The 72,089-nt window shown below is 35.3% G+C and overlaps 3 protein-coding genes across 3 annotated transcripts in view; all 3 read left to right on the top strand.

The window, feature by feature from the left end:
* OR4C6 (olfactory receptor family 4 subfamily C member 6) overlaps positions 1 to 309 on the top strand; it is a 930-nt gene extending 621 nt beyond the window's left edge. Inside the window, 1 exon segment of the mRNA XM_055293448.2 lies at positions 1 to 309. This exon segment is cut by the window's left edge and continues 621 nt beyond it. Coding sequence (XP_055149423.1) covers positions 1 to 309 — 309 coding nt within the window.
* Positions 310 to 39,843: 39,534 nt separating this feature from the next.
* On the top strand, positions 39,844 to 47,904 carry LOC129488556 (olfactory receptor 5D13-like). Its single transcript, XM_063638661.1, is given in 6 exon segments — positions 39,844 to 39,917; positions 40,119 to 40,166; positions 40,549 to 40,731; positions 42,898 to 43,498; positions 43,500 to 43,784; positions 47,725 to 47,904. Coding segments are annotated over 6 exon segments (1,371 nt in total).
* Positions 47,905 to 47,964: 60 nt separating this feature from the next.
* On the top strand, positions 47,965 to 54,898 carry LOC129488550 (olfactory receptor 5D13). Its single transcript, XM_055290929.1, has 3 exons — positions 47,965 to 48,023; positions 51,773 to 51,801; positions 53,955 to 54,898. Exons 1-3 carry the CDS (start codon positions 47,965 to 47,967, stop codon positions 54,896 to 54,898), a joined length of 1,032 nt encoding a protein of 343 aa, XP_055146904.1.
* The last annotated feature ends 17,191 nt before the right edge of the window (positions 54,899 to 72,089 follow it).

Raw genomic sequence — 72,089 nt, 5'->3', positions numbered from 1 at the left:
ATCTTCCTTATCTTAATTGCATCCTACACGGTTATCCTATGCTCCCTGAAGTCTTACAGCATTAAAGAGAGGCACAAAGCCCGCTCCATCTGCAGCTCCCACCTCACGGCGGTTGTATTATTCTTTGTCCCCTGTATTTTCCTGTACATGAGGCCTGTGGTCTCTCACCCCATAGACAAGGCAATGGCTGTGTCAGACTCAATCATCACACCCATGTTACATCCGTTGATCTAGACACTGAGGAATGCAGAGGTGAAAAGTGCCATGAAGAAACTCTGGATGAAATGGGAGGCTTTGGTTGGGAAATAACTGCAATGCTGAGAACATCATGTATTTCCCAAAAGGAGAGGTCATTCTTTCAGAAATGTGTAAGAGCTAAAACTGTCCGTTCCTCACTGGCTGTAAAAGGAAGCTATTTTTGAGACAGAGTCTCGCTGTGTCACCCAGGCTGGAGTGCAGTGGCACTATCTTGGCTCTGCAGTCTCCACCTCCTGGATGATTATTCTGCCTCAGCCTCCCCAGTAGCTGGGACTACAGGCACGTGCCATGACACCTGGCTAATTTTTTTATATTCAGTAGGATGGAATTTCACCCTGTTGCCAAAGCTGGTCTTGAGCTCCTGAGCTCAAGTGATTCCCCTGCCTCCACCTCCCAAAGCGCTGGGATTACAGACATGAGCTCTGTGCCCAGCAGAGAGGAAGCTTTTAAAATTATAAAACTGGGTTTATGATTCAGATTCTGTGCAATTTAGGTATTATGATACTTTCCTGCTTTATACCCTTCCCTAGCTTCCCATTGTCTTGGAAACAAATATCAATAATATAATATATATTCAATAATTTATTGAGTGATGAGGTTAGAAGTTTGAATTAATATGTGAATAAATTGTATAAGGAAAATGACTATTGGAAAAAGAGATATTTAAAAGTATTTCATAAAGTAAATAATTAAGTACTACTTATGGGATTTTATTTGTGTAGGATACACCAAAAACAAAGAAGGAAAGATATAGAGTAAGCTAAAAATATTTTCAAAATCTAGTTACACTGAAGGTGGGGGCATGGGAGATAGTGATGGAAATAGTGATGGAGAAGTGGTGTTTAAAGTCAACTGTATACAGTCAGCCCTCTGTATCCACGGGTTCAATATCAACCAATCACAGATCAAAAATATTTGGGGAAAAAAACCCAAAATCAGAAAATGACAAAATAACAATAAAACATAACACCAACTTAAAAATACAATATAGCAATTATTTATGTAACGCTTACCTTTGTATTAGGTACTACAAGTGATCATGGGATGATTTAAAGTCTACAACAGGATGTACACTGGGCATATGCAAATACTCTGCCATTTTATATATGGGACTTCAACATCCACAGATTTCATTATTCATGGTGGTCCTGGAACCAGACACTGAGGGGTCACTGTACTCCCTTGTAATGTTCTCCTTTCATAAGTAAGGCAAGTGCAGTAGTTTATCATTTGTGTAATTAATATTAAACATTTTTAGAAGATAACATGAAATAAGCCTGATTTTCTCTTTTTTAAGAAAACACAGTGCTTAAAATTTCCAAACACAATGGAGTTGTTGGTCTCCCCTATTGCTATAAGTAACTGAAACCTAGACAAAACATATAAGACACCTGTTTTTAATATTAGGCAATATAGAACTGGAGAGTCCCTTGGAGAAGGGAAACTAATTAGGTGAGTGCTAGGACCGCTGCAGGCTTCTGCTAGGGGAAACTTCTGGACCATGGTCTAGGCACGGAGAAGCCAGCATGTCATCACAGTTGAAACAGAGATCATAGCCCAGGGTAGCGGAAGAAGCTCTAATCTGTGGAGCAGAGTACTAGAGAGGAAGGAGCAATGCAGTCTTCACAGGGTCCAGTGCAGCCTGAGATAGTTGCTGAATACTAAGAATACTAAGGTGTGCCTGTGTGGAGTGAAACTCAAGACAGACTAAAGAACAACACTCAACATACATGTTCCTTGCAATTTAGGACTTTGCCTGACCTAGTAACTTAGGGGCAAGCTGAAAACACATCATCATTTTGTAACTGAAAGACAGACACCTCAGTTGCCCTGGCAGAAGACAAAAGATATTGGAGACTTGAGCATGTTTATTGACTCAGCCTAAATGTGACACACATTATCTCCACTCACATGTCTTGCATTTCCAATGTGAAGATATATTTCATATATCTACAGTGGCCAGGCAGATAAATTCTAAGATTGTTCCACCTAACTGAAAGGGAGCATAAAATATAGCAGAGCACATGGAATATTTCCTGTGAATTACTATCTCCAGTATAACGTGTCAGTGAAGTGCCAGACTTTAAATGTGTCTTTCTCATTCCAAAGTTTGAACTCTTTCAACAATTTTATTAAGCAATATGACTTGAGAACCTCAATTTGGTTGTTTCATGGAGATGATCCCAACTTTTGAACAATTGGGAAGATTCAAAAAATACTTTAAAATGTTTCAGTTTATTTAAACACTTTTGATGTGCCAGACAAAGGTGGCAGCAGATGCAAATAAAACCAAAAATAGTGACTAATATCTACAGAGCACTTATCATATCCCAGGCACTTTTCTGAGCACTTTATAAACATTACCTCCTTTAATCTTCATTACAAATCTATAAATTCACTACTGCTGTCAATCATTCTGCCAGTAACCCATCTGAATCCATAAAGATTAAGTAACTTGCTCGATAAATCGCTAAACCAAATTTTAAACCCAGTTTGGCTTCAGGCTTGTAAACTCGTCTGTACCGAGACCTTGGGTACAATAAGTGGAAGAGATATAAAATTAATTGAATTTAATAGGTAAAATCATGTACTGGAGAAGGGGTATGAGCTAAAAGTAATAAAAAATGATGGTAATAAAATCTTGTTTTCAGGCTCATTGGCATATAAACTGTGGGAGAAAAACAATATCCACTTGAGCAGAATCAGCCTATGGAGGGGAGAACCAGGAAAACAAAACAATAAAGAAGATGCTCACATAAGAGAAATTATGGAGAATTCTACTTATAATTGACCTGAGATCCACAAGATATAATGAAAAAGGATTTGGGAAATTAAAACTATCATGGAAAAAGATAGTTTATATTGCTGGAGAGTATTCCAAATATAAAGTTAAAACATTTTCTTAAAAAAATAGGCAGTCCTTAGTTAAAGAAACATTCGTGTATTTTTTTTTTTCAAATCCCAGACACTCATACAACACTTGGACTTGCTATGGGCTTTTGACATGGCATAATCTATAAGGACGTGGGCTATAAAGACAGGGCTTCCTTTTCACCGCTGCCTAAACTAGTTCTCAGCAATAATAGGGAGTCAGTAAATTGAATTTAATTTTGAGTAGGGAATATTTCTGTGGACGCTCTTGGTGACAGGTACCTGTGGCAGAGACTGCTAATTGTCCACTAAAGCCCATTCTTCCCTCCTCTGCAGCAATACAAGGGTAACCACCTGAGCAGTGCCTACCTTCCTCAGCCCCTATGCATCTAGGTGTAGCTCTGTGACTAAGTTTTTGCCAATTGGATGTAATCAGAGGAATATGTGTAACTTGCAGGCTGAAATCCACAATGTTGGACGTGTGTTCCTCAAGTTCATAGCCCCTTCTTGACAGCTAATACCAGGCTGGTGGTGTCACAATTATAGATGACTACGCCAAGTGGCTGTGATTCTCAGATTGGTATGTATACATGAAATACCCAGGGTTAAATTCAGATTATGATTCATCAGGTCTAGGGAGGGGCCCAAGATTGTGCAATAATTCCAGCATGTGGCCCACACTTTGACCCTGAAGGCCGTAGGGGTGATCAGGCAAGAGTTTGAAAGGAATCTGAGTCTCTGAATGAAAAGGAGGATATGTGCTGCCAGCCTGGATCATTTACGTGGGACTGTTGAGAGCAAAAGAGTAAAAAAGAATAAAATTTCTATACTTTATACCACTAGGTCATTGGGTTTTTCATTTATACAATGTAGCATTACTCAAAGTAGAAGAGAAGTCAGAATATTCATGAGACCATTCTTTTCTTTCCCTTTTCTCTTTTATTAACTTTTATTTTAAGTTCAAGATTATATTTGCAGCTTTGTTACATAGGTAAACTTGTGTCATGGGGGTTTGCTCTACAGATTAGTTCATCACCCAGGTATTAAGCCCAGTACCCAATAGTTATTTTTTCTACCCCTCTCCCGCTTCCAACCCTCACCCTCAAATAGACCCCTGTCCATTATACCCTTCTTTGTGTTCATGAGTTCTCATCGTTTAGCTCCCACTTATAAGTGAGAACATGTGGTATTTGGTTTTCTTCTCCTGCATTAGTTTGCTAGGATAATAGCCTCCAGCTCCATCCATGTCCCTCCAAAGGACATGATCTTATTATTTTGTATGGCTGCATTTGAGAAATGCAAATCAAAACCACAATGAGATTATCTCCCACCAGTCAGAATGGCTATTATCAAAAAGTAAAAAAACAACAGATGCTGGCGAGGTTGTAGAGGAAAAGGAACACTTATACACTGTTGGTGAGAGTGTCATTTAGTTCAATCATTGTGGAAGACAGTGTTGCAATACCCAGTAATGGGACTGGGTATATACCCAAAAGAATATAAATCGTTCCATTATAAAGACACATGCACGTGTACGTTCATTGCAGCACTCTTCTCTTTATAATCCTATATTCCTAGAAGGAGGATAGAAGGAGGAAATTCTGATATTTTATGTTACAGACAAAAGTAAAATTCCTTACTCAACATTCCGAGTATTTTTCCATTGCGTGAACTATCAAAACTCATACATACTTATATATGTTTTGAAATTATCATTTAAACGAAAACTTAAAGTGAAACATTCTTAGAGAAATTAGCAATCCCTAGTATTATGATCTCTAGTTAAAACTCTTTAAAATTTCAAGTATTCAACAACACAGCTACCACAAATAGTAAATGAATTTCTATTATGTTCAAAGCATGCGACATCTGGTTTAGATTACATTCCTAATCAAAATAGACATAAGACTGCATCAATCCATAGGAATAACAATTATTGTTTTGGTACCAGGATAGCAATGAGTGTTTCTTAAAGAATAACATATTTAATTGTGTAGTAGTTCAGTGAAAAAAAAATTATGTATATAAATATCCAAATATTTATAGATTAATCCAAATTGTTATTTTTTTTCTGGCAGACTGGATATTTCATGACTTTAAAACTAAAAGTACAGTTTCTGAAGATTAAATGAATTTTTCTCTATTCATGTTATTTGAAAAGAGTATAAGGCAAGTCTTTTTACTCTATTGGTATGGAACATTGAGACTGAAATTTGAGAATATTGTTTTAAAATGTTGAAGTTTTTCCCATTGCTAATCCAGCACTACCTCCACAAATGATAACTTATTACCATATGTGTACAGGATGAAATATTAAGTGTTATAGTAGTTAAATTGAAAGCCTAATACTTTGTAATGATCCCATAGCAGAGAGGTGCTACATCACACATTTAGTTTTATAATTATAGTGGTATGTTTTACAAAGATCCGAGAGTCTATTACCTGTCATGAGATGAGAAGTATGATAGTTCCTCCCACTGCTATCTTCTCTAATACATGCCTTCTTCCTTATTGGAGCAAGCAATAAATTGAGTAAGATTTAGAAAATCTAAATTTTAAACTTCTAAAGTTTATTAGCTCTTTGATCTAGGAAATTCACTCAGTTTCTTGTAATTGGTTCCTTTTATGCTGAGAAGAACATGGTTAGATTAGATGGGTATTTTAATTCTTAAATCATCTGCATAGCTAGACACACTTATCATTTAATATTTCTTTTCAAGATCACTTCCATTTTATATAAATTTATATTAAAGAATGCTGTAACTATGGCAATTTACTTAAAGAAATAAGAAAAAGTTATCAAATGTTGTAGGACTAGTATAACTTTTTCATAATTTTGAGGATAATACCTGATGTCTTTGTGTTAAAAAAGGAGATTAAAAAGTATTAAAGAGATATTGACAGAAAATGATCAATTTTGACTTTCCCGTCATAATGTTATCAAAGATACTGAGCTAAATTGAAACAGGAATTACACTCTTAGTGTAGTATACAATGTATTCTAAAGCTATATCTGTTAACCATCAAATAATCTTAAATATCACTAGTAATACAGCTACACAATTTAGAAAATGCTGAACTTATTACATCATACATCTTATTGCATTGAAAAGTTTTGCATTGTTAATAATTTAGTGTCTGTGGAGTCCAGATATGGTTGCCACATCTAATCTAGGAGTAAGGTAAAAAGTCCACATGGATGCTGTGTAATTCCTCACGAATGAAGAGATTAGAACTTGGAAATGCATGCTGTCTGTAGTACATTCTTCCACTGCTTTTGTGTATGTCTTGCCTTGATCATACACAAAATAACATGCAAATCTGAAAAATAAATCATGCAACATATAACAACTGAGTACGTCCTGATGACAGTTTATCTTACAGTTACATTGTGTGATAACGCTATCTTTTATTGACTTTTGGTGCCTACAATTTATTCTAGTACAGCCAGAACACACATTGTGCAGAATGCAAATAACCTATGCATTTATTTGTTTTCTTTCTTTCTTTGCACCATTAATATTAATGACTCTTGAGTTTATCTTAAAACATTATCTTTTACACTAAAGTTTAAATAAGAGGTATAAACAACATTTCCATTTAAAAATGTAAGTAACTGACAAAAAACCCCCAATTTTTTGCTGTATTTTCAACTATATTTTATCTTGTAACATAGCTAGCAAAGTTATTTTCTCAAGTTCAATATGCAGTGCCCAACCCCCAAGGCACCCGCCCTTGCATTTCAAAGAACATTGCCCACTAATCATACAGCTCAGTTTAGGCAAATTTTTTAGATGTAAATGCATTCCTTGATCATATGTCTGCACACAGTTCAGGAAAGTGTTACATTTTATGCTGGGAGAAGGGAAAATTACCTAAAATGAAAACCCTGTCATGAATAAAGAACAGAATTAAAAATTATAAATGAAATTTCCATGTGCATTTAATTAATTTTTGTTGATTCTAAATGTTACAAATAAGAATAGTAACATATATTCTTTTGGAGAACTAGTATTTTTTAAATCATCATATTTTCAAACAATAAAATGTATTCTTAATGTTACTAATGTGACACAGTATCTGGAAAAATGTTTCAAAAACTATTAGAGAAATCAGTTAATGATTTCTAAGAACAAATATAATTAATATATTGATTCTGAATTAACTTCTGTGATTTGCATAACTAGATTCCATGATCTGTTGACAGTTTTTACATGATTGTGATTACATTGTAAATGTTTTAATCCAAATTCATTTTTCCCCAGATACTTTATTTTTGCATAGCACACAACATACGGAAAGTCAAAGGAACATAAAAACATTCATTCTCATGAGCCTTTCCTCTATCCAGAACATACAAATATTTTTCTTTGTGTTCTTACTTTGTAATGTTGCCATCTTGGTGGGAAACTTTCTGATCCTTATCTCTATTTGATGTAGTCCTCTTTTTAACCAACCAATGCACTATTTCTTCAGCCGCTATGAATATCCGCTATACCTCCTGTGTCACACTCAAAATAATTGGTGATCTAGTAGTGGGAAGAATAAACATCTCCTATGATAGGAGTCTTTCCCATGCACTTCTTTGGAATCATTGACATTTTCATCCTTACAGTCATGGCTTTTGATCACTATGTTGCAATCTGCAAACCTCCCCACTATGTAATTATCATGAATAGGACAAAATGCAATACTCTAATCTTGGCTGCTTGGCTGTTGGGGCTTTCCATTCTTTGTTTCAGTTTTCTATGAAAATCCGGTTGCCTTTCTGTGGCTCCAACAAAATTGATCACTAATATTAAGATATTTTTCCTTTACTGAAAGTCGCTTGTACTGATACCTGCATCACTGGTGTCCTTGTGGTTGCCAATTCTGGAATGGTTGCCTTGGTAACCTTGTTCTGTCGTTTGGCTCTTATGTCATTATATTCTTCCCCTTAAAAAAAATCATTCAGTAGAGGGAAGATGCAAAGCCCTCTCTATCTGTGGATCTATCACCATAGTAATCTTATTCTTCGAAACTTCAATCTTTGCTTACCTTAGACCTTCTCACTTTTCCTGAGGACAAAATATCTGCTCTGTTTTACACCATCATTGCTCCAATGTTCAACCACCTAATCCATAATCAGAGAAATACAGAGATGAAAAAGGCCATGAGAAAAGTTTGGTACCAAATATCATTTTCAGAAAAAAAACAGCTGATTTGTCCTACTCAGTGTGCTAAAGAACTTTATCCAGCAGGAAAAGTGGACATGTCCCCAATGACTGCTGTTAGGTTATAAATCTTTTTCTTTTTTAGTTTAAAATTTTACTGTGGTAAAATATGTATAACATAAATTTACCATTTTAATCATTTAAGTGTACAGTTCAGTGGCTTTACATTCATTTTGTGGTTCAACCATCATCACCATCCAGCTCCAGAACTTTTTCTTCTTTCCAAACTAAACCTCTGTGCTCTTTAACACTAACTCTCCAATACCCCTTCCCCCAGTTTCTGGCAATGACTATTCTCCTTTTTGTCTCTATACATTTTTTATTAATACATTATAATGGTACATATTTATGGCCTACATGTGATATGTTGATACATGTATACAATGTGTAATGATCAAAGCAGGGTATTTATTATTTCCATCACCTCGAACATTTATTATTTCTTTGTGTTGGGAGCATTTTAATTCTTCTTCTCCAGCTATTTCAAAATATACAATACTTAAATTATTGTTACCTATAGTCTTCCTACTGTGATACCAAACACTAGAACATATTTCTCTGAATCTTTTTCAGTCTTTATGTACTAACATATATCACCACTTCCATTTATAAATTCCAGTTTTGTGACTTACTGGGAAAGATTCTGTTGTGTCCAAAATTATATCTAAAACTCTCTTGGAGAGTCTCATCCACTCCTAATTTTCTACAAGTTGTTTCATCACAAATGACTGATGTTTTTGACCAAATTATTTTTCTGGATCTATTGAGATGGCAATATTTAGTTTCCTTCTTCCCTTTAATCTGTTAAGGTGGTGAATTATATTGATTTATTTTCCAGTGTTAATTCAGCTTTAGCTTTTCAAGGATGAACACAACACGAAACATACATTGATACCAAAACTAGACAAGGACAATTTGAGAAGAATAAATTTAAAATCAATTTGTCTCATAGACATAGAAGAAAATATCCTAAGACACATTCTTGGATAAAAAACAAGCAATCTATAAAATGATACTATATCATGACTGAGTCAGGTTTTAAATCTTTGAATCCAATTCATTCACTCATAAATGTCAGAAATGGACTGAAGTGTATCAGCAAAATAACAATTTCACAAGTGTATCAGAAATTGGAAAGAGTATATATATTTTAAAACTATTCTGGGCTAGAGGAATGGTGTCTATGTCATATAGAGTAAGCAATTCTGAGGCTGATGGTGTATTTCAAAAATAATTTGCATCTGAAATTTGCACATGGAAACTAGAAAACCTTTCTAGCATTCTGTAGGAATGAAGTAGACTGAAAATGGTTTTCAGATATTAAAAATAATAGTATTTTTATTATTGAGCTTTTACTTCCGGATAAGATAGTTAACTAAATCTTACATGATGGCACTCTAATATAAACTACGTAATGAAAAAGTACACAGGGAATTTTGCTTAAAACGTGAATAAAAAAGATGGTCAAATCTGTCCTGTGTGAGCTGCAAAAACCACTTCTCCATTATCCTTTTAAAGCATCATTGGGGCCAGGCACAGTGGCTCATGCCTGTAATCCCAGCTACTCCGGAGGCTGAGGCAGGAGAATCGCTTGAACCTGGGAGGCGGCGGTTGCAGTGAGCCGAGATTGCACCACTGCACTCCAGCCTGGGTGACACAGCGAGACCTTGTCTCAAAAAAAAAAAAAAAAAAAAAAAAAAAACAACAGTAATACACACAAAAGAGAAGGAAGGGAGAGAAAATTATAAAGAAGTCAATTTATAGCAAATTTATATTGAAGGAGTATATACATCGTAATTGGGACAAGTCATTGATAAAGAAATGAATATCATGTTAAGTTTTACCACTTCTCTAATACCAAGTATTAGAAAACATTGTAGCAATGTCTACAGTTTTCTAGAGAAAATATATTGAGAATGATAAACTTTATTTCTAGTCTTACTGTCTTTAATAAGCATAGGAAATAAAATGACATCTTCACATTTGTTTGGCTTCATAATATACACTACCTACATGTTGTTTTGAATAAAAATTCTAAAAAGTATTTTTACTGATAAACGTTTACCATCTTTGTTCATATCGTGCTTGACGAGTTTGTCATTCCTCATTTTTGTGTCATAGCCTACTTATGTTTATATTGATCCCTCAGATTCTACTATAAATGTTGAAAGTTTTCCAATGCAACCACCTCTAAGAAAACTTTAATTCCCACTTTGATAGTGTTAGCAAATGAAAGGAATTACTTATTTTATAGTTATATTTCAAATTTGGCCAATATACTATTGGCAAGGAAATTTCTTTTTTTTTTTTTTTATTATACTTTAGGATTTTAGGGTACATGTGCACAATGTGCAGGTTTGTTACATATGTATCCATGTGCCATGTTGATTTCCTGCACCCATTAACTCGTCATTTAGCATTAGGTGTATCTCCTAATGCTGTCCCTCCCCCCTCCCCCAACCCCACAACAGTCCCCGGAGCGTGATGTTCCCCTTCCTGTGTCCATGAGTTCTCATTGTTCAATTTCCACCTATGAGTGAGAACATGCGTTGTCTGGTTTTTTGTCCTTGCGAAAGTTTACTGAGAATGATGTTTTCCAGTTTCATCCATGTCCCTACAAAGGACACGAACTCATCATTTTTTATGGCTGCATAGTATTCCATGGTGTATATGTGCCACATTTTCTTAATCCAGTCTATCGTTGTTGGACATTTGGGTTGGTTCCAACTCTTTGCTATTGTGAATAGTGCCGCAATAAACATACGTGTGCATGTGTCTTTATAGCAGCATGATTTATAGTCCTTTGGGTATATACCCAGTAATGGGATGGCTGGGTCAAATGGTATTTCTAGTTCTAGATCCCTGAGGAATCGCCACACTGACTTCCACAATGGTTGAACTAGTTTACAGTCCCACCAACAGTGTAAAAGTGTTCCTATTTCTCCACATCCTCTCCAGCACCTGTTGTTTCCAGATTTTTTAATGATGGCCATTCTAACTGGTGTGAGATGGTATCTCACCGTGGTTTTGATTTGCATTTCTCTGATGGCCAGTGATGAGGAGCATTTCTTCATGTGTTTTTTGGCTGCATAAATGTCTTCTTTTGAGAAGTGTCTGTTCATGTCCTCTGCCCACTTTTTGATGGGGTTGTTTGTTTTTTTCTTGTAAATTTGTTTGAGTTCCTTGTAGATTCTGGATATTAGCCCTTTGTCAAATGAGTAGGTTGCAAAAATTTTCTCCCATTGTGTAGGTTGCCTGTTCACTCTGATGATAGTTTCTTTTGCTGTGCAGAAGCTCTTTAGTTTAATGAGATCCCACTTGTCGATTTTGGCTTTTGTTGCCATTGCTTTTGGTGTTTTAGACATGAAGTCCTTGCCCACGCCTATGTCCTGAATGGTATTGCCTAGGTTTTCTTGTAGGATTTTAATGGTTTTAGGTCTAACATATAAGTCTTTAATCCATCTTGAATTAATTTTTGTATAAGGTGTAAGGAAGGGATCCAGTTTCAGCTTTCTACATATGGCTAGCCAGTTTTCCCAGCACCATTTATTAAATAGGGAATCCTTTCCCCATTTCTTGTTTTTGTCAGGTTTGTCAAAGATCAGATAGTTGCAGCTATGCAGCATCATTTCTGAGGGCTCTGTTCTGTTCCATTGATCTATGTCTCTGTTGTGGTACCAGTACCATGCTGTTTTGGTTACTGTAGCCTTGTAGTATAGTTTAAAGTCAGGTAGCATGATGCCTCCAGCTTTGTTCTTTTGGCTTAGGATTGACTTGGCGATGCGGGCTCTTTTTTGGTTCCATATGAACTTTAAAGTAGTTTTTTCCAATTCTGTGAAGAAAGTCATTGGTAGCTTGATGGGGATGGCATTGAATCTATAAATTACCTTGGGCAGTATGGCCATTTTCACGATATTGATTCTTCCAACCCATGAGCATGGAATGTTCTTCCATTTGTTTGTATCCTCTTTTATTTCATTGAGCAGTGGTTTGTAGTTCTCCTTGAAGAGGTCCTTCAAATCCCTTGTAAGTTGGATTCCTAGGTATTTTATTCTCTTTGAAGCAATTGTGAATGGGAGTTCGCTCATGATTTGGCTCTCTGTTTGTCTGTTATTGGTGTACAAGAATGCTTGTGATTTTTGTACATTAATTTTGTATCCTGAGACTTTGCTGAAGTTGCTAATCAGCTTAAGGAGATTTTGGGCTGAGACAATGGGGTTTTCTAGATATACAATCATGTCATCTGCAAACAGGGACAATTTGACTTCCTCTTTTCCTAATTGAATACCCTTTATTTCCTTCTCCTGCCTGATTGCTCTGGCCAGAACTTCCAGCACTATGTTGAATAGGAGCGGTGAGAGAGGGCATCCCTGTCTTGTGCCAGTTTTCAGAGGGAATGCTTCCAGTTTTTGCCCATTCAGTATGATATTGGCTGTGGGTTTGTTGTAGATAGCTCTTATTATTTTGAGATACGTCCCATCAATACCTAATTTATTCAGAGTTTTTAGCATGAAGGGTTGTTGAATTTTGTCAAAGGCCTTTTCTGCATCTATTGAGATAATCATGTGGTTTTTGTCTTTGGTTCTGTTTATATGCTGGATTACATTTATTGATTTGTGTATGTTGAACCAGCCTTGCATCCCAGGGATGAAGCCCACTTGATCGTGGTGGATAAGCTTTTTGATGTGCTGCTGGATTTGGTTTGCCAGTATTTTATTGAGGATTTTTGCATCAATGTTCATCAAGGATATTGGTCTGAAATTCTCTTTTTTGGTTATGTCTCTGCCAGGTTTTGGTATCAGGACGATGCTGGCTTCGAAAAATGTGTTAGGGAGGATTCCCTCTTTTTCTATCGATTGGAATAGTTTCAGAAGGAATGGTACCATTTCCTCCTTGTACCTCTGGTAGAATTCAGCTGTGAATCCATCAGGTCCTGGACTCTTTTTGGTTGGTAAGCTATTGATTATTGCCACAATTTCAGAACCTGTTATTGGTCTATTCAGAGATTCAACTTCTTCCTGGTTTAGTCTTGGGAGGGTGTATTTGTCGAGGAATTTATCCATTTCTTCTAGATTTTCTAGTTTATTTGCATAGAGGTGTTTGTAGTATTCTCTGATGGTAGATTGTATTTATGTGGGATCGGTGGTGATATCCCCTTTTTCGGTTTTTATTGCATCTATTTGATTCTTCTCTCTTTTCTTCTTTATTAGTCTTGCTAGCGGTCCATCAATTTTGTTGATCTTTTCAAAAAACCAGCTCCTGGATTCATTAATTTTTTGAAGGGTTTTTTGTGTCTCTATTTCCTTCAGCTCTGCTCTGATTTTAGTTATTTCTAGCCTTCTGCTAGCTTTTGAATGTGTTTGCTCTTGCTTTTCTAGTTCTTTTAATTGTGATGTTAGGGTGTCAATTTTGGATCTTTCCTGCCTTCTCTTGTGGGCATTTAGTGCTATAAATTTCCCTCTACACACTGCTTTGAACGTGTCCCAGAGATTCTGGTATGTTGTGTCTTTGTTCTCGTTGGTTTCAAAGAACATCTTTATTTCTGCCTTCATTTCATTATGTACCCAATAGTCATTCAGGAGCAGGTTGTTCAGTTTCCATGTAGTTGAGCGGTTTTGACTGAGTTTCTTAATCCTGAGTTCTAGTTTGATTGCACTGTGGTCTGAGAGACAGTTTGTTATAATCTCTGTTCTTTTACATTTGCTGAGAAGAGCTTTACTTCCAACTATGTGGTCAATTTTGGAATAGGTGTGGTGTGGTGCTGAAAAAATGTATATTCTGTTGATTTGGGGTGGAGAGTTCTGTAGATGTCTATTAGGTCCACTTTATGTAGAGCTGAGTTCAATTCCTGGTTATCCTTGTTAACTTTCTGTCTCGTTGATCTGTCTAATGCTGACAGTGGGGTGTTAAAATCTCCCATTATTATTGTGTGGGAGTTTAAGTCCCTTTGTAGGTCACTGAGGACTTGCTTTATGAATCTGGGTGCTCCTGTGTTGGGTGCATATATATTTAGGATAGTTAGCTCTTCTTGTTGAATTGATCCCTTTACTATTATGTAATGGCCTTCTTTGTCTCTTTTGATCTTTGTTGGTTTAAAGTCTATTTTATCAGAGACTAGGATTGCAACCCCGGCCTTTTTTTGTTTTCCAGTTGCTTGATAGATCTTCCTCCATCCCTTTATTTTGAGTCTATGTGTGTCTCTGCACGTGAGATGGGTTTCCTGAATACAGCACACTGATGGGTCCTGACTCCTTATCCAGTTTGCCAGTCTGTGTCTTTTGATTGGAGCATTTAGCCCATTTACATTTAACGTGAATATTGTTATGTGTGAATCTGATCCTGTCATTATGATGTTAGTTGGTTATTTTGCTCGTTAGTTGCTATAGTTTCTTCCTAGCCTCGATGGTCTTTACAATTTGGCATGTTTTTGCAGGGGCTGGTACCGGTTGTTCCTTTCCATGTTTAGTGCTTCCTTCAGGAGCTCTTTTAGGGCAGGCCTGGTGGTGACAAAATCACTCAGCATTTGCTTGTCTCTAAAGGATTTTATTTCTCCTTGACTTATGAAGCTTAGTTTGGCGGGATAGGAAATTCTGGGTTGAAAATTCTTTTCTTTAAGAATGTTGAATATTGGCCCCCACTCTCTTCTGGCTTGTAGAGTTTCTGCTGAGAGATCAGCTGTTAGTCTGATGGGCTTCCCTTTGTGGGTAACCCGACCTTTCTCTCTGGCTGCCCTTAACATTTTTTCCTTCATTTCAACTTTGGTGAATCTGACAATTATGTGTCTTGGAGTTGCCCTTCTCGAGGAGTATCTTTGTGGCGTTCTCTGTATTTCCTGAATCTGAATGCTGGCCTGCCTTGCTAGATTGGGGAAGTTCTCCTGGATAATATCTTGCAGAGTGTTTTCCAACTTGGTTCCATTCTCCCCATCATTTTCAGGTACACCAATCAGACGTAGGTTTGGTCTTTTCACATAGTCCCAAATTTCTTGGAGGCTTTGTTCATTTCTTTTTATTCTTTTTTCTCTAAACTTCCCTTCTCTCTTCATTTCATTCATTTCATCTTCTATCAGCGATACCCTTTTGCATTTCATGACTCAGACAGTAATTCCTTAAGCAATATATTTTCTACCAAGAACTTAATGCACAGGGAAATATTTTTTAATATTATTTAAAAATTGAAGAATAAAAGATTCATTATATGAAAGTATAAAATACACACCATAAACAAATTTGCAAAAATTCAAAGATCACATATGATATTAAAACATTCTAAAATATTGGATGTAATTATTATTAGAAAGAGAAAAAGATAAATTTCTTATTTGTATTTTTCAAGAGTAATACTACTGTGATAACTAGAAAAGTAGCTTAAAAATGCACGTACAACGTGAACCAATTTTGTTTTATCCATGTGTACACATATACCTTAATAATGTTTGCATCACACTAGAGGGAGAATATATTTTATACACATTTTTAAATTTATTTTTTTTTTTAAAAAGCCAAGATTGAAAGATAAGTGTAGATATTTTTTTCATTGGAGAAAGGAGAATTCATTTGCGCGAATGTATGAGGAAGTAAGTCTGCAAAGTTACCGATGCAAGGGCCCCAAATCAGAGCTTGAAGAATATCTGTAGGGCCAGAAAAGGGGAAAATCAGAGGGGAATCTCATGGAAAGACCTCTGTGTGTTTAGAAGAGAAATAATTGTGGGAATACTACATAGACTGCAGGAGACATCCAGAATAAAAGTGTAGTAATGTTTGAAATAAAATGACCTTAGGAGTGTCGAAAATAGACTAGACAAAAATAAAATACCTAGAATGACTTTCAAATTAATTCTTTGAAGTCAAATCAAACCCCATAACCTGCCCTAGGCAGCTTCAATGCCTTGGATATGGCTTTAGAATTGTCTGACATGTTTTTCTCTTCTACGAATTATTAAATATCTCACATAAAGACTTCAGAAGAAAAAGGAAGAGACAGAGAGAATTACAATGGAAGTATCCCTGTAACTGTCACGTGAATCAAGAAGCAGACTACTCTCATGATCTCCAAAGCTACTCGACGTCCTTTCTGGCCTCACTCCTTCCCTTCCGGAATTAACAATTTTCCTGACTTTTACAATTTACTTCTGACCTCGCAGCTTTAGACAAAGTATGTATCTTATCTGTGATGAGATTTTTCTTATGGGTAAAATAAGGACACTCTCAAAGCCCATCTCATCAGGTCACTAGGAAGATTAAACCAGAGTGCTTAGCATATGGTGCCTAATAAATAACATGCATTTGCCATGGTTTCTTCTGCTTACATAGCACATGGAAGTCAGTTCTAACATTGAATATAGAGTTAGAAGAAGAAAGAAATATGAAAACTATATAAGGGCTTGGGAGAAAATTAAAACATGTTCTTTTAAAAAATTTAAATATGTTCTATATTGTTTTAAATTCTTTTAATGGAAGTTTAATATATCCACACCAAAGAATACTAAAGTTTGTTTGTTTATATTTTTCTGAAACTCTACCTAGCACTTGTAAACAAACTAAAATGTATTATAGTTCTCTCAGAGAACACAATATATACATTTTTTTGAAGGAAGATGAAGACCATTATCTACCATAAAAGCCTGAGATGTCCATCTCCCTTCAGTCAATTTATGGAGATTATGGAAATAATAAGTCCTTCAGTTAAAAAAGGTCTTTTTTTTTTCATCACAAAACTGCTTACATAAAGTGCAAGAGAATTCAGTCATTGGAGCCCCTGAGAATATATAATTGAGATTCCTAAAGCACATGTAAAGATAATTGTAGCTTGCATACTATTTATAATCCAGATTCTATCCTAGCTGCAGCAAGCCTGCCAACTTGAATCTAAAGGAAATGGACTTGGTGAGCTTACCATTTCAGAAGGTAAATTCAAACAACTTGCAAGGAATAACCAATGCTCTAGAATGAAAGGAACACAGTTTTAACATTTATACTTTAAGTATTTAGTTAATTATATGAGTCTGGACATCTCTAGAAATAATTTTAGTGATGCATATATATAGATTGTGTTTTGCCTCATTTGGATATCCAAATTATTCCACTTACCTTTAAACTGTTGCTCTGAGCATACGATTTCCCATTGTAACAGCTGTCTGTTATCTCTAAAATGATACACTGTTGTTTCCAAGAATTTCTAAGAGACTGTGATAAGTAAAATATGGCATTCAAGAAGCTGAAAATAAATAATCTAAATAACAGGAGAATGAACAGAATTTCAATGAGGACACAGAGAAAACACTGGAAAGGAAGGAACAGGAATGGATTTACAACAATTGAAGCAGAACAATTGAATCAGAGCTACTGATGGTTAGTGTACAATCGAAACAATTACAACATATGCAGTAAATTATTTTTCCCTTCCTATTATCCTGACTAACTGTGTGGTCTTTGTTGCATATATTTTTGTCTTCTTTTTATAGAACACAGATTGACTGTCAGTTAAATTTACGTATAGCCATCCTCTCAGAATTTGATAGATCTTTTTTTTTTAGCTTAGGGCAGCAATAAATGCAAATAGTTGCCCAATGAGGATTTAACATGATGTTCTAAAGGGATAGGTAGACAGCGATAGAGAGTGAAGCTTAACTGGGTAGCAAATTTCAAATTAAAAAATACAGTAGTAGAATTTCTGGTAGAATGTCAACAAAGTATTGATCAAGAAAAAGCGTGATTCATAGGTTACAAAGAGAACATATGGACATAAAGGTGGGAACAGTAAACACTGGGAACTACAAGAGGGGACAAGGCTTGAAAAACTACCTATTGAGTACTATGCTCATGAACTGGGTGACAGGATCATTCGTACCTGAAAGCTCTGCATCACAAAGCAAACCCACGTAACAAACCTGCACGTGTACCATTGAATCTAAAATAAAAGTTTTTTTAAAAAGAAAGGAAATGAGAAGACCCAAACTGAAAGGACATATAAGATCACTGCAATAACCACTACCATAATCGTTATTCCTCATTCTTCTAAAGAAAAAAAAAAAAGTCCACCCAAGAATTAACCAGTCAGATACCCTAGGAAGGTCACTAAATAATCAAGTGGAAATAACTCAAAATTGAGTCTGTGTGTACGTTATCTTATTTACTTTGTTGCCTGTCCTTGTTGCCTGTAATTAATGTATGGTAATGATTTTAATTATTAAATAATTTACATAATATTTTAAGTCATTGAAGTTATTTATTTCAATAATTCGACAAGTATTTGCTGATTGTTGTGTAAATGAATGGCAACCTGTATTTCATAAGAGACAAACAAAAATAAAAGTCTTGGAAATAATTATTTATGGAGTGGCAAAGATGGACTGATTAACACTTTCATGTACTTTATTTAGTTAATTCCCTCAATATAACTGGAAATAAATTACTCATCAGCAGTATACTCATTAGTAATACAACAATCTGAGAAAAAAGTATTGCATACCCCAAATTACACAGATCACGGAGAGGTGGGTAGAATTCAAATTTAAATTTGTGCAAGCACTTCTTAATATTTCAAGACAGAGCATAAAACAGTCTCTCTGTCCTTGAGGGATTTAAGATCATGAAAATCAAGGATGGATAGAGTTTACTTTGGCATACATTAAAAATTGAAATGTTTGAGTCATTGAGAACCTCTATTTTAAATAATAACTGTATGAAATATATATTATTACATGTTATATATTAAGTCTATATTTTTATAGACTTAGAGAGTTTGGTTTAATTTATTATCTCATTTTGTCATCCGCATATCAAAATTATAAGGGCTTATAGTTCAAGGCCGATAGCTCTGGAGGTTATCTGATTTGCACAAAAGAATAAAATAATTATGAAACGAGTAGGGAATTTTATATTAAATCTGTTCTACTGTTTTGGTTCTACATCTTTTATATATGAGCTCAGGCTCTGGCTTCAACAAAATCTGATTTCAAGTTCTGATTTGCTGCATACTAGTTTGATAATCTGTGTATACTTTTTCAGGAAAGCCTTAATTAATTTTTACATTTCTAAAATATTACTACTCTTGGATGTCCATCAAACTGAGCATAATAACATAGTCATCTGCATAGTGTTTTTTCTTTTCAAAGTTCAACACATAACTTTAAATTTAAAACCTTGAACTATCTGATTTATATGGGGATAAATTATGTCTCAAATTTTACAGTGTGGAAGGAAATGAAACGATGAGTTCACATTTAGAATTGATGGCTGAGTCAAGAATAGAAACGTGATGTCAACTCCAACTCTAAAATTAAGAAGCTAGAAATACAGATGGTAGTACATGCACAGTTAACCACATGTGCATGAGGAAGTTGAAGATAAAGGGAGGACTGATAACATGGGAAATAAATCCTTAGCTTTGGCCTTAAGAATGGAGCAACTGGAGAGTCAAACAGGTATTTAGAAATATTGTTAGTTCAAAGGTCAGACAATATCTAGTTAGTAGAAAACTTAATTTCACGTACATAAATGAAGATAGAATAATTGTTTGACTTTGCCCTGATGCTCTAACAATCTTAATTTCTTGAGAGACGTTAGTTCATGTATGAACCATAATTTTTATTTAAGTTTTTCGGGAAAAACAATTCAGGTGGGTTTTTTTGTCTCCATGCACATGATTAAAATAATGGATTTGTTTATGTCTATTGATATGAACCAATAAATAATGAATTGTCAAAGCCAGTCACTTAAATATTATTTTAAAATGAAAATATCCTCTTTATAGGTAAAGAAATTTTCCCACCTGCAAGTATACTACATACCGACAGTATAATTGGAGGCATATAAGAAAAATTACTTATCAATGGCTAATTATAAATCTTGGAATTGCACCTTAAAAATAAATTCATTAGTTTGAAGGCCTCATTTTTGTTATAATATATTTTTAAAATTAATTTGGGGAATGACACAGTTAACAATCTCTCAAAGAAGAGGTGAGCAGGAAATTTAAGAGTTAATCGACAAAAAAGACAGCTACAAGATTACGGCAGAGGATACAGCACAAATTTTAAGCAAAAATGATAATACTAAGGATATTTAGGGTCAAATTTATAGTAAAGACTATTAGACTATTTGGTTAAAAATTATGTTATTTTACCAACAGTTTTGAGACTTAAAATAAATTACCAGGAGTTCTGGTCAACCCCAACTACATTGCCTAGATTTTCATAGAACAAATCCTGTTGGTTTAATATTTGCAGATTCATGAGGATGTTCAAACTTTATTCACTGTATATTTGACTTTTAGTTAAAATTTCTTCCATTTAGAACTAGGGGATTTGACTAGGGGACCTCAAAGTTTTCTTATTGCTTAAATAATTTTATAATCCTAAAATGTTATTTTCTTCATGGGAATCAAATTGACTGGACTGTACTCTTGAGGACTGTTAGAGTATTGATTTGGTAACTCTAGTATTTAAATAAAAAAATTCTGACTTTAATAGTCTCTGGTTAATAAAGATTTATTTTGGTTTCACAACCATTTTGTGATAATGTCAAGGCCAATTTCCTCATTTTATAAATGAGATAACTTTAACTCAGAGAAATGAAGTGATTTTTATCCAAATTCACACACTGTAATATAATTAGGTAACAGAATCCGGGTTCTATTGAAAATGTGTCTGCACATAAACCTTTTCTCATAAACTTCCAAAAAACTTTGTATCTGGATTTATTCAATGTAAGGACTTTTCATGGATTTTGAAAAGAAGCATTAGTTGGACAAAACAGGGAATAGAAATACAGATTCCAATCAAGAAACAGAAAAAATTGACTTACAAAGTATACAAAGTCAAGAACAAAACCATCCAGGTAAAGCTGCCTTCTGCTCCTCTATGTTAGTTTTAACTGCTGCTTTATTCTGTGGTTTATTTAAGTCTATGATTCTAACTGAAGTGCCTACAGAAATAAATATATTTCTGTTATAAACGATCAGCATTTTACTGTCAAAATCAAAAATAAGGAAAGGGAAAGCAAGCAATCCAAATTTACTATAACCAATTGCATGAGCTTCTTGCTGAGAGTTTTTTATTTTTCACTTTGTGAATATATATATATATATACACGTGTGAATATATACATATACACATATATAAGTATGTTAATCCTTAATTTGGTTTTCTACATCACTCTAAAACGATTTGAGTTATAACATATTTTCCACCACATATTTCACAGTTAAACTTTACATTTGTAAAATGTCAGATGGATAGATTGCAAAAATTTTCTCCCATTCTGTAGGTTGCCTGTTCACTCTGATGGTAGTTTCTTTTGCTGTGCAGAAGCTCTTTAGTTTAATTAGATCCCATTTGTAAATTTTGGCTTTTGTTGCCATTGCTTTTGGTGTTTTAGACATGAAGTCCTTCTAACAGAGCTCACTGAGCATATTCTAAAATACATGAGATATATTAAAGGACATTAAAGCCATGATATTCCCAAACAGTAAAAATGGAGAGAAATTGGATGCAATAAATTTGAGGAATTTCATGGCTGATTAAGGAAAAATATGTGAGCATGAATAGATGGTAGCATGCAATGAGCTTTATTGGAAGCTCAGACAGATTTGCAAGCGAGGAAAATTCCCTCACAGCGTGAGACCATCCATCAGCACTGCCCAGAAAAGGAGGAAAGCAAGGGAACTGCAAGGGGAGAGGAGAAGAGAAGAGGCTTACAGGCATAAGTAACATCAATCAGCAGCAAGGTGAGGAGTCTGTGGGTCTGAGAACTCCAGGGGGAAGTAGTGACTTGAGGTCTCGTAACTACAAGGTTCACCTTTTTCATGGCTAGCTGACGTTGGGTGCAGTTTCATGAAGTATGCAAAGCAGGCTAGCTGTAAATGATGAAAAATCTGCTTTTATGGTCTATGTTTACTACCACTGGATATATAAAGAGTTGAGTTATGGTGCTGATGGACTTTTGAGCTAATGGTTCTCACTCTGCTGTGAAGAAGTAAACAACAAAGAAGAAAAATACAGATGCTATCTTTGGCTCATTTATACAACATTGTCCTTTGCAGATAACACCATTTATTGTATCTGTATGCATTAAACAGTGTCATATTGCTTCACAGGGAGTGAAAAAATAATGCAGTGTAAAATGCATATTAAAATCCCAGTGAAATAAGATTTTGCCATCACCAGTAATGCAAAATTTAAAGTTATAAATGCCCATGTTTTAGCAAGGATGTTAAATTATGAGAACTCTCATGCACTGCTTGTGAATGTCAGTTTTTACAATCTGTGGGATAGGGAGTAAGTATTAAGTTGAATGTATTCATTCTCTGTAACTCAGCAATTCAAGTATTATTTACGCTCATCATGGATATTTTTATACATTTCTACCAAGAGCCAATTCTAAGAATGTTCACAGCAGCTTTGTTTGAATTAGCAGATAAAAACAAAACAAGACAAATCAGTTGTTCAAGAATAGAGGAATAGATAAACTGCAGGTTATGCATAGCACAAAACACTAAAGAAAAAAATGAATTAAATGTTTTTATCCTATTATGAATCTCCAAAAACATAATTTTAAGAGAAGAAAGCTATTTACAGAAGATTCAAGTTCAAAAGCAGGCAAAATCAGATAATATATTGTTTTAGAACTATATCTATATCTACATATAAATATGATATATTCATATTTTATATATCAATATTTATATATTTACATTAATACTACTGATATAAAAATAAACAAGGTATTTATAAATATGTAATTCAATGAGTAGTTACTTCTGAATGGGAGGAAGGGCATAGTTTGGGGAAGGAAACTTAATTCATTTAAAAAGAACACGTAACATTCTATTTTATGAGGTTGGTGGTATAAAATAATTCATTTTATGTGAGTCTTTAAGCTGCATCCATATATATAATATCTGTTTTATTTTATATATGTTATAATTAAAATTATAAAACTCAATTTTGTGTTGAAAAACAAATATTATACTTAAAAAAAGAAATAGTGAATTAGAAAATTTGCTAGAAAATTCTCCAGACACCAGTGCAAAATGTTAAAAGATAAAGATACTGTTTAAAATATGTAGATTATATGGAAGAACCGCATGTATATACAAGTGGAATTCCAGAAGTTATGAAACAGTTATCAAATGAGTAATTTTAGGAAATCGCTTTTTAAGAAAAACGTAATAATTCACATAATTATGCATCGATCACTGGTATAAATTGATTATCCAATGATTGCTAATTGACATAGTTGAAAACAAAATGATTTATAATACACTATAGTTAAAGGTATGACATTTTAGGTTTGAAATGTATAAACTTTCCCTTCATGGCTGTGCTGAGACATGACCCTTATTATTATTCTAGTAGCCACATACTGAGAATAAATCTGAAGAAAATTAGCATTATTTTGCAAGAAAATAGCTTCAGGTGAGGTTACTGTAGCTCTCCATCCAGACAATAAACAGCTATCCTTTTCTGTAAATGAGGAAGTGACTGATTGTATTTGCCCAGAGCCAGAATTGATTTTTTGAGACTCTCAGAGTCAACACCTCAGTTACACTACCTCAATTACAGAGTCTTATTTTTAGAGCCCATTTGTTGACATAACAAATTGTAGAATTATGGCTCAGATTCAGACATGAACAAAATAGGACTTTTCAGTGCTTGCTCCCATGCAGAAATAGCAATTGGACATCTATCCATGCATAATAACCTTCACAAGAGCTAAGAAAACCAGGTGAAAGATTCCAGCAACTGGGCATAGCACAGAAATAATGAAACATGCATTGAAGAGATCATGAAAGAGAATTTTATATGACCTGTGTCACTCCTCTCCCAACCTTAGGCGGCACGGCTTGGAGAGAGATACCCTCTGCTTGAAGGGAAGAGAAGTAAGTGAGCACCAAACTTTTCTTTAGACAATACCAGGTCTGCTCCAGTAAAACTCAGCATTGGTCAGGTCCACATGGCTCCAGACTTCAGGCTAACACCTATGGACGGGGCCCAGGCTTGCTGATGTGCCTGACTGCATCCCACAGCCCCAAGCTCCAGGCCAGCACAGCAGATTCAGTTTCAAGGTTTACCTCAGGACAAGGTTGGCCCCAGTGGCCGCAGGATCCAAACTGTCCCCACTACTCAGCTGACCCTTACAACCCCAGGTTTCAGCCCCATTCCAATGCCAAGTCAGTTCTCATGGTCTCAATCACCAGTCCAGCACCTACAAACTCTGGCTCTCGGCCTGCTCAGTACGAAGTTGGTCCCTGCAACCATATTCTCTAGGCCAACCTCTGTGGCCCTAAGCTCCAGCTGACACAGCATCCAGGCCTGTTGTAGCAGACACAGAGACCCAGCCCAACCCAGAAGACCCCAATGCTTGGCCAGCTCCCAAGAATATATGCCCTAAAATGCACCTGTGGATCCAGGTTGCTGGTTGACTCTGATGGCCTTTGGACTCAGACTGGCTACTGCATCTCTAGGACCTAGACCCACCCTCACGGATCTAGTCTCCACCATGAGACTCTCATACCCTGCCTCCAGGCTGACCCCATGACACAGGCTTTATGCCAACCACTGTGGCTCCAGGTACCATGCCATCATGATTCCAGTCTTCAGAAATACTCCACAGACACAGGCTCCATGCCTTCCTAGCAGCAGGTCAGCCCCAGGCTTTGGGCTTGTCGTAGTGCCCCCAGGCTTCAGTGACCCCAGGGGCCAGGTCTTTTCTAGCAGACCTAGGCACTAGGACTACCCACTAGACAGCAGAACCTGGATAGTCCCCGCCAACCAAGGCTCCAGGATGACTCATTCAGACCCAGGCTCTAAGCCAGCTCCCTGGCTGCAAAACATAAGCCCATCTCTGTAGACCTCAGATCCAGGCCCACTCCAATATCAGGCCCATTCCCATGGATTTCAGGATCCAGGCTCAGCCCAGTGGACCAAGGTTCCAGGCTTAGGTGCTGGAATTAGCACCTCAATGTCTCCTGCAGATGCAAGTTAAACACCAGGTCAGCTCCTGTGGAATCTCCCTGGTCAGACTCCAGGTCAACAGGTCCTGGAGTCCAGTCTGGAATGGATCCAGACTCCAAGCCAATGCCATGGACCCAGTTGCCAGATCTGTTGACTTGCTGACTCAATAACCAGAAGTCTATCTGAGGAATCCAGCAGCAAGTCCACCTGCAGAACATGCAAAACAGCCCAGTCAGAATCTCTGAATAGGTTGACTGGTCAAGCCTTTCTCAGACAAAGCCGCTCTTCAAAGACTGAAATAAATCTCTACTTTCTCAAATGCACAGACAACAATGCATGGTCACAAGTATCAAGAACAACCAGGGAAACATGACATTACAATAAATAAATAAATAAATAAATAAATAAATAACAAATAAAAATGCTAGTAGCTAACTCTAAAATAATGGAGATGTCCGAACTGCCTGAGAAATAATTTGATATAATTTTAACAAGATTGGTGAACTTCTAGAAAATACTGAGAAATAATTCAACAAAATCAAGAAAACAATACATGACCAAACAAGAAATTTAACAGACTGAATTTGAAAAAAAAAGAACAAACAGAAATTATGGCGCTGAAAAATAAAATGAACAAAAGAAAAAATGCAAAAGAAAAACATTAACAAAAGGATTGATCAAACAGAGAGAATCTGTGAACTTGAAGGCACGTTATTTGAAAATATACAGTCAGTTAAAAATAAAGGGAAAAATGAAAAGGAATGGAAAAAGCTTACAGGACATATGGGACATCATCAAAAAAGCAAATTTGCAACTTATAGGAGTTGGAGGGAAAGAGAGAGAAAGACATAAAACTCATTTAAAAAATAATAGCAGAAAATATTCCAAATGTAGGGAAAGCTATAAATATTCAAGTATAGGAAAGTGAAAAGTCTCCAATTAGATGCAATCCAAACAAGATGATGCAAAGATATAATTAATATGTCCAAAATCAAAGACAGAAAATCCCATGTTAGAAAGAATTTAGTAAGACCAGCAACAAATTTCTCAGCAGAAAACTCACAGGTCTGGAGATAGTGGGATGATAGATTTCAGTGCTGAAGGAAACACACAGACACACACACACACACACACCCCAAACTACCAACCCAGAATAACTTACCCAACAAAGCTATCCTTCAGAAACGAAGGAGAGATAAGCTGAGGTACTGCACCATGACCAGATTAGTTTACAACAAATGCTAAAGAGAGTTCTTCAAACTGAAAGAAAAATACACTAACTAGTAACATGAAAACATATGAAAGTATAAAACTCACTATTTAAAGTAAGTACATAGCCAAATTTAGAATACACCTGGACTATAATGATGATGTGTAAATCACTGATATCTTTAGTTAGGTTTAATGACAAAAGTATTAAAATAATAGTTGTGATAATTTGTTTAGGGACATATAATTGACAATGATGTAAATCATGACACCGAAAACAAAAAATGTAAAGTGTAAATTGAATAAAAAGACTCACTTCATGTGAGTGATGTTACATTTTTATCAGCTTAAGATGGCCTATTATAACTATAAGATGTTTTATGCAAACCTCATCATAACCACAATGCAAAAACCTGTAGTAGATACATAGAAGATGAAAAAGAAAAAATCAAACTATACAACTAGGGAGAAATCACTTAATCACAAAGGAAGACAATAAGAGAGGAAAAAGGAACCAAGGATCTACAATACAACCAGAAACAACTTTTAAAATGGCAGTAGGTAAGTTGTTATCTACCAACAAATAATTCAAATATAAATAGATTAAATTATCCAGTTAAAAGACATGACATAGAGTGGCAAAAGAAAAAAAGAAAAAGAAAAAAAAGAAAAAAAAAACCGAGACCTATCTTAAAAAAAAACTAAGACCCGTCTATCTTCTGCCTATAAGAGACACAACTTCACCTATAAGGAAACATATACATTTTAAAATATGGGCCCTTTCACTGTGTATATTCCTATTGTGTTGCTTTTTTTATTTTTCCAAAGACTTCAATTATATACATATTGAATCTTCTTTGGCTGTTGACATTTCACTTATTTTTTGTCTACCCTTTTCCTTTCTTTATTTTTCATTTTCTTGATTGTTTTCCTAAGTATTTTTGGTACACTTTATTAAATTTATATTTGTGTTTAGTCTCCCTTTTCTACTTTGTAACTGTGTCTTGATTCCTCAAATGGACTATTTCTTAAATTTGTTTATTGAGTCCGCCCAGCATTTTTTAGGTATAAACCTTTTTTGTTTATTTATATTTTATTTAAAATGTTTAATTCAAGATATTTTTAATACTTAAAAATGCTTGTTAAGTTATATTTAATTTAATCTGAAGTGTTATGTTATAATTTCCTTCTGCCCTTTTTTGTATCATTATATTTTCATTGGTTGGAATATTTTGATCTTATTTACTGACTCCCCTTCTCACCCTTGTAGTTCATTGCATGGATAGAGACATTTTTGTGTGCTAACTTTGTGTACTATGATGATGGTTTCATGTGGCTTAGAAAATTCCCAGTTTTAGATTGTTATATTCTAACATTATAGTGTGTATGTGTCCCTGTGTGAGTTCCTGTGTATGTAGAAATATAGGTATATATGTAGTTTGATTGATAGATTTATACATAGATGTCTATATATAGGTAGATAAGTGCAGTCAGCCATACTCAGTCTATGAGTTCCACATCTGTGTATTTAATTAGCTGTAGATCAAAAATATTCAAGAATAAAATTGCCTCTGCACTGAACATGTATAGATGTTTTTTCTCAGCATTATTTTCTAAACAATACAGTAGAATAACTATTTAGATAGTATTAGGTGTTATAAGTAATCTAGAGATTATTTATAGTATGCCCAAAGATATGCATAGGTCATATGCAAATACTATGCTATTTTATATCAGAAACTTGAGCATCTGCAGATTTTGATAACCCTGGAGGTCATGAAACCAATCCACCATGAATACCGAGGGATAACTGCACATATACACACACATATAGCTGTGTATGTATCTATATCTAAATACATAAAAATACACAAAAATATTTATAAAATATTACCTCCAACAAACTTTGTTGTAGTGAGTGTGTGTGTGTGTTTTGTTTTAGGAGAATCCTCAATTTACTTGCATTACTTCCTCTTTCTTAACCATTACAACTCTACAGGGCCATGTACTTGTAGAGTTTTGCCTGGAAATAACTTTTCTAGGTTTTTCACAACAAGTTTTATACAATAGCTCGGCTTTTATTTTCCCTAGGTAATGCTGTTTTCTATCAGGCCTTTACTCGGTTTTTAATTTTTGTTATGAGAGTAGAACTTTCTTATTGATTTTATCCATTTGATCCCACTAGTAGGATTTCTATTTCCCTTTTCTCTTTTCTAAGCTGTCTCTTCAGACTTCACTCTACACACACAGAATTATGACATTTTGAAATTCAGTTCTTTTCTTCTGAAAAATATTTCTCTACCTATAGTCAACTTTTACTTCATAGGGTCATCTGTCTTACAGTGATGCACAAATGTGTGATTTATTTATTTACTTTCTTTATCTGAATGGTTTTTCGGAGGATGGCTACAAAGAGTAACTTTTAAGTGCTATTATTAGCTTAAAGCCTCTTTCTATGTCTTTTCTATGGAATTTCTTATTTATCTTCATTTCATTGATATAGATATACACTACAATAAAATGTATTCTGGTCATTGTCCTATGTATATCTTCTATAATAATTTTGCAGTTGTGATATGGATAATCCCTGTATTATTTTTAATGGCAAGCTTTTACATTTTTAAATGAAATGTCTTATTGTTTAGTAAAATATTGTTATTAATTTATGCTTTTCTTCTGTCTCCATGGAATTCTATTTGCATATTTTTCAATTTTTGTTGACTTTATAGTTTTTAATATGTTAAAATATAGTCATGTTTTATGACTGCTCCCGTGTATGTGAAAACTGTATTCTTATTACTGGTATCATTCTGCCCTCTAGTGGGTCTTCTGTTTTTGCCACCTGTAACAGAAAAATTTATTCCCTCAGCTACTGTTCAGGAGGTGGATTTTGTACTACTAGACTATATGAAAACAATTTCTACCAGTTACAATTGGCTGAGAATGATACAACAATTAGACAAGAATTGACTTGATAATATTGATTAAAAGTAAAATATTTTGTTCTCATTATGTCAAACTAGGATAAAATTTAAAAAAAATTCTTCATGCAAGAAAGAATATTGGACTAAGATTTATTTGTCAACCTCTTATATAATTTGGTAGGTTTCCACGGAAAATCATTAAAATATTCAAGTTTTGGTTAACCATTTGTAATGTTTTTAAAAACCTTACAAATACATTCAGAAATTCTTTGAGAATTAAATGGTATAAAAGTTTGATTTGTAAACATATAGTTTTGCAAAATGTAAAGGAAAATGCAAAATGCAAACAGTAGGTGATATATAGGTATACTTAAAATATATATATGTGGTTTATGCATAGTATACGTATATGTTTCTGTATTGCTCGATTCTTCTCTGTCTGTATATATGTCTGTCCTGTATCAGCTAGCTAGCTGTCTACCTATCCATCATCCATCACCCATCTGTATTTAAATTAGTGCTTCCCTTAAGCCTTCTGTTTCAAACATCAGGCATAAAGAGGATTTTGTTGCTCAGAGGCAATAGCTCCGCATTTATTTCTCCCCAAGTCCCAAGTGCCTGGTAAGCAGTAAATTTTTTGTCTCTATAATTTGATGTTTCTAGGTACCTCTTATACATAGTATCTTACAATATTTGCCTTTTGTGTCTGGCATATTTCACTTAGCTTAATGTTTTTGTGGTTCATCCATGTTGAATTCTCTCTCCATGGACATTTGGGTTGTTTCTACCTTTGAGCTACTGTGAATAATACCGTTAAGAACACTGGTACACAAATATATGTTTGAATCTCTGCTTTCAAGTATTTGGGTATATATCAGAAGTGGAATTGCTGGGTCATGTGTATTTTCATGTCTAATTATTGGAGGAACTACCATAGGTTTTTCTAGAGCAGCTTCACCATTTACATTCTCACCAGTAATATTCAAGGAGTCCAATTCATTCCATCTCCTCTGAAACCTGTTATTTTCCACCTTTTCCTTCTTTTCTTCGTTTGTTTTTTCTTTTTCATAATTGCCATCCTAAAGGGTGTGAAGTGGTAGCTGTTTTGTTTATTTGTTTTATTGTGTGTGTGTGTTATTATTGCTATAAGACAAAATACATGAGCTCAACCTTCAACAGAATTTTAATTTTATGCAGTACGATTTTGAAAAAAAACTATAAGCACAATGTTGTACAGCAGAACTCTAGAACTCTAGAATCTGTTCGTTTTAAATAAAGGAGTTGCTATTCATTGTGGTTTTGATTTGCATATCCCTAATTAGTAGTGATGGGCATATTTCTACACTCTTATTGGCATATGTGGAGCTTCTTTGAAGACATGTGTATTCAAGTTCTTTGCCTGTTTTTGAATTGGGCTGTTTTTGTTTTGTTGATTTATAGGAGTTTTTAAAATATATATTCTGTATATTAGTCACTTAGAAATATGATTTCAAAAGATTTTCTCCTATATTTTGGGCTGCCATTTTACTCTGTTGGGAGTGTTCTTTGAAGTTTTTAGTTTTTAATTTTTATTAAGTCCATTATATATATATATATATATATATGTATGTAAATACTTTTGGTGTCATATACAATAAATAATTAACAAATTCAATGTCATAAAGTTTTTTTCTAGGTCTTCCCCTGACATGGTTTGGATTTGTATCGCCACAAAATCTCATGTAACACACCAGTGTTGGAGTGGGACCTGGTGGCAGGTGATTGAATCGTGGGGGCGGTTTCTCATTAATGGTTTAGCACCATCCTCTTGGTGCTGTTCTTGTGACATTGAGTGAGGTCTCATGAGATCTGGTTATCTAAAAGTGTGTAGCACCTCCCCGCCACCCCATCTCTTCCTCTTGCTTCAGCCACATAAGATGTGCCTGCTTCCCCTTCGCCTTTCACTATAATTGTAAGTTTCCTGAGACCTCCTCAGAAGCCAAGAAGATGCCATCATCATGCTTCCTGTACAGCTTGCAGAACCATGAGCCAACTGAACCACTTTTCTTTATAAATTACCCAGTCTCAGGTATTTCTTTACAGCAGTGTGAGAACTGACTCATATATATCTTAAGAGTTGTATAGTTTTGGCTCTTACCTTTAGGTCTTTAATCCATTTTAAGTTAATTTTTTGTTCATTGTGTAAGATAAGGGTTCAAATTTCTCTGGCAGGAGGCTAGTTTTCTCAATACCATCTATTAAAAAGACCGGCCTCTTCCTACTGCATAATCTTGGCACTGATGTATAATACATTTGACCATATATATGTATGTTTACTTGTGGGTTTATTCTATTCTATTAGTCTATATAACTTTCTTCATAACAGTAATTTACTGCTTTGATTGCTATAGTTCTGTGGTAAGTATGAAATGAGAAAGTGTGAAACCTCAAACTTTGTTTTCCCTTCCAAGATTGTTTTGGCCTTTTAGGGTCTCTTGTAATTCGTCTAGATTTTAGAATGAATTTTTCTATTAAAAATGTCATTGGGATTTTGATAGTTTTCACTGTATTTGTAATTGCTATGGGGAGTGTTGGCATCTTAAAACATAAAGCCTTCAAATCTATGAACATGAGATGACTTTTCACTTATTTATGTCCTCTTTAATTTCTGTCAGCAACATTTTATGCTTTTCAGTATATTACTCTTTTGTCTGTTTGGCTAAGTTTATTCCTGAGTATTTCATTGTTTTTGATGCAAATGCAAATAACTTGTTTTCTCAATTTTTTTAGAGGGGGCTTGTTTTTGCAAGTATAGAAATGCAACAGATTTTTGTACATTTAATTTGTATCTCCCAATATTGCTGGATTTGTTTATTAGTTCTAAGAGTTATATTTGGGTAAGGATGTTTGGCATCTTTAGGATTTTCTATACATAAGATATGTCGGCTGGGTATGGTGGCTCATGCCTGTAATCCCAGCACTTTGGGAGGCTGAGGCAGGTGGATCATCTGAAGTCAGGAGTTCAAGACCAGCCTGGTCTACATGGTGAAGCCCTGTCTCTACTAAAAATACAAAAAATGAACCGGCCATGGTGGTGGTCACCTGTAATCCTGGCTATTCAAAAGGCTGAGGCAGGAGAATCACTTGAACATGGGAGACAGAGGTTGCCGTGAGCCAAGGTTGTGCTATTGCACTCCAGCCTGGGCAACAGCAGTGAAACTCTGTAAAAATAAAATAAAATAAATAAATAAATAAAATAAAATAAATATAAAATAAAATAAAAAAATATAAAATAAAATAAAAAGTCATCTGCTAAAATTCTGATTTTTTTTCTGTCAAATTTGGATGCTTTTAAAAAACTTTTCTTGCCTAATTGCTCTGGCTAGAACCTTTGAAATGATTTTGAATGAAAGTAGTGAAAGCAAATATCCTTGTCTTATTCTTGATCTTTGAGGAAAATCTTTTAGTCTTTCCATCTTTGAGTATCAATTAGCTGTAGGTTTTTCATATATCGCTGGCCTTTAATATACTGAAGATGTTTTCTCTATTTTTAGTTTTTTTAGTGGTTTTATTATGAAAGAGTGTGCACTTTTGTCAAATCGCTTTTCTGCACTAATTGAGAAGATCAGGTATTTTTTCATTTACACTGTTAATGTGGTGTATTACACAGATTAATTTTAATGTGGTAAATTGTACTATACTTACATTCCAGGAATAAATTCCACTTGCCATGTGTTTAATTTTAATGTCTTTTTACATGCTGTTGAATATTTTTGCATCTCTATTTGTAATGAAATTCACAATGAATTTCGAGAATAACCGAACTACATATCTAATAAATTAAAAAATAATTCATATCACATTTACTTAAAGAAAAGTTGAACAGGTATTTATATAAGTTGAATAACTATTTACTACCTAAAATGAAGCTCACAGTGCAATGTTATATAAAAAGGATAATACAAAATATAGCCATGATATTTATTATATAAGCTTTGTATCAGATACACACTAATACATACATACACACATAGGAGCGAGAAAACTGGAAGTGAAGAAACAATTGACAGTAGTTATCTCTGGATTGTTGCCCAATAGCTGTTTTTTTTCTTTTGTACATTTTTGTGTTTTCAGGTATTTTAAATCAAAATATATTGTCTGGTTCAACATATTTAAAAGATCATGGGATTAAAGTTTATGACGAAATTATTCACCAGTCATTACAAGAAATTGCATGCAACCAGGATATCACATGGGGCATTGTTTTATCCAATTGCTTTATTTGTGGCCTCCTAGGCAATACTTCAATTATATTCTCTAGGCTTAACATCCCTAAGGCCTTTGTGGCATATATATTTGTGACACAGGTTGGTGTTAGGATTCAGCCTTTTGGTATCATTTTCTGTATGTTATCAGTGAGTTTATTTAAAAAAATCAGGGGAAAAAAGTCATTTTCTTGAAACATTTATTTTTTTTCTTTTTTTTATTTTATTATTATACTTTAGGTTATAGGGTACATGTGCACAATGTGCAGGCTTGTTACATATGTATCCATATGCCATGTTGGTTTGCTGCACCCATTAACTCATCATTTAGCATTAGGTATATCTCCTAATGCTGTCCCTCCCCCCTCCCCCCACCCCACAACAGTCCCCAGAGTGTGATGTTCCCCTTCCTGTGTCCATGAGTTCTCATTGTTCAATTCCCACCTATGAGTGAGAACATGCGGTGTTTGACTTTTTGTCCTTGCGATAGTTTACTGAGAATGATGTTTTCCAGTTTCATCCATGTCCCTACAAAGGACATGAACTCATCATTTTTTATGGCTGCATAGTATTCCATGGTGTATATGTGCCACATTTTCTTAATCCAGTCTATCATTGTTGGACATTTGGGTTGGTTCCAAGTCTTTGCTATTGTGAATAGTGCCGCAATAAACATACATGTGCATGTGTCTTTATAGCAGCATGATTTATAGTCCTTTGGGTATATACCCAGTAATGGGATGGCTGGGTCAAATGGTATTTTTAGTTCTAGATCCCTGAGGAATCACCACACTGACTTCCACAATGGTTGAACTAGTTGACAGTCCCACCAACAGTGTAAAAGTGTTCCTATTTCTCCACATCCTCTCCAGCACCTGTTGTTTCCTGACTTTTTAATGATGGCCATTCTAACTGGTGTGAGATGGTATCTCATTGTGGTTTTGATTTGCATTTCCCTGATGGCCAGTGATGATGAGCATTTTTGCATGTGTTTTTTGGCTGCATAAATGTCTTCTTTTGAGAAGTGTCTGTTCATGTCCTTCGCCCACTTTTTGATGGGGTTGTTTGTTTTTTTCTTGTAAATTTGTTTGAGTTCATTGTAGATTCTGGATATTAGCCCTTTGTCAGATGAGTAGGTTGCAAAAATTTTCTCCCATTCTGTAGGTTGCCTGTTCACTTTGATGGTAGTTTCTTTTGCTGTGCAGAAGCTCTTTAGTTTAATTAGATCCCATTTGTCAATTTTGGCTTTTGTTGCCATTGCTTTTGGTGTTTTAGACATGAAGTCCTTGCCCACGTCGATGTCCTGAATGGTACTGCCTAGGTTTTCTTCTAGGGTTTTTATGGTTTTAGGTCTAACATGTAAGTCTTCAATGCATCTTGAATTAATTTTTGTATAAGGTGTAAGGAAAGGATCCAGTTTCAGCCTTCTACATATGGCTAGCCAGTTTTCCCAGCACCATTTATTAAATACGGAATCCTTTCCCCATTGCTTGTTTTTGTTAGGTTTGTCAAAGATCAGATAGTTGTAGATATGCGGCATTATTTCCGAGGGCTCTGTTCTGTTCCATTGATCTATGTCTCTGTTGTGGTATCAGTACCATGCTGTTTTGGTTACTGTAGCCTTGTAGTATAGTTTGAAGTCAGGTAGCGTGATGCCTCCAGTTTTGTTCTTTTGGCTTAGGATTGACTCGGTGATGCAGGCTCTTTTTTGGTTCCATATGAACTTTCAAGTATTTTTTTCCAATTCTGTGAAGAAAGTCATTGGTAGCTTGATGGGGATGGCATTGAATCTATAAATTACCTTGCGCAGTACGGCCATTTTCACGATATTGATTCTTCCAACCCATGAGCATGGAATGTTCTTCCATTTGTTTGTATCCTCTTTTATTTCATTGAGCAGTGGTTTGTAGTTCTCCTTGAAGAGGTCCTTCACATCCCTTGTAAGTTGGATTCCTAGGTATTTTATTCTCTTTGAAGCAATTGTGAATGGGAGTTCACTCATGATTTGGCTCTCTGTTTGTCTGTGATTGGTGTACAAGAATGCTTGTGATTTTTGTACATTGATTTTGTATCCTGAGACTTTGCTGAAGTTGCTAATCAGCTTAAGGAGATTTTGGGCTGAGACAATGGGGTTTTCTAGATATACAGTCATGTCATCTGCTAACAGGGACAATTTGACTTCCTCTTTTCCAAATTGAATGCCCTTTATTTCCTTCTCCTGCCTGATTGCCCTGGCCAGAACTTCCAGCACTATGTTGAATAGGAGTGGTGAGAGAGGGCATCCCTGTCTTGTGCCAGTTTTCAAAGGGAATGCTTCCAGTTTCTGCCCATTCAGTATGATATTGGCTGTGGGTTTGTCATAGATAGCTCTTATTATTTTGAGATACGTCCCATCAATACCTAATTTATTGAGAGTTTTTAGCATGAAGCATTGTTGAATTTTGTCAAAGGCCTTTTCTGCATCTATTGAGATAATCATGTGGTTTTTGTCTTTGGTTCTGTTTATATGCTGGATTACATTTATTGATTTGTGTATGTTGAACCAGCCTTGCATCCCAGGGATGAAGCCCACTTAATCATGGTGGATAAGCTTTTTGATGTGCTGCTGGATTCGGTTTGGCAGTATTTTATTGAGGATTTTTGCATCAATGTTCATCAAGGATATTGGTCTGAAATTCTCTTTTTAGGTTATGTCTCTGCCAGGCTTTGGTATCAGGACAATGCTGGTCTCATAAAATGTGTTAGGGAAGATTCCCTCTTTTTCTATCAATTGGAATAGTTTCAGAAGGAATGGTACCTGTTCCTCCTTGTATCTCTGGTAGAATTCCGCTGTGAATCCATCAGGTCCTGAACTCTTTTTGGTTGGTAAGCTATTGATTATTGCCACAATTTCAGAACCTGTTATTGGTCTATTCAGAGATTCAACTTCTTCCTGGTTTAGTCTTGGGAGGGTGTATTTGTGAAGGAATTTATCCATTTCTTCTAGATTTTCAAGTTTATTTGCATAGGGATGTTTGTAGTATTCTCTGATGGTAGATTGTATTTCTGTGGGATCAGTGGTGATATCCCCTTTTTCACTTTTTATTGCATCTATTTGATTCTTCTCTCTTTTCTTCTTTATTAGTCTTGCTAGCAGTCTATCAGTTTTGTTGATCTTTACAAAAACCAGCTCCTGGATTCATTATTTTTTTGAAAGGTTTTTTGTGTTTCTATTTCCTTCAGTTCTGCTCTGATCTTAGTTATTTCTTGCCTTCTGCTAGCTTTTGAATGTGTTTGCTCTTGCTTTTCTAGTTCTTTTAATTGTGATGTTAGGGTGTCAATTTTGGATCTTTCATGCTTTCTCTTGTGGGCATTTAGTGCTATAAATTTCCCTCTACACACTGCTTTGAATGCGTCCCAGAGATTCTGGTATGTTGTGTCTTTGTTCTCCTTGGTTTCAAAGAACATCTTTATTTTTGCCTTCATTTCGTTACGTACCCAGTAGTCATTCAGGAGCAGGTTGTTCAGTTTCCATGTAGTTGAGCTGTTTTGAGTGAGTTTCTTAATCCTGAGTTCTAGTTTGATTGCACTGTGGTCTGAGAGACAGTTTGTTATAATTTCTGTTCTTTTACATTTGCTGAGGAGAGCTTTACTTCCAACTATGTGGTCAAGTTTGGAATAGGTGTGGTGTGGTGCTGAAAAAAATGTATATTCTGTTGATTTGGGGTGGAGAGTTCTGTAGATGTCTGTTCGGCCTGCTTGGTGCAGAGCTGAGTTCAATTCCTGGATATCCTTGTTAACTTTCTGTCTCGTTGATCTGTCTAATGTGGACAGTGGGGTGTTAAAATCTCCCATTATTGTTGTGTGGAAGTTTAAGTCCCTTTGTAGGTCACTCATGACTTGCTTTATGAATCCGGGTGCTCCTGTGTTGGGTGCATATATATTTAGGATAGTTAGCTCTTCTTGTTAAATTGATCCCATTACCATTATGTAATGGCCTTCTTTGTCTCTTTTGATCTTTGTTGGTTTAAAGTCTATTTTATCAGAGACTAGGATTGCAACCTCTGCCTTTTTTTGTTTTCCATTTGCTTGATAGATCTTCCTCCATCCCTTTATTTTGAGTCTATGTGTGTCTCTGCACATGAGATGGGTTTCCTGAATACAGCTCACTGATGGGTCTTGACTCCTTATCCAGTTTGCCAGTCTGTGTCTTTTATTTGGAGCATTTAGCCCATTTACATTTAAAGTTAATTTTATGTGTGAATTTGGTCCTGTCATTATGATGTTAGCTGGTTATTTTGCTCGTTAGTTGATGCAGTTTCTTCCTAGCCTTGATGGTCTTTACAATTTGGCATGTTTTTGCAGTGGCTGGTACCGGTTGTTCCTTTCCATGTTTAGTGCTTCCTTCAGGAGCTCTTTTAGGGCAGGCCTCGTGGTGACAAAATCACTCAGCATTTGCTTGTCTCTAAAGGATTTTATTTCTCCTTCACTTATGAAGCTTAGTTTGGCTGGATATGAAATTCTGGGTTGAAAATTCTTTTCTTTAAGAATGTTGAATATCGGCCCCCACTCTCTTCTGGCTTGTAGAGTTTCTGGTGATGGATCAGCTGTTAGTCTGATGGGCTTCCCTTTGTGGGTAACCTGACCTTTCACTCTGGCTGCCCTTAACATTTTTTCCTTCATTTCAACTTTGGTGAATCTGACAATTATGTGTCTTGGAGTTGCTCTACTCGAGGAATATCTTTTTGGCATTCTCTGTATTTCCTGAATCTGAATATTGGCCTGACTTGCTAGATTGGGAAAGTTCTCCTGGATAATATCTTGCAGAGTGTTTTCCAACTTGTTTCCATTCTCCCCTTCATTTTCAGGTACACCAATCAGATGTAGGTTTGGTCTTTTCACATAGTCCCAAATTTCTTGGAGGCTTTGTTCATTTCTTTTTGTTCTTTTTTCTCTAAATTTCCCTTCTCACTTCATTTCATTCATTTCATCTTCCATCACTGATACCCTTTCTTCCAGTTGATCGCATCGGCTACCGAGGCTTCTGCAATCTTTGCGTAATTCTCAAAACTTGGCTTTCAGCTCTATCAGCTCCTTTAAGCCCTTCTCTGCATTGGTTATTCTAGTTATCCATTCATCTAATTTTTTTTCAAAGTTTTTAACTTCTTTGCTATTGTTTTGAATTCCCTCCTGTAGCTCAGAGTAGTTTGATTGTCTGAAGCCTTCTTCTCTCAGCTTGTCAAAGTCATTCTCCGTCCAGCTTTGTTCCGTGCTGGTGAGGAACTGCATTCCTTTGGAGGAGGAGAGGTGCTCTGCTTTTTAGAGTTTCCAGTTTTTCTGCTCTGTTTTTTCCCCATCTTTGTGGTTTTATCTACTTTTGGTCTTTGATGATGATGATGTACAGATGGGTTTTTGGTGTGAATGTCCTTTCTGTTTGTTAGTTTTCCTTCTACCAGACAGGACCCTCAGCTGCAGGTCTGTTGGAGTTTCCTAGAAGTCCAATCCAGACCCTGTTTGGCTGAGTGTCAGCAGCGGTGGCTGCAGAACAGCGGATTTTCGTGAGACCACAATTTCAGCTGTCTGATAGTTCCTCTGGAAGTTTTGTCTCAGAGGAGGACCTGGCCGAGTGAGGTGTCAGTCTGTCCCTACTCAGGGGTGCCTCCCAGTTAGGCTGCTCGGGGTTCAGGGACCCACTTTAGGAGGCAGTCTGCCCTTTCTCAGATCTCCAGCTGCGTGCTGGGAGAACTACTACTCTCTTCAAAGCTGTCAGACAAGGACATTTAAGTCTGCAGAGATTCCTGATGAATTTTTGTTTGTCTGTGCCCTGCCCCCAGAGGTGGAGCCTGCAGAGACAGGCAGGCCTCCTTGAGCTGTGTTGGGCTCCACCCAGTTTGAGCTTCCTGGCTGCTTTGTTTACCTAACAAGCTTGGGCAATGGTGGGCGCCCCTCCCCCAGCCTCGCTGACACCTTGCAGTTTGATCTCAGACTGCTGTGCTAGCAATCAGTGAGACTCCATGGGCATAGGACCCTCTGAGCCAGGTGCGGGACACAATCTCCTGGTGTGCCATTTTCCAAGCCTGTTGGAAAAGTGCAGTATTAGGGTGGGACTGACCCGATTTTCCAGGTGCACCCCTTTCTTTGACTAGGAAAGGGAACTCTCTGACCCCTTGCACTTCCCAAGTGAGGCAATGCCTCGCCCTGCTTCAGCTGGTGCACAGTGTGTTGCACCGACTGCCCTGCACCCACTGTTTGGCACACCCTAGTGAAATGAACCCGGTATCTCAAACAGAAACGCAGAAATCACCCATCTTCTGTGTCACTCACGCTGGGAGCTGTGGACCAGAGCTGTTCCTTTCAGCCATCTTGGCTCCACCCCTCTATAATTGAAACATTTATTGAAATATATTACAAACTCCTGCCTGCCACTTTTATTGCGATTTGCTTTTTTTTTTTTTTTTTTTAGTTCTCCACAGGAACTTTCCTGGAGTCCACTAATCTTTGCAAAAGAAGCGTTAGTAAATGAATAAGTCAATTCCTTCTGCACTTAAGTGAGTTTTTCAATTCTTACTTTATATAACTTTAGAAGGAAAAAAGTGTGTTCCAATAATCTGCAGGAGGCAAACCCATATGTAAATCTAACTGCCATTCTGTTAACTAGGAATATTATCTTTCACCATATTTATTAATATTAATTTGCCTGTATTCTTTTTATCACAATATTCTTCTTCTTTTTATGGTCACAAACTTTAGTTTCAATAAGTAATAAGAATTGTATGCTATATTGTATAATTTGCAAATACTTGCATTATTCCTTGGAATAATTCTTAGAAAAAAAGTTTTGAGGTCAAGGCCAATATTTTATAATTTGATAGTTTCTAAAATGCCTATTACAGTGCTGAGTACATAGCAAATGCACAATCGGATAGCCACGTTGGGTGTCACTACAAAAGAGGGAAAGCTTGTGCACAGCACCTTGAGCCCTCATTCAGCTCAACAAGGGTGACACTTCCTGGGGCTAAATGGGAGATTGTGAACTTTGGCCCCAAGTCTTTCAGTAAAGAAATAGAGTGTAGGAAGTGGGTTGAAAAGTGCCACACATAGAAAGGGTGTTTGGGTAACAATAAGTTGAATATATATTATAAAATCCATATCTTTGATGGAAATGATTTTCTTTTCAAGCTCAGCCTGCTCAGAGTTTGTTAGAACATCCTTAGGAAAGAATATATATATCGGAAAATGCTTGAAAAAGTGTGTTCAGTTAGGAAATTTGCACTCAATGAGTTTTGTGTCAAACTAAAACATGAGTTTAGAAAATAACAACAAATGTAGATAATCAAATCACAGGTGTCAAATGAAGTGAATTTAAAAGAGCAATTAAAGAAAGAAACCGCATGGATATGTAAGTTATACATAAAATACTTTTATATGTAACCCTAACCCTAACCTATATAATTCTCTCTATATAGAATATTTTACATATATATATATATATATATATATATATATATATACTGCATGCACTTATGTTTTCTGCAAAATATAGGTGCATGCAGTATATTGTCTTGGAGGCTAAACATTGTAACAACTCTGTGTAAACTATAGAGTGTTTAATTTCAGCTAATGATAAAGCATAGAATTTTTACAGAATGCTGTGTGGAATGGTGTTCTTTTTATGCCTACTGCTTTTTTTGGCTTTCAGTAAGCAGTCATGACATGGTGTCTGGATTAAACTGGCACAAAACAGTAGTTGAATTATTTTGAATGAACTCAGAACATTTAAAAAACATCCAATGCCTCATTTTCCCTTCTAACTCTCCTTGTTTTATTCTAATTCAAGATGCTTAGGTCTTATGGGGTTTCACTATAGCTACTTGTTCTGTAGGACTCAGGGTGTGCCTCAGTGCATTGTGAGTTTACAATGTGGTCCTGATTTAATAGGCAAGTCCAGCTTCTTTAGTATTATTATAAACTTTTACCCCAATACATGTACAATATGTGGCTAGATTTATTCACTCATATATACATTCATTTATTCAATAAAGATTGTTGAGAACCTACTATGTCCTAGCCTTCCATATTTGCCCTCATTAATATTATTTTATTGTAGGACAACAATTTGTTGAAATGGCAAAGAAGAAAACATGAGTAAAATATATATTACAAACGTTGCATAATATTGATATTTTTCAGGGTTTATAGTTACTGATAATTACATAACTACTATGACCATGATGAATGAGTCAAGTTGAGATAAAATTGTTGGAAAAGATGAAGAAACTAAAAGTGTAGGATATCGGAAAGATTATCTGTGTGTCTATTGCAAGCAATTCAATGCAAACAAAACAAAACAAAAATGTCCTAACCAAATAAAAACCATTGTAATTCTTCTGGAAGTGATGTCTCATCTTTGAAGATTTGGAGGAGAACTGAATTTTGATCACCTGAGAATGTTGTGGCAGAAAGTATTTCAGAATAATAAAAATGATCTGGATGTATTATTATTGTTTGCTCCCAAACCAAATCATTCTAAATATCTGATATTATAATATATCAAGAAAAGGTAACAGATTTTTTCATTTTTTCAATAATTATATAAATCTGGCTGATCAAGTGCATCATTCACATTATACAGGAAGAATCTGAAATATGTGGAAATAAATGTGTGATTAAATGTAGGGAGGTCATTGGAAAGGGAAATTCAGAAATAGCTATAGAAACAACTGTTACAAAAATGTAATGATCATTTTACTCCATCATTAATTTCCTTTTTGGAGTTCCAAGTTCTCATCATTTACTAGGTGAAGAAGTGAAAAAATTACCGAAACTCAAAATAAGCATTATATTGAAATGAAATAAAATGGAAATGCTTATCTTCCTCCATGATAAGCATTTTCACTAAACTCTGACTCATGCAAAAGGTAGACTGGCCCTTCTCATGAAGCCAGTTGCCTCTGAGGCTACTGAACTGGATCGTTTAAAATATACCAGAGCCAACTGCACTTTTGTTCTTCCTCTCTCAGTTCCCATATTTTATTATTACATTGACATACATTTTATATGCACTGTATAATTGTGATATTAGCAAATTCTAGCTTTTGAAACAACGTAATTGTTGAAACTAAGCACATTCATAAGTCTTTTTATAGATAATCACTAAACCTCTCAACATTTCTTCATTTTACTTGGCCTTGTCCAAATATTTCTTCTTGCATCTCTGAATCAACTTCCCTATTTTGTCCCAGGGACCAAGAAAATCAGACTTCTGAAGTCACCTTCATCCTCTTGGGCTTCTCAGAATATCCAGACCTTCAGATGCCTCTGTTCCTGGTCTTCCTGACCATCTACACAGTCACTGTGCTGGGAAACCTGGGCATGATCATGGTCATCAGGATCAGCCCCAAACTCCACACCCCCATGTACTTTTTCCTCAGCCACTTGTCCTTTGTTGATTTCTGTTATTCCACCACAGTTACACCAAAACTGCTGGAAAACTTGGTTGTGGAAGATAGAACTATTTCCTTCACAGGGTGCATCATGCAATTCTTCTTTGTCTGCATATTTGTAGGGACAGAAACATTCATGCTGGCAGTGATGGCCTATGACCGATATGTGGTGGTGTGTAACTCTCTTCTCTACACAGTTGCAATGTCCCAGAGGCTTTGCTCCGTGTTGGTGGCCACATCACACTCTTGGGGGATAGTCTGTTCCCTGACACTTACCTACTTTCTACTGGAATTATCCTTCAGAGGAAATAATATCATTAATAACTTTGTCTGTGAGCACGCTGCCATTGTTGCTGTGTTTTGCTCTGACCCCTATGTGAGCCAGGAGATCACTTTAGTTTCTGGCCACATTCGATGAAATAAGCAGTCTGATGATGATTTTCACTTCCTATGCTTTCATTTTTATCACTGTCGTGAAGATGCCTTCCACTGGGGGGCGAAAGAAAGCGCTCTCCACGTGTGCCTCCCACCTGACCGCCATTACCATTTTCCATGGGACTATCCTTTTCCTCTACTGTGTTCCTAACTCCAAAAGTTCATGGCTCATGGTCAAGGTGACCTCTGTCTTTTACACAGTGGTCATTCCTATGCTGAACCCCTTGATCTATAGCCTCAGGAAGAAAGATGTAAAAGAGACAGGAGGTTACTCATTACCAAATTATTATGTCTCATATTGTAAAATCTAGAAGATGTACTTATTCCTATTCAATAATATTGTGCAGAACTGCCCAAAAGTTGTAGAATTGCTAACAATCCAAATTCCTTTTTCAAACAGTAAAGCAGTGCATGTACTTAATGTAACCCCTAGTTAACTGGTTATTTGACATCTACTTAAATTCTAGTAGATTAGCTAACAAGTAATACAGTAATTTAATCTCTAATGATTTAACTTATCATTAAACAGAATTTGTCATGTAAAGATTTCTGAGTTAATATACATAACCCTTTTGTTGCTCAGTTAACCTTCTGTTCTTTTTCAGTTGTTGGAGAATGGGCTTGTAGATTTGTTCTGAAAATTTATAGCTTACCATGAAGGAAGATATAGCAAACAGAATACAGTAAGCTAAGACATGTTCAGCACTCAGACACTAAGTTTAAAAGTAATATTTATTTAATTCCACATAGGGCACATTGGTATATTATAAGTGTGTATAAGGCATAAGTCTGCCCACAAAGTCCAGAATATTGTTTGGTAAAATTGTATTGGTTAACATAAAATTTTATTTGATCATTGTTCATAATATATCAAAAAATGAAAATAGCCACATATTTTAGAAATAGACATTTTGAAATCTGAATTTGTCATTCATGACAATCTTGATTTTCATATAAGTTATAAATTTGATCCATAACAGAATACCATAAATGTCAGTGATACATAACATTAGGTAATTATTAATTTTTTGTCAATTGATTTGGCAGTCCTGATAATATCAGCTGGTGCATCTTGGTTAACATTATCTAGTCTAACGGGTCTAACAGGAACTCATAGACCTACATAACGATTAAGTAGCTCTGCCTCTGTATCTGTGGTCCTCTGAACCATTGGGCTAGCTGGAGTATTTTCTTCCAGTATTGATGGGTGAGTCACAAGGGGAATTGTACAACAAAAGCTAGTTCAAGCTTCCATTCGCCTCATGTTTTTTAGCATTATTTTAGGCAAAGAGAATCACATTGCTGGACTCAAAGTTAATGACTGAGGAAGGGTATCTGCCTCTTATTATAGAATTGAAAAGTTACGTGGCAAATAATGTAGATACACAGAGGAATGGAGGATTCTGCCTACTATTTCTATATATCTAAATTGTTGGGAAATTTTATTTAATGGGAAATTATCCTTCTTATTCCAGATAAATTTTTGTCATAGTTTGACAAAAGTCTTCTAAAAATTGATGAGACATTTAATCGACTTAACTAAATGACTGTTTTTTTTCGATTGTCACTTGCTGTTGATAGTTAATGTTTAAGAGGAAAGACAAAGTCTTGGTAAATTTCCATATGTCATGGTTCCTGTATTCCTGACTTTCATGTTCAAATAAAAATGGCAATTTCCTTTACTATAAAGTTTATTATAAAACTATTTAACCTAAGCCATTTATCTGATGTTTAGCAATACATAAAAATATTTTTAACAAATCATATTATATAACTATAGTATTGCATAATTTATTTAACTTCTAATTGTTCATCAAACAGAGGACATATACACTTAAATAAATGTTCCAGCCAAGTACATTAATAGGTTGTGTGTATGTTAATAAAAACATTTTAAGAAAAAGAAAAATGCATTTAGAGAATGTGAAAACAGTATAAAATGAACTATACTTGGCACATTCTAAAGGTCCTTGGATTTAAAATTCTATTTGAAAAAAATGTGATAGATATTAGGTAAATTATAATTTGTAAACTATAATTAGCTTTCTATGTTGTAGGAGAAAACAAAACAATAACTTTGAAGAAAACGGGCTTATTACAGTAAGATGGCTATGAACATTTCTGTCGGAATCTTTTTAGAGGCACATACAGCACTTTTGTTTCCTTTTACAAGTACCTAGGAGAGATAGCCGAGTCATATGGTAGGTGTACCTTTAACTTCTTAAGGAATTTCCAAATGATCTTTAAAGTGGCTATACCATTTAAAATGCTACTAGCCGGGTATGATAATTCTGATTGTTCCCCATCTTGGACAAATAACTATATGGTCATTAATTTCAATCTTAGAAATTCTTATAAGTATGTAATAGTATCTTATTGGATTTCTGTTTGCATTCATCTAATAAGTAATTAAGTTGAATATATTTTCATGTGATTATTGGTTATTTGTATTTTTTTGGTAAAGTCTATGTTCAAATGCTCTGCCTATTTTTAATTTCAATTCTTTTCTTATTATTGGGGCTTGATAATTATTTATATATTATAGATACAACTTTTTTTCTCCTCAAATGTGTGATTTGAAACATTTCTTTGAATATGTGGCTTATCTTTCATCCTCTTTAGAGTGTGTTTTGAAAAACAGATATTCTGGATTTGTGTAATAATATATATAGAAATGCAAAGTAAGTGAAATACCCAAAAATATTTTTAAAAGAAAATGATTGGAGGAATTGAAGGTTTACTATAAAACAAAAGGAAACAAACCAGTGTGGTTTAGGTATAAAGACAGACAAATTGAGACGATAATAGAATAAATAAAATAGAATCCAGATATAATCCAAGAAGCATATAATCAATTGATCTTTGAAAATGTATCTGAAAAAAACTGGATAATTGAATGGGGGAAAATAACCTCATCTCCTGCCTCTCTCCATAGAAAATTAATTCGATATTTATTATCAAATTAATTAACCATAACAGCTGAAACACTAAGGCCTCTGGAATAAAGAACAGGAGATTATCTATATGAAAATTGACAAATGAGACTGTCAATAATTGAAAGCTGCTTATCATCAAAATAGATCATTATCAAAAGAAGAGACAACCCATAGATTAGAAGTAATTATCTGTAGACTGGGATTACATATTAACAATATATAGAGTTGTCAATTACTAAATATATATCTAACAAATAATAAGAAAATTAAATTAAAATAGACTAATGTGCAATTACTTTGTAAAAATATATGGATGGATAATAATCTCACAAAAATATTCTAACAGTATATGTTTTCAAGGGAATGTAAATTAAATATCAATTTACACACTGTGATTGCTTGAAGTTTTAAAAATAACGAATATTTTAAAAAGGCACAAATACTAGTTTTCAGAAGTTTTCATTCCCTGTGGTCACATCATCCACTAATATATCGCTTTCCAAAACTTTTAGATATATATTTTGAAGTTTTCTCTCTAGCTTTTTTAATGTTGTCTATATCTCTATCTTTGCTGCAAGTTGTATCAGTTCCTCACAGATGTCACAAAATTTATTAAGTTTCTGTAATAGCTTTTTGGCCTTAGAAACACCTTTCATAGTCTGGTGAAGCATATGAGATCTTCTTTAGAAAAACAATTAAAAATAAAATAGATATAAATATAAATCGAACATATTATATTTATATAAAATTACCAAATATTAAAAATATTAACTTGTATGGACTTGTATAATATTTGTGCTTTATTATCCATATTAGATAATATCTACATACATGCATATTAACTACTATAATTTGGAATAAGGATGATCATAGTAATATTTTTAGATAGGTTATAATATATAAATAATAAAAATATATCTGTGATTTATATGGTTAGAGTATTGCTAACAGTACTATGGTTTGTGATCTACTTTCATAATTAAAAACACACTAAATTTCATTTAGAGTTAAAAATAATTATGTATTTTTTCCATGTTATTTCATCATAAACTACGTTGTATAACAGATCTGTAGAACTTATTCATCTTGCATAACTGAAAGTGTGTACCCCTTGAACAACAGCTCCCAATTTCCTCCTCCCCCTAGGCCCTGGCAAACACCTTTCTACTCTCTGCTTCTATGAGTTTGGCTCTTTTAGATACTTCATATAAGTAGAATCATAATAATGTAGGACATTTTCTTGACCCCTTCACAGGTCTTGCAACGGTGGTGCCTTGTTTACTCAGCCTGCCTTGCTCAACCCCTTGCTGAAGGGAGTGTGCAAGTGAAAGAGTGCAGGAACTGGAGTGAGCAAGTGCAGAACCAGCTGCTTTGGTGCCAGCAGGAGCAAACTCCATATGAACCACAGGGCAGTATCCAGGTGGGGTGCTTGTGACCCCCAGACCCCAGAGGGTGTGTTAAAATGCTCTCTTAGCTGTGCTTTCTGCAGACAGCCATGTGTTACCAGCTCAATGGGCCCTTTACCTCATCACATGAGGAAATTGCCTTTCACCAGTAAGGGCAAAGGGCCAGGGTGACAAACCTTTTAGGTACCCACATCTGGTGCATCCTGAATTTTTGTCCGGTGCCCAAGACGAATGAGGTCATGTGGACGAATTGAAGGATGGCGAATGTGGAGAATTTTATCAAATGATGAAAGCTGCTCTCAATAGAGAGGGAGGAGCTGGAAAGAGGATGGGAAGGGAAGGTTGCTGTCCCCTGAAGTCAATCCGCCTCTCAGCCTTTCTTTTCTGAAGTCAAGTTGCTTCATCCAGCCACTGTCTCTGAAGTCAAAGTCACCTCTCTCTGACGTCCAACCACTTCTTCCTGAGGTTCAGCCACTTTTCTCTGCTAGCTGGGTCTGGGGTCTTATAAGCACAGGATGGGGGTAGGGTGAGCCATAGGTAGTTTTGGAAAAGAACATTCAATTGGTAAAAACACATTATTCAGAAAGAACCAATCAGGAGAGAGAAGACACATAGGGATGAAAATTCTCACTTTGGGCCACGGGTTTCAGGCTTTTTGGCTTGAAGGTGGGGTTTTGCCAATGACCTGCCCCTGTCTGCCTAGAATTTCTCTGCCTCCTGTCATTATCAAGAACATATTTGTACTTCTGTTGCTCATGTATCTAATTTAGCATAAGGCCCTCCAGGTTTATTTCTGCTGTCACATATAGCAGGATTCCCTTCTTTTTAAGGCTGAATAATATTCCATTTTATGTATATACCAGATTTTTTGTGTCCATTTATCTGTCAATGGGCGTTTAGATTGCTTCCATATTTTGAGTATTGTGAATAATGCTGGAGTGAACACAGCACTGTAGATATCTCTTCAAGATCTGGATTACAGTTCTTTTGGTTATATACCCAAAAGTGAGATTGCTGGGTCATATACTAATTCTAGTTTTAATATTTTAAGGAATGTTGATATGTTTCCCATGGTGGGTGCACCACTTTATATGCCCATCAACAATGGACAAGCGTCCTATATCTCCACATCCTCGCAACACTAATTATTATTATTATGTTTCATCATAGCCATACTAAAAGGTATGAGGTGATAGCTCATTGTGGTTTTGTCTTGTAATTCCCAGATGACTGGTGATTTCATCATCTTTTCATGTACATATTGTCCATCTGTATGTCCATAATAGAGAAATGTCTATTTAAGTCCTTTGCCTGTTTTAATTGGGTATTTCCCTTGTCTTGTTGAATTGTAGGAGTTCCTTATATATTTCACATATTAACTTCTTATAAAACATATGATTTGCAAATATTTTCTTCCATTTCATAGGTTGCCTTTTCACTCTGTTGATTGTTTCTTTTGCTGTGCAACTTTTTAGTTTGATACAGTTCCACTAACCTATTTTCACTTTTATTGTTTGTGTTTTTGTTGCCATGTTCAAGAAATAATGGACAAAACCAGTGTCAGGAAGATTTTCCCCTATATTTTCCTCTAGGCATTTTACAGTTAATGACCCTATATTTAATTTTTTAATCTTTTTTGAGTTGATTTTTGTGTATCATGTCAGAAGAGGGTCTGATGTCATTCTTTTGCATGTGGATATCCAGTTTTCCTAACACCATTTGTTGAAGAGACTATCCTTTTTCCCATTATGTATTCTTGGTACATTTGTTAACGGTTAGATGTCTGTATGTGTGTGAGTTATGTCTGGGCTTTCTATTCTGCCCAATGGTCTATGTGTCTGTTTATATGCCATTACAATACTATTTTATTTATTGCAATTTTGTAATATATTTTGAAATCAGGAAGAGTGATGCATTCAGCATTTTTCTCTTTTTTTCTTGTTTCCTTTAGCTGATTTGATCTTTTCTATGTTTACAAAAATTTTAGTTTTCTATTCTATTTTGTAAAAATAGAAAAGAAATCTAGATCTATGTGATTTTAATTGACATTGAATTAAATCGTTACATATATTTGAGTAGAATGAACATTTTAACAACATTAAGTTTTTTAATCCATGACCATGGGATGTGAAGCATAAAGTTAACAGAAGATGGAAATAATAAATGTTAGGACAGAAATAAATGAGATAAGTAATATAAAAAACAATAGAATAAATCAATAAAACTCAGGTTTTTAAAAAAATGTAAACATAATTGGCCAAATAATAGGTGGACCAAGAAGAAAAAGAGAAGACTCAAATATAATCAGAAATGAAAGAGGAAACATTGCATCTAACTGACCAATGCCATAGAAATTAAGAAGAATCAAAATTGACCACTATGAACAATTGTATTCCTACAAATTGGATGACTTATAAGAAATAAAAAAATTTTTAGAAATATACAACCTACAATGACTGAATCATGAAGAAATAGAAACTCTGAACAGATCAAAGACTAATAACAAGATTGAATCAGTAATCAAAAACCTCCTAATAAAGAAAATGCGGGACAAGACGGTTTCACTTGTGAATTCTACCAAACATATAAAAAGTACAAACACTAATCTTTCTAAAAAATTCCAACAATTAAAGAAGTGAGAACACTTTGAGACTCATTTTATGGAACTGGCATTATGTTGATAACAAAGACAGACAAAGATACTACAAGAAAAGGAAACCACGGGCGAATATACTCAATGAACAGATTCCTATTGCTTTTCTATCTGTAGTTCCTTAGTTGTATCGTGTCTGAGACACCATCAGCTCTTTTGCCCTTGATTTCCCTATGTGCTATATGAGGTCCTCTACAATGGAACGAGCTTTTTTCTGAAGACACATTTAAAGGGGTGTTGCATGATTCCCTCTTCCTCACATGCAAAATACAACCATAACCTCAGATGTACCATGATGATGGTGAAACACAAGTAGAAAGGAACATGAGCCTCTGCATTACTAACATGTAGCAGAGATGCCCAATGTTTAGGAGTGCATTTTGGACCTGCACTAGTGAGAAATAAATTTTTATTCTTTAAAAGCATGCTAGATAGAGTACTGAAATTAATGGATATATCATCCTTTCCATAAAGTGGCATTTTCCATAAACTGGTTTATTTTTAGAAACATGCAACCCAGTTTTTTCCAGATTCAATAGTCAGCATAAACATCTGAAGATCATTTAGCCATATTTAAAAAAGGCAAACACAAATTGTTTTCTATTAAAAAAAATGGTGTGACTACCCAATGAAGTTTGTATTGCTAACAAAGGATAAATAAATGATGTAGCATTATTTAGGCAGCTCTGTATTTCAACATATAATAACATAAATATATCTTCATAAAAAGAGAAAATAAATTCAACATGAGGTAATGATAGCTATCTCTGGACTACTGTTTTATAGCTGATTTTTCCCTTTCACATTTGTATTTTACACCTATGTAAAGTCAAGATACATTCACTATTACGATTAATTAAGTGGAGTTGGTAAGACAAATGTCAAGGGCTTTAGAAAGGCATTATACAAACAAGATATCACATGGGACAGTGTTATATTTAATTGCTCAAACGGTAGCCTCCAAGGCAATATTTCAGTGATATTCCCTAGTCACGAGGTCCCCAAGGCCTTGGGGGCATATATTTGTGACACAGTTTGGTGCTAGGACTTAGTTTCTCGATGTGACCTTATCTCTACTATCTGTCAGTTGTCTTAATAGGTTGGGTAAAAAAGTAACATTTAAAATCTTCAAGGAAATATACTCTCGAAACTTATACTGTTGTTTTCAAGTTTGTTTCTATTAATTAAGTACTAAGCGGGAGCATTATTGGAGTTCGTTAATTTCAGCAAAAGATCCTTCAGTAAACGAATCACTCAAATGCCTCTGTATTTAGGTGAGTTGATTTAGTTTTTTTTAATTTTATTTCAGAAGGAAAATACTGAGTTCTGGTAATCTTAGTATGAGACAAACACACTTGCAGGTTGAAGTGCCCCCAAATCCACTTTGTTCATTCAACAAGCAGAGGACCTATGTTGTCATATGCTGATTCCTTCTCTCTTTCAAATGATATCAATTCTGGTTTTCTCATTAGGCTCCCACCATGTACCCAGCAATGAAATCAATACTTTGGCAAATAAAGAAGAATAAAGCAAAATTGGCCTTACCTTTAAACTTTCTATACTTTCTGAGGAGATAAGTGAGACTAATAACCAAATCTGTAAATGATAGGATATGGTTTATGGTAACTGTGAGTTACAAGCACTAATGTTTGCAATATATACAGAGGAGAAGAAATAATGAGTAATCTTTATAACAGTAGATGGTAAAATAAAGCATTATAAAAGTGACTTTTATGTAAACTTTATGTAAATAAGCATGTGCTCTATAACAACTTGATACACCTATCATGACTTTGAGAAGAATGTGTTAGTGGTAATGAGATTGAATATCTAGATCTAAGCAGTTTGGGAAAATCCAGGCTGCACAATTCAGTTTTCATGCATTCATCAATAAAAAACATTTGGAATTGTTAAAGTCCTTGGCTCTCAGGTTAAAGTGATTACAGAAAATTATTCTTGCAATGTTGCAAAGGATATTTCAAATTGAGGACAGTGACTGGGAAATACAGTCATAATCTAATTATATAGTGTTAAGATTTTTATAAATAATTGTTTCAGGGAAATTGCTGAGTAATTGGTCCTTTTGGAAGATATCTTTCCTACAGGCACAAGCTTGTGGGAACTAGAGAAAGCTACTGTGTAATAGAAAAACATAAAGGAGAATGGGGAAAATATAGTTATGACTTAGACTAAAGCCAAAAATAAAATTCTACAGTACTTCCATTGTGTGGGTTCAGGAAACTGATTCTCTGCTTTGTATTCACAAATGTGTCCATATGTTGATAGCTGTCTGATATAGGCCTAATTTCAATAACTACTTAAGGTTTCTGAAACCACACTAATTAGCTATAATTCTAATAAATATAAAAGTGAATATCTAATATGCTTTATACCGTGTCTATAACCGCTACATTCGTTAGCAATCTTTCTGCTTCCATTCTACTGATTTAAATTTTATATCATGAATATATTATCATATTTTACCATTAAGGAAATGCCTAGTGGCATCAAGGCATATTCAAAGAATATTATGGTGTCCTGTTTGAGATGGGTCTTCCTGACACTTATTCTTGGCAAAGCTTTAAACTTAAATCAAAAGGACAGAATGTACTTTTCCTAAAAACTAATATTTATTTGCAGTACTCAGTACTTTCATGTTTATTATTGTTTGTCACCTACCTATCTTCTGAGATTTGCCACATCAGAAAATGAAAAACTTTTCATTTAAAATTGCTTCAACTATTTTATCACAACAGAAACATACATCACATATTTTGTTGCAATAATCTTCTCATAAGTGATATAATACATCATTAAAAATAACATGAAAATGTTTTCAAGTTGAGTTGGACATGCATGAGAAAGATTAGCATATTAGTGCAACACAGCTCCAGAATGTGTTAAAAGTATTGGATTACAGGGAATGACAAGGGTGTTAAAAATAAAACCACCAATAAAATGTTAAATTTACCATTTTACAGGAATGTTAACATTTTACAGTTTGTTAAGAGTTGTAAGTTAACTGTCTCATAGCTTTAGAGGTACGGCAGGAATGAAACTGTAGAAAAGTATATATTTCCTCCAACAGAAATATTTGCACTTATCTCAGATTCATGCAAACTTAAAGTGACTCTTCTCATGAAGCCTGCTGTCTTATTATCTGAAATATAGGAAGGTATACCCTGTTTTGTTATTCCTGTCTTAATTTTGTTTTTTATTATTACGTTCACAAAATAATCCTATTCAACTTGTAATTTTTATGTAAGTACTCTACCTTTTGAAATAATTTAACAGTGCAAACCTAGAATTTTCAGCAACACTCTTAATAAAGACCCACTAAGTCTCTCAGTATTTCTTCCTTTCTGTTTCTTATTGCACATATTGGTTTCTACTTCTCTGGATCAACTTTCTTATTTTTTTCCATAGGATTCAAAAAAAATCAGACTGCTGGAGTCACTTTCATTCTCTGGGTCTTCTCAGAATATCCAGACCTTCAGACGCCCCTGTTCCTGGTCTTCCTGACCATCTACACAATCACTGTGCTGGGGAATCTGGGCATGATCATGGTCATCAAGATCAACCCCAAACTTCACACCCCCATGTACTTTTTCCTCAGCCACTTGTCCTTTGTTGGTTTCTGTTATTCCACCACAGTTACGCCAAAACTGCTGGAGAACTTGGTTGTGGAAGACAGAACCATCTCCTTCACAGGATGCATCATGCAATTCTTCTTTGCCTGTATATTTGTGGTGACAGAAACATTCATGCTGGCAGCGATGGCCTATGACAGATTCGTGGCAGTGTGTAACCCTCTGCTTTACACGGTTGCAATGTCCCAGAGGCTTTGCTCCTTGTTAGTGGCTGCATCATACTCTTGGAGTTTAGTTTGTTCCTTAACATACACATACTTTCTGTTGACTTTATCTTTTTGTAGGACTAACTTCATTAATAACTTTGTTTGTGAGCATGTCGCCATTGTTGCTGTGTCCTACTCTGACCCCTACATGAGCCAGAAGGTCATTTTAGTTTCTGCCACATTCAATGAAATAAGCAGCCTGGTGATCATTCTCACTTCCTATGCTTTCATTTTTATCACTGTCATGAAGATGCCTTCCACTGGGGGGCGCAAGAAAGCGTTCTCCACGTGTGCCTCCCACCTGACCGCCATTACCATTTTCCATGGGACTATCCTTTTACTCTACTGTGTTCCTAACTCCAAAAGTTCATGGCTCATGGTCAAGGTGGCCTCTGTCTTTTACACAGTGGTCATTCCCATGCTGAACCCCTTGATCTATAGCCTCAGGAATAAAGATGTAAAAGAGACAGTCAGGAAGTTAGTCATCACCAAATTATTATGTCATAAAATATAATGCTAGAAATATTAATTATTTATCCTTAAGAGCAGCAGTGCAGTTGTTCAATAACTAGTCACTGCATGAAATTATGATAACCCTCCAACTGACAGTAAAATATCTATTCACACTGATGTTTAGTAAAATAACTTTAAAGTTATAAATACTGTAAGTATGACATCTCAGACCATTTAAACTAAATTTTTGATCCAGAATATTGTAATACAAAAGTTTTTGTGTTTGTATATGTTTATTGTGATTGTCCAGGTCAAATTTCAGTTCGATTTAAATCTTGCAAAATGTAAAAATTTTTGAGATGATCTGAAGAATAGTAGTTTATAATGAGGAAGTTTACCTGATAACATAAAATTACTATGATAAGAGCTGTTTAGTATAAAACACTATCTACAAAATAATTACAATTAATTCTGTATGCACAACTTTGTCATTAGAAGATTTGCAGACAAACAAAAATAAATAAGAATATTATCTTCCTTACAAAGTCCAGAAGCTGGTATAGTTAAGTTATACTTGGTATTATAAATTACATTTTTCTTTATGCACTATAATAAGAAGATGGTAAATATTTTTGCAAATAAATGTCCATCACCCTAGTTTTGCCATTGATGCCAATATGATTGTGCATGTTATTTATTAAAAATTTTATTGAGATAATTTTCTATTCATTTTCTTTTGTAAGAAATAATATAGAGGATTTTAATGGTTTTAGGTCTAACATATAAGTCTTTAATCCATCTTGAATTAATTTTTGTATAAGGTGTAAGGAAGGGATCCAGTTGCAGCTTTCTACATATGGCTAGCCAGTTTTCCCAGCACCATTTATTAAATAGGGAATCCTTTCCCCATTTCTTGTTTTTGTCAGGTTTGTCAAAGATCAGATAGTTGCAGCTATGCAGCATCATTTCTGAGGGCTCTGTTCTGTTCCATTGATCTATGTCTCTGTTGTGGTACCAGTACCATGCTGTTTTGGTTACTGTAGCCTTGTAGTATAGTTTGAAGTCAGGTAGGGTGATGCCTCCAGCTTTGTTCTTTTGGCTTAGGATTGACTTGGCGATGCGGGCTCTTTTTTGGTTCCATATGAACTTTCAAGTAGTTTTTTCCAATTCTGTGAAGAAAGTCATTGGTAGCTTGATGGGGATGGCATTGAATCTATAAATTACCTTGGGCAGTATGGCCATTTTCACGATATTGATTCTTCCAACCCATGAGCATGGAATGTTCTTCCATTTGTTTGTATCCTCTTTTATTTGATTGAGCAGTGGTTTGTAGTTCTCCTTGAAGAGGTCCTTCACATCCCTTGTAAGTTGGACTCCTAGGTATTTTATTCTCTTTGAAGCAATTGTGAATGGGAGTTCACTCATGATTTGGCTCTCTGTTTGTCTGTTATTGGTGTACAAGAATGCTTGTGATTTTTGTACATTAATTTTGTATCCTGAGACTTTGCTGAAGTTGCTAATCAGCTTAAGGAGATTTTGGGCTGAGACAATGGGGTTTTCTAGATATACAATCATGTCATCTGCAAACAGGGACAATTTGACTTCCTCTTTTCCTAATTGAATACCCTTTATTTCCTTCTCCTGCCTGATTGCTCTGGCCAGAACTTCCAGCACTATGTTGAATAGGAGCGGTGAGAGAGGGCATCCCTGTCTTGTGCCAGTTTTCAGAGGGAATGCTTCCAGTTTTTGCCCATTCAGTATGATATTGGCTGTGGGTTTGTCGTAGATAGCTCTTATTATTTTGAGATACGTCCCATCAATACCTAATTTATTGAGAGTTTTTAGCATGAAGGGTTGTTGAATTTTGTCAAAGGCCTTTTCTGCATCTATTGAGATAATCATGTGGTTTTTGTCTTTGGTTCTGTTTATATGCTGGATTACATTTATTGATTTGCGTATGTTGAACCAGCCTTGCATCCCAGGGATGAAGCCCACTTGATCATGGTGGATAAGCTTTTTGATGTGCTGCTGGATTCGGTTTGCCAGTATTTTATTGAGGATTTTTGCATCAATGTTCATCAAGGATATTGGTCTGAAATTCTCTTTTTTGGTTAGGCAATACCATTCAGGACATAGACGTGGGCAAGGACTTCATGTCTAAAACACCAAAAGCAATGGCAACAAAAGCCACAATCGACAAGTGGGATCTCATTAAACTAAAGAGCTTCTGCACAGCAAAAGAAACTATCATCAGAGTGAACAGGCAACCTACACAATGGGAGAAAATTTTTGCAACCTACTCATCTGACAAAGGGCTAATATGCAGAATCTACAATGAACTCAAACAAATTGACAAGAAAAAAACAAACAACCCCATCAAAAAGTGGGCAGAGGACATGAACAGACACTTCTGAAAAGAAGACATTTATGCAGCCAAAAAACACATGAAGAAATGCTCCTCATCACTGGCCATCAGAGAAATGCAAATCAAAACCACAGTGAGATACCATCTCACACCAGTTAGAATGGCCATCATTAAAAAATCAGGAAACAACAGGTGCTGGAGAGGATGTGGAGAAATAGGAACACTTTTACACTGTTGGTGGGACTGTAAACTAGTTCAACCATTGTGGAAGTCAGTGTGGCGATTCCTCAGGGATCTAGAACTAGAAATACCATTTGACCCAGCCATCCCATTACTGGGTATATACCCAAAGGGCTATAAATCATGCTGCTATAAAGACACATGCACACGTATGTTTATTGCGGCACTATTCACAATAACAAAGAGTTGGAACCAACCCAAATGTCCAACAACGATAGACTGGATTAAGAAAATGTGGCACATATACACCATGGAATACTATGCAGCCATAAAAAATGATGAGTTCGTGTCCTTTGTAGGGACATGGATGAAACTGGAAAACATCATTCTCAGTAAACTATCGCAAGGACAAAAAACCCAACACCACATGTTCTCACTCATAGGTGGGAATTGAACAATGAGAACTCATGGACACAGGAAGGGGAACATCATGCTCCTGGGACTGTTGTGGGGTGGGGGGAGGGGGGAGGGACAGCATTAAGAGATACACCTAATGCTAAGTGACGAGTTAATGGGTGCAGGAAATCAACATGGCACATGGATACATATGTAACAAACCTGCACATTGTGCACATGTACCCTAAAACCCTAAAGTATAATAAAAAAAAAAAAAAGAAATAATATAGAGGAATTCCAATTATCTTTTAACCAGTTTCCCCCATGATAGTACAATATAACAACCAGGATAATAATATTGAGATAATACATATCTATTATTCAAACATTAGTTATTTATTGATAAAAAGAAATATTCATAAACTCAATGATGTCTAACAGTAAGCAATCTTTTCAAATAAGTGACTTGACTGGGGTAGCTCTGTTGATATCAGTTGGGCCACTTGGGTGTCAAGAATGGGGTAACTTGATCAGCCACCTTTGGATCTAGGGACCTGTACATATGTCATCTTCTTTGGACCCTTTGGCTGATAGTCTTTGTTGAAAGTAGAGCCACGACAGGGTATTCCAAAAATAAAAGCATACTTAAAGTTCCTGTTTGGGTCTCACCTGTTAACATTTTATGCGTCAGAGAAAATCACATGTCCAAGCCCCAAAGCAAGAGTTGAGAAAGTTATCTACTTCTTGTAGAACTGCAAAATTACAAGTCCAGAGTGATGGGTACAGGGAGAAATGAAAATCTAGGTTCAAAATCGATTGAAACATTTACATCTTTAAACACATTCTTCCTTGATCATACCAGAAAACTTTACTGCAGAAAACGATAACCCATGACTCTAACTGGTTTTAGAGAAGTTTTCAAATAATTGAAATAATTTGATTGCCTTAACCAAATGGCTGGTTGAGATTAAGTATAAGAACTTACATTTTCTCCTTGTGTCTTGCTAATCATGATTAAGGCTTACGAGCACAGAATATGAAGTCAACCATGTGTTGAAGGTCCAATCCAACCTATTAAGTGATACTTGTTTCCCCTCAAGGTTTATCTTTATTTCCAAATAAAAGTTCAATAATTTTTTATTGTAATGCTTTACACCAACTTACATGTCTATGTAACTTACTGTTTAGGAATACACAACAAAATTCTCAACACTTACAGAATATAGCAAAAGTAATAGAGGATTTACTTTAATTTTTAACTGTCCAATAATGAGTCATAATTAAATGCTATAGTCGAGTATTTTTAAAGGTGTGTGTATGTGGGTGCATGTGTGTATAGTTTAATAAAGATGTTAAGGAACACAAAAGATTTAGAAAGTTTGAGTATGCATCGCAGAATATTTAGTATATTTAATATGGTTTCCAGAATAAAGTTAGAATATATTATTTTTAAATATTGATTTTGAAGATGTAAGCTGTAATTTGGTAGGTTTCTTTTGGTAGAAAATAAAAATAAAAGGAAAAAAACAGTTGCTAATCCCTTTAATACAAGATTTTTTTATGTTGGTAAATGTTCATAAATGGGCAGTTTACACAAATATAATGCAATTTCCCCCTCCAAATTCTCAAATTGTACTTTGAATCTGAAGGCAAACATGTTAACTGTGAAGATAAATACATTTTAGATAATGTAAGTGAGTTTGCTAATGGTCATATTAAGTGATAGCTATGGGTTATTTTTTTTTCTACAAATACATTTGTATGCTGCTCTTCTTTTAAACTTTTGGATACAGTAGGTATAAATGTGACTTTTTTCCCCTGGAGGGCTGTGGCAGGACATTTGCTGAGCATATGCACAATACTAAAGGAAGTTACATAGTTTAATGCTCACTTCTTAGTGGATTAACAACTATAAAAATTATATCTGGACCATTTTATATAAATGTCAACTTTCATATTATGTTGACTAAATGAAGACGGCATCAAAGATTGTATTAGTGTTGGACAAATATATCATTACATGATTATATTACATAACACTTTGCTTACATGAGTGGTTTTTACTGCTGTCAAACATAATAGGACAACAGAGCCCCTATAAAGAAAATGGAAACATATATGATTGATTAAGAAAAGGATAAATATTTGATTCAATAGTCAGTATTTCCTGCTTATGGCATTCTCAATATATAGAATATATAAGCTCAAAGATACTTTGTTGGTAAAAGTTTTCCCCTAAAACTTGTTGTCATGCAGTTTAAGCACCAGGAAAAAATCCTAGGGATAGTAAATAAAAACAAGCCTGAACCTGTGGATCTGAGAGAACCAAAATTCAGGAAGAATTTCTGGAGGTAATTCTTGGCTATTTTAGATAACAACTTATAAACAGAATATAGAATACAACAATACTAATAATAAAGTTTTCACATAAATTTCAACAATATATAAAACAAGTTGTATATTATCCTAGGAATTTAAAGTGGATATATCATTTAAAATTCATCAATGAATTTACCATATTAGCAAAATAAGGGAGAAAAGCATATGTTTATTTCAATTTAGAAAGATATTTATTAAAATTTATATCTTGTATTAGTCAAAATTCTCCAGAGAAACAGAACCAAGGGAATGGATATCTGCTTACCTATATCTATATCTGTCCATATAGAGGTGTTTATTTATTTTAAAGAATTAGCTCATGTGATTATAAAGGCTGACAAATGCTGAGAACTTCAGGGTAAATTAGCAAGCTGGATCCCAGGGGAACCAATGATGACTAGTCTAATTTGGAAGGCCCAAGAACCAGAGAGCCAGAGGTGTATTTCCAGTCAGAAGGTCAGCAGTTTTGAAACCCAGGAAGAGCTGATGTTCCAGTTCCAGTCTATAGGCAAACACGTAATGTCCCAGTTCAAAGGCAGAAAGAGGAAGGAATTTTCCTTTGCTTGGAAGAGAATTAGCCTTTTGTTAGACGCGTCCCATCCACATTAGCAAGTGCAATCTGCTTTACTTAGGCTACCAATTTAGTTGTTAATCTCATCCAAAAACACCCTTATAAAAACATCCATAATAATGTTTGACTGAATATCTGGGTACCCCGTGGCCCAGTTCATTGATGCATACAACTAACTTTTATGCACCTGTTCATAATAAAACAAAACAGAAGAAAACAAAAGCTCCCAGAAAAATAGAAATAGAAATGTCTTAATCTTTTACCTACCATATCTATAGGTAAATATCACAATTAATGTTAAAATAATCGGCTAGGTGCAGTGGCTCCTGCCTGTAATCCCAGCAATTTGGGAGGCCGAGGTGGGCAGATCACAAGGTCAGGAGACTGAGACCATCCTAGCCAGCATGGCAAAACCCTGTCTCTACTAAAAATACAAAAATTAGCTGGGCGTGGTGGTGTGTGCTTATAATACCAGCCACTCAGGAGGCTGAGACAGGAGAATGGCTTGAACCAGGGAGTTGGAGGTTTCAGTGAGCCGAGATCACACCACTGCACTCCAGCCTGGGGACAGAGTGAGACTCCGTCTCAAAAAACAAAACAAAACAAAACAAAAAAACAACAAAAAAGAAAAAAGAAATAAGAGAAGCTTTTTTTAAAATTTCAACTCGAAAAGATGTTCATTATTTCCACTTCTGTGGAAAGGTTGTTCTAGACAATTGAGTAAGACAAGAAAAAAAAGAATATTAGTGAAGATAGAATAACACTTTCATGTTTTAAGATAATATAATTGTATGAACATCCAAATCCAAAAAGATCTATCAAAACCAATTAGAATTAGTAAAGGAATGTAAAAGATCTCTCAAAGTAAGATAATTAACATTTTTTTCCCTGGATCTGTGATATCTGTCTACATCTTTCCACACTGTTAATCCCAGCATCCCTCAGCTTTAGAGATGGTAGTTCTTTTCTGCAGTAACCACTACTGTGTTATATTAAGGTTTTGTGGGGTTTTTGCCTTTTCATCAATTGTTTAACAATTGTAAAAATAATTTTCTATAATAAATGTTATGTTTTGAAATCCCTAGAAAAGATTGTGTTTTTCTCAAATGGACTCAGACTCTTGGTAAAAATGTTCTCTGAACTAGACCTTCAAATATGGGCATCTAATCATATCATTGGCCTTGAAGATAGGGCTAAGCATCTTTAAAACAGAAATTGTATTCAGTAATCCGTGGTGTGTAGTAACATGGCTGACTAAATAATCCTTTGTGCATGATTATAATGAAGTGCTCACTGAATCAAATGCCTGGAGGACTGAGGTAGTGGTTTCACAAAACTGTCATGGAAATGGTGATGATTACAAGAACTGGGATCTTCTGAATGCCTGGGAGAGCTTGCAAAAAGATAATAAAAATTCAAGGCATCCAAATGCTGGCATAATTTACTATCAGAGAACTAGAGATATTTAAGACACTGGGCAAGTGTCTTAAATTTCTTAGTGAGAAACTGATGTGTCAGAGATTGTCTTAAATAAATCCTATAAAAATGCAAGTATTCTTAACATCAGAAAATAATTCTTCTAATCTTGTGCTCCACAGAATGTTGAGATATCCTCTCCAAAGCAAATGACAACTTAGGGCAACTTGTACTGCAATTAAGCGATTTAAAATGTACTGGGTCTTTCAGTTATGGAGGCAACACATATCACATTTGAGTAAGCTGTCGCAAACCATTCAAAAAGTAACCTTCAGCTTGCCTCTCTTGCATAATTCCTTACCAGACACTCTTATTGTCCCACCTCTATCTTTTGAATTTTACTCCCAGTGATTGTGTTAGTCAGCCATACATGGAACCCCCAATGAGCCCATTCTCTGGTATTCACATCATTGTGTAGTCTCCTCCCATACTTTACCTGGCTTGGTCTGTGTGAAGAATAGCATGTGGTAGGAATGAGAATACATAATACTTGAGGTTCAGTCCTAACAGGCTGGATTCTCTCTCTCTGTCTTTCTCCACCTACATTAGGTCTCTCATTTGGGAGGAAGTGGCCATATTTGAATAACCCTGTGAAGGGACCTTTGGGATGAGGAACCTAAGCATCTGGCCAACAGCCTTCAAGGAACAAGAGGTGCCAGCAACCTTGTGAGTGAGCTTGGACTCTGAAGTTTGACACTAGTTAAGCCTTGAGATTACCGAAGCCTGGTTGAAACCTCATGGGAGACTCTAAACTCAGAGCTAAGCTGCTCCTGGATTTCTGATGCATAGAAACGGTGAGGTAATCAGTGTTTATTGTTTCAAACTGCTAAGTTTTGGGGATACTTTTTAACTTTCAATGCATAATACAGATGTGTTAGTCAGTTCTCACACTTCTATCAAGAACTACCTTGAGACTTGGTGATTTATGAAGAAAAGAGGTTTAATTGACATACAGTTCACAGGGTGTACAGGAGGCAGGTCTAAGGAGGCCTCAGGAAACTTTCAATCATGGCAGAAAGGCGAAGAGGAAGCAGGAATGTCTTCTCATGGCTGGCAGGAGAGACAGAGTAAAAGGGGAAGTATACACACTTTAAACCACCAGATTTTCTGAGAACTCATTTACCATCAGGAGAACAGCAAAGGGAAAGTCTGCCTCTGCAAATCACCTACCAGGTCCCTCCTCCAACACTGAGGATCATAATCGACATGAGATTTGGGTGAGGATGCAGAGTCAAACTATATCAGTGGATTTTTGGTGCCTGGGAATATATTGTTGCCAAATAAAAACCCAAGATGTTAAGGTGGCTTTGGAAATGGGCAGTCAGTTTTGAACAAAATATCATTGAAATCTTAATATGTTTTGGAGATCTTTGATAAGATTACAGTTTAGAGATTCCAGGTAAGTGAGAAAAATATTATTGGAAGTTGTAGAAAGGAATATTCTTGTTATGTAGGGCAGATGTTTAGTAATGCTATTGCCTATAGTAATTTGAAAAGTACAAAATGTGCCTAATATTCTGGGTTATCTAACAAAAGATATTTTCTAAGTGAAATGTTTAAAGTTCCACCTGGTTTCTCCTTGAAGATTAGAGTAAGGCAAGAGAGGCAAGAAACAAACTAAATTATTAATATTGAAAGATCCAGGATTTGATGGCTTTGAAATCTCTTAGTCTCCCATAATGGCAAAAGCTGGCAAAATTAAGAAATGGTTTCTAAGGATGATCAAATCCATGGCATTGCTGTGAAAACATGATTAAAAGAGGAAGTCTAGGATTTGACTATAAAATCTTAAAAAAAAACTAAAAAAACCTCAGAAAGATCTAAAGTGGTATCTCAGAGTATATTCACACAAAAGACTCTCAAAAGAGATTAAAAGTGCTCCACATCCTCTATCAACAGCAAGGCTTTTAGGAACCTTAAGTGTGCCATCTCTGAGCCATCTCATAGAAGTCCAAGGTAGGGAAAGACTTATATCTAAAAGACTTAAGGGTGTGTTTTTATCTCTAATATAGTGGAATTCAGTAAGATTCATAGAAGATCCACAAAGTTCATTCATGTATATATGTGTACATGTATACATACACACACACACATATATATACACAAACACACACACAGAGAAAGAGAGAGAGAGAGAGACAGAGAGATCACTATCTTGAATTGAAAGACACAGTGACTGAAAAAAACTGAAAGGGGCCTATGAGCTACCAAAATTATATTAGCAGAAAACAAGCTAAGAAACCTGCTAAGTTGCAAATATGTCCCACATTTCATAAGAAGAAAGGATGATTCAGACAGTGGCACCAAAAGTCCAGAGGTGAGAGCCAAGGAACCCTAGACTACTTAGGCCAATTATTCCCAGATTTTGCAATTTAACCAAAGAAATCCCTAAATTTCCCTGGCTGGACTTCAGAATTGCCATGGATGAGTAATTGCTTGGCATCTGTTGAGCCAGAATGTTTATAGCAATATCTTTTACCAGCACCAACATTGTATGCTAGGTTTATAAAGTAACCATTACTTGTCTCCTTAGTTTCATAGGTTGAGAGAAACTGGACTTGAGAATCTCTAAGTAAGAAAATACATCCATGGAGCTTCCTTTATATTTGGTCCTGATGGTGATTACATATTGTCAACTTTAACAAAATGCTGTGGTGGAATAAGGCATTTGCGCCCTTGGGAGGATTTGAGTGTTTTTTATGTGGTGAAGGGACAAGAGTCATTGTGGATCAGAAGGTGTCATGTAGCATCCAGTCCCCAAAATGACACCCAATAATTTCTACTTTCTTGTAATGATCCACTTGTTTGAAAGGTCACCAAGATCTGTTTTAATCAGATATAGTAAAATATACAGACATTGACATGACTGTGTTAAAAGAAAAATTTTATTATACTTACAGATCCCTAGAAAGAGGAGTCATGACATGTTCCGCAGGGTTACACAAGCAAGCACCAGGGTTGGTCCAGAAGTGGAGGGAGTGAGGGGAAATATGAGCAGAATTTTTTTTTTTGAGATGGAGTCTTGCTCTGTGCCCAGGCTGGAGTGCAGTGGCGCAATCTCAGCTCACTGCAACCTCCACCTCCCGGGTTCAAGTGATTCTCCTGCCTCAGCCTCTGGAGTAGCTGGGATTACAGGCGCCCACCACCACACTAGGCTAATTTTGTGTATTTTTAGTAGAGTTGGGGTTTCACCATGTTGGCCATGCTGGTCTCAAACTTCTGACTCCAAGTGATCAGCCCACCTGGGCCTTCCAAAATGCTGGGATTACAGGCGTGAGCCACCACGCCCAGTGAAATGTGAACAGGAATCTTTATAAAGGAACTGATGAACAGACTTGCAATTGGATAGCTTGAATAATTTCAGCAGGCCCTTGTGTGTAGAGGCTTTCCCTAGGTGTCTAGTACCTGGCCCAAGGGATGATTTAGGAAGGATAATGGCCCAGAGCATGAGTGCCTGATAGAGGAGGTGACCTGAGCAGTGGTTCTGGATTGGTTAGTTTGCATTAGAAAGGCAGACTCCAGGGTGAGTTGTTTATGGTCTCTAAGAATTGGCTGACCATTGGTGGGCCCATCCCTCCAGGGTTCACAAGGCCCAAGATGTCAAAGCATCAGAATATAGAACATAAAATACACGGTTAGTACCCTTGTGTAGTCCCCTCCCAGATTGTATAACCAATAGCATGAAGCAAAAGTGCCAGTGTGTCACTGGGAGATTGGCTCCCAAAGGTCTCCGGCTTGTGTGTTCTCTTGAATCCCTCATCTGGAATAAGCAAATAGCCTTGCTTTGATCTGCCCTTTTGAGAAGCATGGGAGGGAACTGAAGCTTCTGGTGAATAGCCAGTGAGGAACTGCCAATAATCATGGAAGTGAGTATAAAGGTGGAATCTCCAACCTTATTGAGTCATAAGTTTACCACAGTTCTGAAGAGACCTTCAGCCAGAACCACCCACCTCAGCTGCTTCTGAATTCCTGATCTTCATAAATTATGGAAGAAAATAAATATTAGTTAAATAACTAAAATACTGTCCAACCTCTTACTGTCCAAATCATCGTTTTGCCTAAGGAATTTTTCTGAACCTCAGTAGTTAGATCATTGCAAAGGTGAGGAAAGTGAGATGTTTGAGGCAATGAATCCAACCAAACAGATCTCATTCAATGAGTGATAAAAGTTGATGTAAAAGATGCCAGTGAGGGCCAGGTGTGGTGGCTCACGCCTGTAATCTCAGCACTTTGGGATGCCAAGAGGTGGGCAGATCACAAGGTCAGGATATCGAGACCATCCTGGTAAACACAGTGAAACCCCGTCTCTACTAAAATACAAAAAATTTGCTGGGCTTGGTGGCATGCACCTGTAATCCCAGCTACTCAGAAGGCTGAGGCAGGAGAATCGCTTGAACCCTGGAGGCGGAGGTTACAGTGGGCCGAGATTGTGCCACCGCACTCCAGCCTGGGTGACAGAGCGAGACTCTGTCTCAAAAAAAAAAAAAAAAAAATTCCAGTGTGATCTATCCTTGATGAGTGATTATTAGCTATATTCTGTACTATTTTCTAGACTATTCTTATTAGACTAAGCTTCATTGTCCTGCAGTTGTAGCTGACTTTTCAGTGCATCTTATTTGGTTGCCTTTTCTTTCTTGTTTCACTTATACATCTACTATTATTAGTTTTACTTATTAAATAAATTACCATATTAAATCAATTACTTATTAAATAAATTATCTGAGCATGACTGCTTATATCTAACCTGCTTTGGGGAAAATAAAAAAAAACACACAGACACAATTTTAGTTCAAAATAAATCTTTAGCTTTGGCCTGGGCTGCCTGAAATATTTCTCTGATTTGGGTATTTTAAGTTGGCAGATTGGATGATACTCACAGTGTTAGATTCCACAACTGGAGGACACTACAGTGAGACTGGTAAACTAAAGCAGAGTAAAGTTCTTCCTCATTGTGTGTGTCTGTGTTCTTGTTCCTGTAAGCATATGATATTTTTCTCTATAGCAAAACCTGGTTCAAACTTCAACGTTGTTATTCCCCTCAATTCATCATATGGCTGTACTTCCTTTAATTTAATCATATGGCTGTACTTCCTTTAATTTGACTGTATATAATAATGTTGGATGGATGTAAAACAATCCACATTAGATTATTATTGAGAACATTTTCTCTCTCTCTGCCTATTCCATTGGAGAAATAAATTTCTCATTTCAACTGGGATTGTTATTATATCTTATATTAGTAATACCTACAATATTCGTGTGTTTTTTTTGTGTTCCCTCTTGTGTTTCTACCATAACTGTAAGAAGACCATGCCCAGGTAGCCTGCTAGTCTCAGAAGAAAGAGAAACATGAGGATCAGGACTACCCTCAGTAACTCCCCAGCTGCAGTGTGTAACAAAGCCACTTTAGCTGATCCACTGTTGTGTGAGCAAGAAATGTATGCTCAATGCTTTATTGTGTTGGAGTATTATAATTTGTGTATGTAGCAATAACTTGATGATACAGAACTTGGAATTTTGAAGTGAGATGCTTACCTTTGTATGTGTGCACACCAACACGCACACACACACACACATACACATACAACTCTGAGATAGGTAGGCTTTGTTCTAGGCCAACTGGTGAATGGTGAGTGATCAGAAGTAAAGGGGGCTATTCAACATAAACCAATGTTTTATAATATCTTTTTATAATTAAAAGTTCTTTAAGGAAGTCAATGGATTGATTTTATATGTGGCTAAAATTGTGTGTGTATTCACTTTTGTGATGTTGGTAATTCAGATGCTATCTGTTTTGCTGTATCATGTGATATGGATATGCAGTTATTTTACCTCCATACATCGAGAGGCATGTTCTTTCTCCACATATCTGTAGTGTAATACCTGCCATATTGAAGTACCTATTGATAACTTAGTCTGTTTCTGAACATTTTATTATCTTCTACTGTGTGTTCATCTGTTCCTACAATATTATCACACTGCATTAATTACCATATGGTAAAGCTAGTCTTGACATTCTGTTGAAAAAAGCCTCAGGGATTTTTTTTTTTTTTTTTACTGTAGAGACTTACTATTCTTGGCCTTTCACACTTTCAGACAAATTTTAGGATGTTCTTGTCACTCTCCAAAGTAAATGACAATGATGATAATGATAATGCAGATGATGATGACAAAAATGGTAACAGAGTGGTATTTTTATTGGACAGAATGAAGTTTATTTTGAGAGAATAGATACATATTTTTCCAGTCTTTGAACTTAATACAATTCTATGTAGGTTTGCATTAAATCCTCTTAATATATTTTGATACACTTATCTTTAGAGTTACTGACCTACCCCTAGGTATTGAATATTTGATGCTATCATAAGTAGTCTATTCTTAAATATTTCATTCTAGTTTGCTGCTTTTATAAAGATATACAGTTGATTTTAATATATTTGTTTTGAATTCAGAAACATTACAAAACTCTCATTCATTTTTTTTCCCTTATCCATGTTATCTCTACATTACTATGTATTATTATCTGTGAAATGTCATCTTGTGAAAATGACCTTTTTTGTTTTATCTATTGATCTATCTGTATTTGATGCTTATTTATATGCATTATTATACAACTGTAGTGGTTAAAAGTTATAGTACAACGATTGACAAAATAAAGAAAGCTGTAAATATTTATGATTTCAAAAGTAATATCTTATGTTTTAATATTAAGCCTGTTTGTCCTGTAGTTATTTGAAGCTCCTTTATGAAATTAAGAAACATATAATGTTATTTGCTAAGGAAGTTTTTACATGCTTTGATATTAAATTTTAAAATAAATAGTTCTTATGAATGTTTATATAATCAAATGCCTTTACTGTTTTACTATATCATTGTTTTGGAGGTATTTGAACTAACATTATACTATTACTAATTATTATTATTGTCATGGAAAATTTATCTAAAAGTTTAAGAAAAAGACATTGCTCAGACACTTCTTAGGCCTGAATTCCCCTGGATTTGTTATTCCAGTTTACTTTGATATTTTCCCTTTATTTTCTATCAGAGTCCTTTAGGATACTGTTAATTTTTATATCTTAGAAAAATAAAATAATTTCTCCCACTTGGAAAACTTTTTTATTATACTTTAAGTTCTGGGTTACATGTGCAGAGCATGCAGTTTTGTTACACAACCATCTGATATTTGACAAAACTGATACACACAAGCAATGGGGAAAAGATTCCCTATTTAATAAACGATGTTGGGAAAACTGGCTAGCTATATGCTAAAATTGAAACTGGACCCCTTCCTTACATCTTGTACAAAAATTAACTCAAGATGGATCAAAGACTTAAACGTAAGACCTAGGACCATAAAAATCCTAGAAGAAAACCTGGGCAAGACCATTCAGGACATAGGCATGGGCAAAAACTTCATGTCTAAAACATCAAAAGCAATGGCAACAAAAGCCAAAATTGACAAATGGGATCTAATTAGACTAAAGAGCTTGTGCACAGCAAAAGAAACTATTATAATCAAAGTGAACAGGCAACCTACAGAATAGGAGAAAATTTTTGCAATCTATCCTTCTTGCAAAGGGCTAATATCCAGAATCTATAAGGAATTCAAACAAATTTACAAGAAAAAAAAACAACCCCATCAAAAAGTGGGTGAAGATTATAATCAGACACTTCTCAAAAGAAAAACTATTTTTATGACTGTTTCTTAAAAAGCAATTGGATTGGGACTATAGACTTTTTCTTTTAATATCTCTCTGGCCTGGCCTCTTGGATCTCAACATTTCTTCTGAAAAAAAATTACCTATAGTTTAGTTAATTTTTAAAACATTTTCTCTTACTATACTTATTTTGGTAGCAAAAATAACAAATTATATCACTAAATCTATTCTCTCATTGATTACCTGACTGAGAAGAGTTTGGCACCTTTCTTTTAAATAAATCTTTAACTTTGAATTGGCAGAAATTTATTGAAATACTTCTTTTTTTAGCCCAAGAAGGTGACATATCGTCTATAATTAAGATCTCTATTTAAACAATTTGTTTATATAAAGCAATTTCGTATGCCTCTATTGAAATAGCCACAGCATTGGTTTCTGTTTTTAAAAACATGTTCAGAACTTATGAAAATAATGACTTAAAGCTGTAATGAAACCACATATTGGAAGATAAAAAAAGTTAGTATTATGTGCACAGATCATTCCTTAACAAAAACCTGCATGCAACTCTGAACAAAGTTTGTAGCATTGGAATTTAGAATTTCAAGATAATAATACACATAATTAATACTTTTAAAATTAAAACTTGTTGCACAAATATGCTTGTGCCAACATGGGCTTTCATTGTCTTATTCATGTATTTATTTTTAATTTTTATGGCTACATAATAGTTGTACATGTATATGGGGTACATGTGAAGTTTTGATACAAGGATACCACGCATAATGATTAAATCAGGGTAATTGGGATATTCATCACAACAAGCACTGGTCATTTCTTCTTTTAAGAATATTCCAATTTCACTCTTCTAGTTATTTTGAAATATACAATAGATTATAGTTAACTACAGTTGCCCTATTGTGTATGGGCTACTACTAGATCTTATTCCTTCTATCTAACTGTATTTTGGTTAGATATAATTAATCTTTGATCATTAATCAACACCTGTTTATACACCACTCTCCCCACTACCCTTTTCAGCCTCTGATAACCATTATTCTATTTTCCATGTCCACGAGATTGACTTTTTACCTTCTACATATGAGTGAGAGCATGTAATATCTGGCTTTCCGTGCCTGGCAAATTTCTCTTAACTAATGACCTCCAGTTCCATCTACATTTTTGCATGTGTTAATCCGTTTTTGTTCTGTTATAAAGGAAATTCTGATGCTGGGCAATTTATAAAGAAAAAGGGGTTATTTGGCTTACAGTTCTGCAGGCCGTACAAGAAGCATGGCATCGGCACCTGCTTCTGATTAGGGTCTTAGGAAGCTCACAAACATGGTGGAAGTCAAAGGGCGAGTAGATGTGTCATGAAAAGAAAGAGAGCAAGGCAGAGAGGAGGGAGGTCCCAGACTCTCACATGAACCAGCAGCTCTTGCATGAACTAATAGATCAAGGGCACCAAGCCATTCATGAGGAATCCATCCTCATGACCCAAACATCTACCACTAAGCCTCACCTCCAACACTGGAAATCACATTTCTCCATGGAATTTGGAGAGGACAAACATCCAAATACATAACCGCAAATGACAGAATTTCATTCTTTCTATGACTGAATAACATTCCATTGAGTGTTTACACTACATTTTCTTTATCCATTCATTCATTGATGGATACAGGTTAATTCCATATCTTGGCTATTGTGAATAATGCTACAATAGACATGCCAAGCGCAGGTATACCTTTGATATACTGATTTCTTTTTCTTTGGCTAGATACCCAGTAGTGGAATGCTGGATTGTGTATTAGATCTATATTTTGCCTGTCTTTACTTTTTTAGTTTTGGCTTATACACTAAGATATCTATAAAATAGAAAAGTAAAAAAAAAATCTTCTCTGAGTGATAATGTTTTACAGTAATTCTTTGCTTAGATTCTAAAATTAGTTTCATTGATTTAATCTCTGACTTGACTTCAACTGGAATATCAGGTAAAATGTATTGATGGAGGTCGGTCATAGAATTTTCAAGCAGATATTTAATTTTTGCTGCCCATGGCCTATTAAAAATAGCTCATAATATAAATACAAATCATAACAAGCTGCTTAAATTTAGCCTATCAATTTTCCTAAATTTTTCAATACTAGCTGCATCAGAATTTCCAAACCTTTTGAATAGTTGTAATTTCTGTTTTCAAATGCCACTACACATGTGCATGTCTCAAGAC

The sequence above is a fragment of the Symphalangus syndactylus genome, chromosome 1 (genome assembly GCF_028878055.3).
Source record: "Symphalangus syndactylus isolate Jambi chromosome 1, NHGRI_mSymSyn1-v2.1_pri, whole genome shotgun sequence".
Classification (NCBI taxonomy): Eukaryota; Metazoa; Chordata; class Mammalia; order Primates; family Hylobatidae; genus Symphalangus; species Symphalangus syndactylus.
The sequence above is the reverse complement of the archived record's forward strand: the minus strand, read 5'-3'. Positions and strand labels throughout refer to the sequence as shown.

Excerpts from the sequence above, each read along its gene's own strand:
- LOC129488550 (XM_055290929.1), top strand. The coding sequence starts at position 47,965 with ATGTGTTACCAGCTCAATGGGCCCTTTACCTCATCACATGAGGAAATT. Across the intron at positions 48,024-51,772 it reads GAGGAAATTGCCTTTCACCA|AACGAATCACTCAAATGCCT; the intron begins GTAAGGGCAAAG and ends GATCCTTCAGTA. Across the intron at positions 51,802-53,954 it reads CTCAAATGCCTCTGTATTTA|GATTCAAAAAAAATCAGACT; the intron begins GGTGAGTTGATT and ends TTTTTTCCATAG.